General features: G+C 42.7%; 1 protein-coding gene across 6 annotated transcripts; it reads right to left on the reverse strand.

Annotated features, from left to right (window-relative positions):
• Window positions 1-8,987: 8,987 nt before the first annotated feature.
• On the reverse strand, window positions 8,988-45,335 carry MFSD1 (major facilitator superfamily domain containing 1). Of its 6 annotated transcripts, XR_012587531.1 has the most exons (19): window positions 45,140-45,322; window positions 44,995-45,047; window positions 44,737-44,849; window positions 44,329-44,371; window positions 43,703-43,770; window positions 42,753-42,861; window positions 41,482-41,584; window positions 40,638-40,736; window positions 39,720-39,831; window positions 38,629-38,685; window positions 37,849-38,005; window positions 36,673-36,770; window positions 36,245-36,357; window positions 35,717-35,764; window positions 34,205-34,265; window positions 30,633-30,747; window positions 30,049-30,367; window positions 26,992-27,325; window positions 26,403-26,879 (listed from the first exon to the last, which is right to left on the reverse strand). XR_012587531.1 is itself a non-coding variant. In XM_074591257.1 (17 exons), the coding sequence occupies exons 1-17, from the start codon at window positions 45,300-45,302 to the stop codon at window positions 30,308-30,310; spliced, it is 1,572 nt and encodes a 523-aa protein (XP_074447358.1). In that variant the 5' UTR covers window positions 45,303-45,322; the 3' UTR covers window positions 28,842-30,307. The 6 variants fall into 6 exon arrangements, 3 of the variants coding, with proteins under 3 accessions (XP_074447360.1, XP_074447358.1, XP_074447361.1); XR_012587532.1 differs by lacking the exons at window positions 26,403-26,879; window positions 26,992-27,325; window positions 30,049-30,367; window positions 30,633-30,747 and adding exons at window positions 8,988-9,205; window positions 10,137-10,395; window positions 16,173-16,307; XR_012587533.1 differs by lacking the exons at window positions 26,403-26,879; window positions 26,992-27,325; window positions 30,049-30,367; window positions 30,633-30,747 and adding exons at window positions 8,993-9,205; window positions 16,173-16,307.
• Window positions 45,336-59,262: the final 13,927 nt, after the last annotated feature.

The following is a 59,262-nucleotide window of genomic DNA, read 5'->3' on the forward strand; positions in this document are numbered from 1 at the left end:
AGGCAAAATTTGGTTACGAGCTCAATTCTCCTACTGTAACTTTCTGGACTGAGATTTTAATACTTTGACATTTGAGATGAGAAGCTTAAATGAACAAAAAAAAAAGACAATTAGTCACAACATCTGTTCCCTTTTCCATTACAGTCTTCCTAAAAGCATGGCTATGACAAGGCTACATCAACTTCCAGTCCTTGCACAGGGAGAACCACACACACCACGTTGCTGCTGCCAACAGACGTGGCAGAACCTCTCGATACCGACAAATTAATGACTCTTCCACTGGTGCTTTCTCATTAAAAGCAGGTTAGGGCTTCCCACACCCACAGTCAGGCCATCAGCATTACTGCATGTTGTTACCAATCTGGAGGACGTGCAGTAGACTACTTCCACCTTCAAACCCTCCTAGCTGCAACGGGGGGAGGCAAGAAGAATCCCTATTATCCGCTGCTTTTGTGGTCATAGTAACGCCTACATTAAATCCTGCTCTCGGAGGAGGGCAGGGAACAAGCAAGTCCATTATCCCATTGATGGCTGAGCAACAGATTTATCCACAGCCTGCTGAAGATGCAATTATAGGACACTTGCCTCATACGTGGGTTCAAGTACCTACAATATTACAGATTTCCTATATAACCCAGGAGCAATTAGTTAGCTGAGGTGTCCCAACTTGCCCTTCACCCTGGGAAGCCGGAAAGTGTTTAATCATCTTTAATTTATCTTACATTACCATGGTTCCCAGCTCGGGGTTGTATGCAGACCTGGCTGATCTGATAGAGAAACCAAAAAAAAAAAGGGTTAACTTCAGAGCAGGATTTTGAAATATTATCTCCAGCTTTGGAAGTGTTACTGGAGATGCAGATTGAATAGGGTTCAATGCAAACTCGGCAATAACATAAAAAGCCCACAGTTCTCTTGCAGACCTAAAGATCATTTGGCATAAAATTGTACGAAAAATCCTGCTCACAGATTTAATGAGTGGCTAAATGAGTTTAACACTGAGGGAAAAAAAAATAATAAAAGAAAACACCAGGAACTGTAGGCAGCCCTATATTCTAGTGCAAGATCCAAGCCAAAACTGAATATCTGCTCTCAGCTGGAAAGCAATCCTGCACCCAACAGGAATTTAAACAAAACCTCTCACTAATCTCAGATACCGACTTTTATTACAAAAGTCTCTCCCAAGACCACTGGTGGATAACTGAAGTGGCAACTCACCTGCTGAGTCAGAACATGTCAGGGGCTTTGAAAAAAATTTGTTGAGTCGAGAAAAATCCTTCTTCATGACTGTCCTTGATGGGAATCCATTGAAGGGGACACACATTCATGTTTCTTGACCTCTAGGGACACACCAGGTTGTCACAAATAATATAAGTGATTCGGCAGGCACGCAGAGGAGCATTCCTCTGTCCTTGGCTTTGCAGACCTCCAGCTTCATAGGTAAACCCGTAAGTCTAATATGCACATTAATACTGGTTTAGTAAATGGGTTTCAGCCACTCTGCAAATATCTTTTCAAATTTGAAGTTTCCAAAAGCCTCAAGTACCTTCCTACTGAAATAAAGTATGATGAGGACACTTCACCATTTAACTAGTGATGTTTCCAGATGGAAAGTTAAAATTAGCATGCATTCATCGTATGTCACTTAAGCCACTAATATGAGCACAGTTGTATTGAATTTCACCCGCATGGAAGGAAACCAACTTTTTATTCTCTCCCATGGTTTGTAAAATTTATTTCAGAATTTCATCCATGTTGGGTATTTTCAGATTCGATACATGGTTTCTGTGATGATGTGACAGCTGTCATTTTTATGGTTGGGGTTTTTTTTTTAGGGGTGGTTTGGGGCTTTTTTTGGAAGCCACAGATTTCGCTGTCCTCTCCACATACTCTGCTTTGGTGAACACAACACTCACAGGACCAGCGTGCAAAGGCATCCTGGGTCTTTTTATGCAGTGCCTCCTTCATTTCACTTACTACAGGTTTATCTTGTCGAACAAAGTGAACTACAAGTACCTTGGAGTCATGAGAGATGGCAGAGGCAGCAACTTATCTTCAGACCGACGAGCCTCCCAGACACCCTTTGGGTTTTGCAGGATAATGAACGAGACGTGGTCAGGAGCTCATTCCCACTCGGACAGAGATCAGTGCGCAACCCATTTGTATCATTTCCACTTAAAGCCAACGGTGGCTATACGCTCTTCCAAAAAAATCCCAACCAAATAAAACGCACGTCACCTGCAATCTTAAAGTTGACAAGTACTCTATTTATTCTTCCCTCCTGATTTATATCCCTTTAAATCAATGGCTTGAAATTACAACCTTCCCACAGGCGCGCAGATCCCATAAATTTCTGACTTTTAATACTACTTTATTTCAAGACTGACAAACAGTAAGCCATGTCAGCGAGGGTAATTAAGAAAGTTATGCTTGGTGTCACCGGATAGTGTGGAAAAGCACTTTCCTGCTGCCTCTGCTCACCTCCTTGCCAGGTGAAGGTCTCTGCGGAGCCCTGGCTGCATTGGGGATGTGCCCCCGCGGCCACACTGGAGAGAGACAAGGCTGAGCAGGACCATGACCCCCTCCCTTCCCACCGCCTGCAGGAGACCCCCTGGTTTGGGTCCCACCCTGCATACACTGCACACAAACCCACCCTCCCTCCCTCCCATCCTCCTTTTCGCATTTAAGTCAGTTGTGGAATTCAATGGTACAGTACAAAAGTAATTTTGGAAAATCAACAGTATCTGTCAGGCTATTTAATTCCGATTACAACGGAGCCAAGGGCTGCACATGCACTGGATTTTTATTACACTCAGAAAGACTTTGTATTTGGGTAAGGTGCCTTCTCCCTGAATTATTACTCTGCAACTTGTCTCCCTGTGAAAGTCCTGACCTCGAGAAGTCAAACTCTGGGCAGGAAAGCTTTAGTCTTTATTACTATGCTCCTTGTGGGGGAATGAATTACCTTGTGATACCTGAAGCAAGTCGGCTGTTTTAAGGTTTCTCCTTAAATCCGCTTCATTTTCTGCAGTGTTTTAACAGACTGTTGTAATTATTGTATATATATTTTCTTCAGGAGTTTCATGCCAGTTGTTGGAGAGACACTATGCAAAATAAGACTGAATTTACCAAGTGCTTTATAACATAGTGGTCCCACTGCTTGACTCATCACAAGAACTCTCATGCCAGAGCAGTGCCTCTATCACTGCCCTCAGCGACACTAGAAGCTTTGGAGGGAGGAGATTTGGACAGCCAGACACCTTCCTGCACAGGGAGTCAGCACACATGTCAGGGGGAAGAATTTCTGTTGTGGGTTTGGGGTGTTTTGGTTCTGGTTTGCTTTTTGGAAACTCACCTCGTAAATCTGCTGCCTGATGGCACGACCACATCATGGCTCACAGGCTGAATGCCACAAGGCCCTGCAGGAGAAACCCCCCGCAAGCTGACAGTAAAATAGAGTTGTTCTTCCCCTCTTTGAGCTCACCAAAGCCATTCCCATCATCATGACTGCCCTCAAGACCTGGGATTTATGTTTTTTTTTTTCTATCTCTGTGATGCTGGAAAGTTTGGGCCAGATGCTGGCTGAGCAAGGGAAAGGTAAGGAAACATTAAAGCTCAGGACCCGTTGCCCTTGTCCTGGGGCCACAGAGGGCTCTGACGTCCACCCCTAACCCCAGATGGGAATTCCTGGGGGATTTCTTGCTTTTTTTCTGCAGAACCAGCATCAGTGGCTGGACACAAAGCTTGTCTATCAGCTTGCACTTTGCCAAAAGCCGGGAAAGCTCAGCTCACACAGCAACCAGGGCTTTCTTTAAATGTCATTTTTAATATTTAATCACCCTGGATGGCCTCAATATTTACAGCATAAGCCATTTCATTGGGAAGTTAAATATATAGCCCAGATATTTAAGGAAACTGATTCAGAGCCACATAAATGTAATTGCACTTAACGTGACCTGGGAATGAAATCGCACGCAGTACATTTTTTTTCTGCAGGATGTTTAAACTCCATTTTGAATACATTATGCTAAGGGGATCTCTTTCGATATGTTGCCTGGGTAGATTTCACTAAAGTTGAGTTGTGCAAGCAACCCAAAGATTCCAGGTTTAAAAGACGAGCTAATGAAAAGTTTGTATATGTTACTAAACATATATATATTCTTTTTTTTTTTTTACTCTACTATATATATAGGTATATAGTGGAGCTTTTGTAAATTGACACCTGTTTGCTGAAGCAGCCTATTAAAAATGCATTTCCCAAAACACAAATGACGTAAAGAAAGGCAATAAGGAGGAGTAATATAAAATACTAGTTTTGTAACAGCGAAGATGCATAAATATCCCCATGTTAAGCAATTATGATTTAAGTGTTTGTCTATTATTTATCCATATCCAAACTACAAACTCCTCACACAGATATTTGCTTTGACAGGAGCTTCCCGACTCGCAGCGTCCAGCCCCGCTCCGGCACCGTCCCATGCTTGCAGACCTGACCTTGGTCACAACACCAAGCGAGCTGCTCTAGGAGAAGAGGTTTTGCTTCAAGTACCAAAACAAGCTTTACTGCTCTCTGCAGAACAGTTTCTCTTCATAAGGAGCAGGGAAACACACGGTTTTGTCTTCGATTAATCAAGAACTGAAGCAAAACGCCCATCTGTGCCAACGTACGGTCTGCAGATGGTTTTGTTAATGATTTCGGGTCCATGTCTTCCAATAGCGGGTTTTTTTTGCACAGGATAAGAAAACTTCAAGCCAAAGGTAGCCCAGAGTCACCCATTTTTTCCCCCTCTCCGAATTTCTACGAGGCTGAATATCCCAGCTGATATCCTAGCCTCCTTCCTCAAAGATGTGGGTTCCATTTTCTCCCATAAATACCTCAAAAACGTCAAGCGAGCAGCTGGAAGAGGCCAGGTTTCACCTTCCATTTTGCCGTAAGTGAAACCATAACTTACAGAAGTATTTAGGAGGGGAGCAGAGATCCCAGCACGCAGCCAGCCCTCCCCGCATGCTTCGGGGTTACATGTCGTGATGAATCAAGACAAGAGCAAGGAGAGCAACGGGGGCCCTTTTTCCAGGCATAATAAATGAAAGCAGAGGGGTATTTTTTCTTTCAAGTTGACAACCCAATAACACAGCAACACGGTCACAAATCATCATGCCAAAGAGGGATTTCTAACCCCTGCCAAAGCTCTGCTCTGTTTGTGGAGGCTGTATGTATGATACCTCTCAGCATACACCCCAGGGAGCAATTTTTTTTTTTTCGGATCAGAGATAGAAATACCATCGTGTTTTTGACCCACTAGTCAGCCGTAGTCCAAGGAATGCATTTAATGTATTCTTCTCCATATCAAAGCAAAATAACTCAAGTAGAGCAGATGATTTCTATTTGCCAGTGGGAGAAGGAAGAAATTAAGATTTGCGGAGGAGCCTCCCGTCCCTGCTTGGCCACACAGGGCTGGTTGCCCGCACAGCAGGACTTCCCTGGAAAAATCACTGCAGGAGGATCCCACTTCACTTAGGAGCTGTAACAGCAACCATAAGGGCTTCCAAAACCATCCCCAGTATCTCTGAGGAACAGGGAAATGCTGCGCAGGGCTGGGAAACACACATTATCACCTCTCGCATCTCAGAGAGGTTCAGGCTGAAAAACAACGTGTTCTGTAGCCAGCCAAGGGACGTGGCTTCGGATGATTTACCGTTACTGGGTTTTATATAACAGGGATGGGGAAAACTGTCAAACGTTTTATCACCCGTGGCAGTTAGGGCATGATACATGCTGATATCAGCCAAAGATTATAACACAATAGTATAAAGTCTTATTGGAAAGAGAACGGAAGCTGGAAATCTTGGCTAGCGATCACTCCTACCTTTGTAATGAGTTTCTGGACCAGTAGGGGTGAAATTGCATGCCAAAACCCACGTATAATTTATCCCTTGTTTAAACACATACTGGCAACCCAATTATTATTTTCAGAATCGCGGAGTTTAACTTATCATTGTGGTATTGAACAAGAGCTTTCTCTCGTTTCACATAACACAGCAGAATGTGCTTTAACGAGCAGAGAAACCCACACTGAGGCCCCACCGCTGGGTGAGGGGCAAAAAGCACACAGCACCTACGGGCACCAGCCATCGCAGCACCGGGACGGGCTGACTGATCCCAGACCCTGCTCCTCCATGGGACAAGGATGCTCTTGGTCACCAAGTGCCACGCTGGGTGCAAGAACATAGGTTGTGCTGTTTATGCTTTTGAACCTGAAGGTAACAGCTCAGCAATCATTGCCAACAAAATTGCGGTCGTATTCCCCCCAAAATGCACGGATTTGCTGGGCAACTAAGTTCCTTAGTCTTCTTGAAAGAAAGGGGGAAAATAAGTTTACCTTCAGAGACACCCATCTAAACAGACCAGTGCTTCTTAAACATGGAGATTAATTAATGAGAATGACACAGGACCCAAAGAGCCGAGACCTTCTGCAGGATGTAAACCCACAGGGCGGCACAACACAACCCCAATACTCTACACTACACCCTGGAACAACTTTACTCTTCAGTGTTTCAATCGCCTGTGCATAAAACAAGGTTTGGGTTTGTGCCTTTTGGCTACCAGTCATTTGAAGCAAGGACTATCTTTCATCTTGCTTGTAGCGGTCAGCCCAAGGGATGGAGAGCAGCGTGGTGTAAGGGGCAACTACACGACATTCTCCTGCACTCCACGAGCATCACAGGTTCTTGCACAGACCAGCTGTATCCACATCCATGGGAGAAACTGCAATCATCTTGAAGCCAAAGGTACAACTTCCTCTGGCCTCCGCAAGTGTTAAAGACGGGAGGTGGACAAAAGTATGAAAAATATTAGCCAGCCCTGATACTTCAGCATAGGGTAAAACCGTAAGGCACACTATTTTCCCTGCAATGTTACTATGGTGATTTCACTAAGGACAAAATAGCAGGATGTTTAGTGGAGACGTGGTTATGAACCAAAGCTCACAAGCAAGACACTAATCTGCCCATTAAACAATACCAGGGTTGGTGAATAATAATCAAAAGGCAATTACACAACAGACAGACTATCAGAGCTCACCCCGCTAAGCGTGAAGGTCAAACACATTACATTAACTAGGGATCCGCTCGCTGAAACGCTGCAACTTGGTATACAAAATCATTACTTCTAGCAGTACTAATAATGAAAGGATTGCCAGCACTACTTCATTTACTTAGACCAACATGAAATGCCTGATACAAATATTGCACTAAATCACATGCAAATTGGCTGTACGCAGTAGATCGAACCATATGAAACTACTGCACTGTAGAAAATACATATATATACACTTTAAGTATACTTTCCACACTCTATCAAGATGCGGCGAATTTTGTTAACTGTTTAGAGCTCCACACTACTGAGAATTTATCACCAAAGTCTACACATTTTGCCAGTTATTGCTATATTGCACATCACTCTTTGAATTAAAAGGCATTCATTACATGTGGAGACACTGTGACTGCTCCGGTTTTGTAATTATTTCCTTTTGGGGCTGTTTATGAGTCTTACTTTTGTGCTAGAATCATCTTCACTTGCTTTCTGCCAAAGGGTAAATATCTCTACAAAACTCTCGGACAAACTTGCAGGTGTCACAAATTTGTTTCTCACCAAGAGCAATGCACTCAAAGACTGGGCTGCGTGCCGGGCCGCGTGCCGGGCCATTTAAAGTGCTTCATGTGTATTTAAAAATAGAAAGAAAGAAAAAAGAAACTAACATCCCAAAGCTCTGGTAGAGCAAAGGCTCACTTTGCTGAGCTGGGATGATGTGCTTCTTATTCTTGAACTTGGACCTTTGGTTCATAAACTACTTTTCCCACCTCACAAATTCTGTCAGCTTCTCACCCGCTGCTGCAAATTGAGAAATGTAAACCAATGTAAATAAACCGGAGATTGCCACGCCAAGAGCAAGAAGCGGTATCTATTGGGTCCCAAAATAGACTAGGATGGGGAGGGAAGAGAAAGATGCTGCTGACTTTTTCTAAAGGAAACCCATGCGATTTACATATGAACAAGCGAAGAGCATCACGCCAAGCTAGAGAACAGCTACTCAGTAAAAGGGGAAAGAAATCACACTGGGCGTTACACTAAAGGAGCCTAGACAAAGGGAAACCATGAGACATCGTTGGAATTACAGCCTACAATACAAGAAATATCCCCTTATCTTCTTGTTTGTAACTGCCCTGATGTCTTAAATTATTTATCTCCCCAAACCTCTGCCTTTTCCCCATCTTTCCCGCTTATTAATTTTTCCTGGGAGATATGGGATTGTACCACCTGGGCTCAGGGCAAGGAGCTTCCTTATCCTGGGGAGACAGCACCGAGCTGCGGGATAAATTCTTTCACAGCAAAAATATATGTAATTTCATTACTTGAGTGACAGAAAGCTACTCGCTGTTTACACCGCAACTGCTATTACAGCAATTATTTGGGATCAATGCAATACGGCAGCAGGATTTAAATCTTGCCTAGCAGCAAGGCAAAGGAACTGCTTCTCCAGACAGGTCAAACTCATAACACTTTGTTCCCTTTGCAGCGAAGACCAAAAAGCAATTTCTCTGAAGTCCTTGGTAATGGATCTATATTAAAATGCTTTTTAAAGTCCCCTGCTAGACCACATTGCTGCTACTTACGTTCTTCCTGGTACCATACCACAGATTACATGCAGCTTTCGGGATAATGCCCTGTAAATGCCAGGTTCTTCCACTGCAGACTGTGCTCAACAGCCTTCTCCTGGGAAACAACGCAAGAGCTCAGCCCATCACACTGCAGCAAGCGTGGCTCGGCCGCAGGGGTTTGACTCAAGCAGGGGCAGAGCCAGTGGGCAGCGATCGCTCACATCGCCATGGGCTGGATGAAAAAAAAAAAAAAATCCCCACAAGTGATTTCTGTCCCCGTGACATCAGGCCGTGTCCCTGCATTGTAAAAAACAGCTCAGGGTCTCCACATTAGCATGGAGGACAAGAATTGTATTTTTTTTAATTGCACCTGTTGGATTTTAGGTATTTCCAGAAAATCCCGGATTAAAACAAGCTACATTATAACTATGTTTAAAATTCACTGTTTTGTACATGCTACGGCTGGTTTGCCTCACGTCCTCAAGCGGTGCAGATTCTGCGACGTCCACATGAGCTGCTGCAACTCAGTCCTTGCTCCAGCACTCCCCATCTTAAAAAGAAACAGCAACAAAGCAACTGATGCCATACGTTTAATTAATGTTTTAAGCTACAATGAAGCATCCTCTAAAGAACACTTGTAAACCTATAAGCTTACAGTCTTACAAACCCCCTTTTTGTGTACTCTTCCCCCTTCTTCCTTGTTTTCGTATCACTGGCTATCACCAACAGTGCCTTTTGGGAGCACACGGTTGCTGTGGAGCTGCTGCAAGGGCACAAGGGATGGCACCATTGTTGCCTCCTGTGCCACAGATACTTCAAAATATGCACAAAACATTGCAACCAGAGCAATGAAAACAAGTCAACTGGAAACCAGCAACCAACTGGCAATTCCACTCCCATGGGTGTTCTGGATATTAAAGCCTACTTGAGTTCACCAAGGAGATGCTATGGTGATATTAGATATCAATTACCTATGCGCCATGCAACTGCCTTTCGGGATGCTCCTCTCCTGGATCCCCCGTCCCTCTGCTTCCCAGGGCAGGGGCTGGGAAACTTTCCCCCATAGAATCACAGAATGGTTTGGGTTGGAAGGAACCTTAAAGACCATCCAGTTCCACCCCCCTGCCCTGGGCAGGGACACCTCCCACCAGACCAGGTTGCTCCAAGCCCCATCCAGCCTGGCCTTGAACACCTCCAGGGATGGGGCAGCCACAGCTTCTCTGGGCAACCTGGGACAGGGGCTCACCACCCTCACAGTCAAGAATTTCTTCCTAATATCTCATCTAAATCTACCCATTTCAGAGGATCTGCAGAGACGGCATCCATTGGCCTCGATCCAAAGCTCAATGAACTTTTGTGCCTGGACTCCACAGATGATAATAGTGATTTCTTCCTCCTTCCCCACAAATGCAGTATCTGCTTGTTGGGGAAACTTATCAAATGAAATGGGAAAAATAGTCATGTTTGGCAAAAACGTGTACCTGTCAGCGCTAGAATTTGTCCTTAGGGTGACAAATGGTAAATGGCACCATTGCAACCTTTAAGTAGGAGGGAAAGTCGCCCATACATCACATCATCTTCTCCATTTGTCATCTTTTTGTGCAGTGCTTTTATTTAGCAAGTCCATTTGTGTACAAAAGGGTATTTTCCCAGGCTCTTCACAACCCTGGCAGAAAGCATGGTCCCTAAGCCGAAGGGTGTGTAGTCTTGGTAATGCTTGTCAGCAAATTTGGAAAATACCTGTAAGTAGAAATACACAAACCCATCAAATTCATACAAACATTATAACAATCACTATATTTTTGAGTTCTTAAAAACATCTGTTATTCTTATCTTTTTTTAAGTCTAATTCCTGGCCTGCTGATACCAGGGTGGTTCTCACTTCACATTGAAGTTTGGGTCTCACATTTCCTTTTAAAAATTATTTTCTCCTGTAAAGGGACCCTGAAAACTTTTTATTAAGTATTCAAAAAGATGCATGCAGAGATCCAGTTCATAAACCGGATAAAATGTTGCTGTATTTGTCCATCCATCTCTAACACTGAAGGCAGCGTGGAAAGCTGGTTGCTAACGCTTTTCAAATTTTGCTGCAAGTAGGGAAGGTATTTCTTTGGTATTTAAGCTGTAGGTGAAAACAAGACAGACATCTGCTAATTGCTGGTTTCTGGGGAAATGGGAATTATTTAGATTTGGGGGCTGATGAGTTTTTTTAATTATCTCGTAACTCTTCTTGCATGCAGTAGATGGATAAGACCTTTCTACTTACTGAAAAGTGACAACACCAGCAGAGGAAAAGCATAATGATTCCTGCACAACCCCCAGCCAACAAGGTTTTATCCTGCACAAGAACACACACCCGCCTTGCACCCATACACGGTGTCACTCCGTCTCCCTGACAGACACGTCAGTTCGGGCATCGGACCGAACCCGCAGCATTCTGGATCCCCGGGTCCCAGGAAAATCTGCAGGTGAACAGCCCCCAGGGAGACGAGCAACATCCCCTGGGTGCTCTTCATCCCTTCCCTTTTACATGCTGTCCCTTACGCCCTTTGCCTGCACACTTCAGTCCGTGAGTGGCTGCTCAACACACACCTGACACAAGCCCCTGGCTCGGGAAGACACACAGAAGTATTTCTCCTTTCCTCCTCCCTCCAATCTCCTTCCCCCTTATCTTTAAACCCCGAGGATACCAGCAGCCTCCAAACACTTTTAAGTAGGGTATCTGCAGATCTCAGGCACGGTACAACGGCAGCGAATCACTTCCATGTTAAAAGATCAAGGCAGCTTTAAAATGGAGGCCAAAGCCTGCAGCAGATACCATCATAAGCTTTTTTTAGGCTACAGTTTATTTTACGATACGTCTTAAAACGTCCCTGTCACTTTTTACAGCCGGTGACCTTCATTTAACTCTGCCAGGCTTTACGATTTAAACCAAGATGCAAAATGCCATCCCTTCATCCCTGGGAGCATGCTGCTCACGATGCGCCTGCCTGGGGCTCTCCCCTCTGGTACACAAACCAGCTTTTACCCAGCAATTCCCCACGGGAGCATCACTCCTGCTGTACCAAGCCCCATGCCACAGCCAGCATCCCCCGCCGGCTCCCCGCCTCGGTCCTGGTGTGACATTGCAGCTCCAAACATCCCAGTTACGCTCCCCAGCTCATTTCACACGCTGGTACGCAGCATATGTTCACCAAAACCAAGATCCTGATGCCTGCTTGTACAAGCAAAATATATTTGCCCAAGCCACGCGCAGAAAAAGGTAGCAGAGGCAATTTCCATTTAGGAGCTCCCAGTGCGGTCTCCCGCTAAGCAAAGCATTCTGCCGAAGAAAGACTTGGCCTTTGGAGAATGGCGATAATGGGAGGGAATGAAGGATATCATCCAAACCCAGCAGCAGTGCGGCGAGGTGCGAGGATGAAGGATGGAGCTCCCCTACAGCAGATGGTGCAGATGTTCCCTCTCATCCATCTTCCATATGTTCCCACTCAAAACCAGGCAGGTCTTCAGTTCTGCTCTGGTTGCACACACGAGGCATAAGGCAACAGGCACCAGAGCATCGCACCAATGCCTGGGACGGTGGCTCTCCCATGGCCCCCTCCTATGTCACCATGGCCCGAGGGGTTATTTTGCCAGGTGAGAAAGTTTTTCTCTGATATTACTCCTGCAGAAGCCAGGAGGTGAGACTCCCGATTCTCAGCTCCATGGATTTGCACGCAGGCGGGATGGAGGACATGCCGTGGTACCGGGGGGATGCTGGCTGCCAGCGCCAGCCACCACTCCGATGCTCAAGCATCACCCGTGGCTTCCTCCTTTCTCCCAGGGACAGCAGGTAACTCCTGACCCATCCCACCCGGCAGTAAACCAGCCATCCAACCTGCCAGGAAACAAGGGATACAAAATTGAATATAAACCCCTGCAGCACGGACCCCGTTTTTAATGCCTGCTTCTCATCACCAGGCAGCCGGTGACAGAGTCAAGCGGCAGTGTAATCCGACTTTAATTGATGATGAGAATATTCATTTGGGCTCTGTCCAATTTGGTATACTTAATACCTTGTGCCTTCTCCACACGGATCGATTTTTGCATTGGGTTTATGAGGGGTAATTAATATTCATTCAGAATTAAATAGAATAAGATTCCCAATGCATGAAGATGTTTATTATTTATTCATATCTAAAGCTTGTTAGATTAATCTATTTTAAATTACCGCATGCTGCCAGGCACAATTATTATAATTTATTAGGATAATTTTGGTGTTTTATTTCCCTCTGATGCAACCTTGCAGAAGGTGTATGCTGCTTCTCGAAAGCTCCCACAAAGCAGCTCGTGCTGCCGCTAACGGAGCTGCAGCCCAGCAACAAACATCCCCTTCTCCAAAAGGGGCCAACCTCCAGATCAGGCGCATAAGTCCATGCTAATTAAAGCAAATACCCTGAGGTATAAAAATCCTCGGACCACATCTGAGCACAGGGTGGGGGGAGCATTCATTTGTGGCAGGATGCTAGGAAAAAAAAAAAAAATAGATCTGTGGTGACTTATTCCTAAAGATGCTCGATGGTGAATTGCAATAGCTGGCTCGGGCAGTTTAAGGTTACCGCATACGGCATGTCCCAGCTAAGCAACGTAAAATGATGGGCACGCTTGGTACCTCCAGGACCTGCCTTTGGCCACCAAAGAAAACCCTGAACCACCTTCATGCCTCTGTTTCTTGCACATAAAGATCTCCTCATGAGACTTTACAGGAGTGGTACTTACAGCGAGGGGAACATGGAAATAAAGTCTTCAGCTCCATGCTGTGCAAAAGACTTCACCTAATTTCTTTAAAAAAACCCTACATATTTGCTTAAAAGCTGCAGTTACCATTATTACATTTAATTGATACCCTCAGGGGCTCAAAATGAGACAGGCTTTTATGAAATTTAATTATTTTCCACCAGGGCTTGCAAGGTAAAGGTACAATTACAGCAGCAAGGGCCGCTCCTCGCAGCGAGGGAGTGCCAGCGTCCTTGACAGCCCCACGCCAGCGCCCAGTCGCTGAGCGCAGATCTCCGCTGCGCATCAGGCTTTGCCTCCGCCGCAGTAGCCCCAGAATGCCTCTGCTCATTTTAGCCTTTAAAAAAAATAGTTTAAAAAAATAAAACGGACCAATTTCACTCAACAACGGAGCAAATCGCTCCATGTATGAACACGTCATAATTACAGCAAGCGTTACTTCATTCAGCGATGTCCTTCCAGCGATGCTAAAGTGAGCAGACACCGAGCAGGGTGCAGAAACGGAGATCTGCCCATGCCCGAGGAGGGCTCTGGGCAAGTCCTTCCTCCATCAGTATAATGAGGGAAGCAACACCTGCACGACTGGCTGCAAATCAACTGATACAGTGATTTGCATCAAGCCCCAACATAAGAAGGACACGGACCTGTTGGAGCGGGTCCAGAGGAGGCCACAAAGATGATCAGAAGCTGGAGCCCCTCTGCTGTGAGGACAGGTTGAGAGAGTTGGGGGTGTTCAGCCTGGAGAAGAGAAGGCTCCAGGGAGACCTTAGAGCCCCTTCCAGTCCCTAAAGGGGCTACAGGAGAGATGGGGAGGGACTCTGGATCAGGGAGTGGTATGATGGGACATGGGCTAATGGCCTCAAGCTGAAAGAGGGTAGATTTAGATTGGATATCTGGAAGAAATTCTTGACTGTGAGGGTGGTGAGCCCCTGGCCCAGGTTGCCCAGAGAAGCTGTGGCTGCCCCATTCCCTGGAGGTGTTCAAGGCCAGGCTGGATGGGGCTTGGAGCAACCTGGTCTGGTAAGAGGTGTCCCTGCCCAGGGCAGGGGGGTGGAACTGGATGGTCTTTAACGTCCCTTCCCACCAAAACCACTCTGTGATTCTATGATACTTATACATCACTTTAAATAATATTTTCTCACCTTTGAAAAAGCCCTTCGCTTATCCTGACGCCCAGGGAAGAGCTTCCAATGTGCTGATGCAGGAGGAATGGAAGAAGAGAGCCTGCTTTGAAACTCCCCCCGGCTGAGCGGCTGCAATACCCACAGCACGCCTAATGATTTCTGCCTCCCCCCCAGAATGACCGTACAGTGCAAACTCTTTTGAACTGAGCTGCTTAATCAGAATCTCCTGAGAGTAAATGCAGCCACAAGGAAAAAAAGATCCAACTTTTTAATATAAAAAGAAAAAAGACCTCCTGTGAGTAAAACAAATGATTTTCTAACAAAGAATGTCCTGGGGACAGGGAGACAATGTCGTGCTTTTGATGCTACAATGCTGTACTTGCGATTAATCCTTTCACAGTTAAGATTTTACCCCAATTATAAATCTCCCATAGCAAGTTTTCTCTAATGGCAGATGGAATTTTAGCTATTCTTTGGCTGCTAGTTTTCAGATAGAGAGTTTAAGAGCAATCTAACAAGATTATTTCAGTATTCCTTTCATCAAATGCCTATTATCTGAATATTATGCTTTTGATATTTAGGGCATGCCCTATCAGCTATAAGCAAATAACATCAGGGTGTTTACATTTTTTTGCCACTTAGAGCAATCTCCAGTTTCCTCTGCTTCCATGAACAGTGGGGGAAAATGCTGGTGTCACCGAGGCCGATCTCCCACCAGGGAAAAAGCTGCCCATTAAACTTTGATCCAACCAATACTACACTAACATTGTCGTCTCTCCACGAGACTCAGGAATGGAAACATTTAATTTCTGTGAATAACCAGGTCACGGTTCCCCTTTGCAGCCCGAGGGAGAGCAGAAGAGCATACGCATTTCCTCGTGTTTATAGTGAAATGACCAAAAGCCAGAAGCAGCAAAACCTACACCAGCGCAGAGCCAGAGGATGGCATCCCTCGCCCTCCTCAAGTCCTCAGACTTTGCTTGGGAACCAAAGTCCCAGCTTTTAACTCATGGGGTTTTTTCCTCTGGGACGTTGGCCCAAGCAAATACAAAACACGTCCAATATTTTTGACATCCGGTAAGCTGTTATTTTAAACACAGTTTCAATAAACTACAAAAGTTGATACTGTTAGAGGCTTGAAAATATACGATCTCATTAAAAAACGCTGGCACTTCGAAAGATCTCTGGTGGCCAATCACAGCTTGCGGAGGGCTGTAATTTATAACTTTGATCCCCACAGCTAAACCATTTAATCTGATAATAAACATCAATCACTGATTTTTATTGCACCATTTTGCAGTCTGAGCAGAAAACCTTGCTCTCGCGGACAAATTAGGCACCCCAAAGTGACTCTTGCAAATAAATACCGACTTTAATATTCAGCAATATAATTCCATGGGATCAATTTTTTATTTAAGCACTACTGGAGCTGGGAAAAAGTTTGTAATTACAAAAATATCTACAAAAGGCAACTCAGTGCAGTGTAACGGCATCTGGCGAGCAGGAGCCTGCCTCTCCAGCAGCTCGGTGACAACATGTACCTTTACCTCTGTTACAGTTGTCATCAGAAAGTTATTAAGTGTGTCCAGATATTCTGCGTGACAGTCCATAACTCACCATTAAAAATGAGGCGAGATCCCATTATGTTCCCATGCAGCCTCTCTCGTTGGCTCGAGGTACTAATCCACCATCTACCACTCAATAGCAGGGGAAATGGAACGGTCAGGCGTAATACATCGTGCAAGCGGATAACTGCCAGAAAAAATAAATCAGATGGAGCCCATTAATACATAATGATGCCAAACTACCATTAACTCAAATACTCTTTCCGAACCAGAGAGCTATTTAAGAAGTAACTGAAATAATGATTTTCCTTTGGACACATCGAACATCATCATTGCTTAATGCTGGATTTTTGCGCTCCGCGGAACAAGGCAGTTTGTCAGTATGCCTTCTGAAATGTCCTTCTGTAAACTAATATTTTCCAATACAGATAGATGATAATTAAGTTAAATTATTTATAAAAGTTCCAGTCCAAGTAGAGACAGAAGATTAAGAACATAAAGCTTGCCTCAATCTTCTCAACGAATACCTGCAAGAATCAAGCAGGTAGGCGGCAGTGAGAACATTGATATCTGCTGGTTACACTCTTTTTAACAGGATTAGCTGGGTTTCTGTTTAGAGAAGGCAAGCTAAGTCTAAATTTTGTTGTCCAAGAATTCACTTAATAGAATGATGATCGCTAGGGGGAAAAAAAGGTCCATTTTTGTCTTCACTTACCACTTCTGCGTCTCCCCAGAAAGAAAAGACAAACGAAGGAGTAGAGCAAGAAATATTTGTCTTGAGACAAGTACTAGGAAGGACTGAAATGGACTTTCTATGTCATGTTTTTAAATCAACACTCACACGAAAGCCAGAGAAATCTGAACGAATATAAACTATTCCCCACGTCAACCCAACAGTCTTACGAGGCGACTCCAGCAACGGCTCAGCCAGAGCAGGGACCCAACCTCCAGCCCCGTGGTCTAAGGCTTGGCCATCACGATATGCAGACACAGCGTGTATACACAGGTCAAAACTCAATCAATAAGTATATATTGACCTTCCTTAATTATCTCCCCAGAGGACACTCAACTCCAAGGAGCTTTGCTTATAAGAAAAAAATGTTTCACCTTTGTTCCATGCAAGGAAAATATAGGAAGGCACTTAAATTCATGCCTTTTGGTCTTGCAACTCCATGAATACAATTTTAGTTACTGACTACAAGTATTGGAGCTACTCAAAGTGAACTTTCCAGTTGTCTCCGGTAAACCCTCCAGTGTGTATATAAAATAGCTTTAACAGAGACTCACATCAGCAATTTTGTAAGTGTTGCATTAAATCCAGACGGTGTTTTTCATCTCAAGACAGAAAAAATGCATATTAATCCCCCAGCAAAGCAATGCATTGAGAATTTTAAGCATTTCTGTCAGCATCGGTAAAACCATAATACATTCTTTGCTAGATGAGATACTGAATCATTTTGGTTCATTTGGAGGCCATTTGCTAACTTTATTAGGCAATATTCAGATGATGGATATCAAAAGGATATTCACTGTAGAAACAGGCTTTGTTTCTGAAGACAGTAATTAGGTTAACCTCATGAATAAACCCTTTATATCAGCAGCCTGTACAAAGTGAAAGTAAAAAAATGCAGGAGAAAATGAGAAAGGAAGGAAAAATAGTTTCATGAAAGGGAAAAAAAAAAAACTTACATCTATGTATAGCACTCTCCATCTGACACTTTTAAAGCAATTCATATGTGACTAGAAATGTCAGAGTTCCCGCTGTACCAAAATGGATAGGTATAGCGTTATAGAAGTGACCATAATGCCATTATGGTCATACGCTATGATGCATGTATGAAATTATTAATGCATCATCCAGCGGTTAAGGCACAACCAGCCCCAGGTGGAAGCATCGCTCCTGAGCATCCCCGCTCTCCCGGGCAGCCGGCAGTTCCCCAGCCCTGCTGCAAGGGTTTTCCTACACATTCAGGGAGCCACCAGTCCTCTGCTGATCCCTGCTCCTCACGGCTGCCCTTCCCTGCCAGCGGGTTGAAGCCAACCTAAACAAAACGTAGACATGAGTTGCAGGTGGTGGGATGAAGTTACCCAGCAGTGATTTGCAGAGGTGATAACCAGGTGGAGCTTTTAGTGGCCGCTCCTGGAGCTGCAGGTGCTCAGCACATCTGCACCTGGAGGCCACCTAAGTCAAGAAGCTCAGCATTACCCGCCTAAGGGGCTTTTCCAAAGTGGTACACCACCAGCAGGCTCCAAGCACACCCGCAGACAGTGCCTTGCCTCTTAGCTACAACACTGAGCAATGAGCCACAGCCACTTTCACCCATTATACACCTTCGGAATAAGTTACTAGATAAAAAGGGATGAAAGCTTGTAAAATTTGCACAGGTAGACTTGTGCTAAACTGATACAGTTCGACATAATTTAAGCAGTCTAAATGCAAGCTAAGAAACAATATAGGCAATAGAAGAAAAGCCTTGAGCTAACCCAGTCTCTCTCTGCCATTATGGTTCATGGGCTACCGCAGGACCACACCACAAGCCCAGCGTGCAGCAGCCACGCTTGTACCAGCATCACCACTATTTGCACAGCCAGGCTCTCATAGCTGCACTGGGCACACGCAGGGGCATCAAGTCAACTGAATGCTGCTAAGTGCTTTTAATGAAAAAGAAATTTTTCGGGGTTTTGTTGGGTTTTCTTTGCCTGGATTTTTTGTTTTGGTTTGTATTGGCTACTCTTTTTTTCTTTTTTCTTTTTTTTTTTTTAAGGAAAGCAAATAAAGCAGATATAGAAGGATGTGGAAGAAGTGGATCTAAGTCAGAAGTGGGCTGGAACATTCCTACTGGGGACCAACAGGACTGAGAAAGGCAGACCCACTGCGAGCCTACAGGTTCCACTGGCTTCCAGCGGCTACAGCCAACACCAATTAACCTGGTCCTGAAGGTCCCATTGCCTAAATATCCAGAGGTTTGACCTGGAAAATTCAGAATGGAAGGCGAAGAGCAGAGGCAGTAAAGAAAAAATGGTGAATCCCCTTTGCATCAGGCTGTTCATTCAATTAATAGCTATCCTTTCACCCCAAAACTTCTAGTAGTTCCTCCACCTCTAGCAAGGTGAGCTCCAAAACAAGTGAAAATATTAAAGTCCTCAAAGCAAAATTCAAATAAGGTCAATTTTACATCTTAGCATGGGCTAAGGGCCAACATTGCCAACAGACTTGTAACCCAGTAGTTTGACATAGTAGAACACCCATATTACGCAGTATAAAACTGTTATTAGCATCAAAAACTAATGGCCAACATAACATGAGCAACCTGGTCTAGCAGGAGGTGTCCCTGCCCAGGGTAGAGGGGTTGGAACTGGATGATCTTTAAGGTCCCTTCCGAGTCAAACCATTCTATGACTCTATAATGGCCAACCCGCTGCGCAGTGGGGATGCAAGTTTAGGTTACTCCACAAACAGAGAGAAAAGGCATGAGCCACAGGGCTGGGTGCAGCTATGGGACATGCAGCCCTATGCATAGTCTGCTATTGCCCTGAAAGTCCCAAAACAGTTTTAGGTTACAGAGTGCCCTGAGACAGGTCACCTCTGCTGTTACTCACTCATTTTAAGAGCCATTACAAAGGGTCTTTAGAAAGAGTCTGTTTGATCGTAGGCTTTCCCTTTCAGCAGAACAAAGCATTATATTTCAGCACTAACAATGAGATATTTTTCCTCAAGTCAGCTTTAAAATAATGTTGACATTATAGTCAATACATTATATATCACTATATTTATGTCAGAACCTATTGGCATAAAAATAAATCAATCTAAATGCATAGCTCTTGTATTTAAATGAAGCCTGGCAATGCCATATCTTTCCTTCAATTTTCACTCAGCTTCTCATATGTGTATCAATCATCTCTGACAGATTTCGTACACTGCGATATCACCTCCAGTCGCACTAAAAAATATTTTAAGTGAATTATACATACAAAGATTGGAAAAAAAATCTGCTTTTGGGAGCTCTTTTTATAAGCAATGTAGCTTCTGATAGCCTAAGCATCACAAGTGAGGTTTTACTCTTAACCTCATGTTCAAGGCAGGTCTGAAATACTGACTGGAAGAAATGGCCCAATAGCCATGCAAAACCATCCAGCATGGAAGAGGCCAACAGGGAACGCTGCATTTTAAGAGACAGTTCCACAACAGACCTCATCTTGGCCAACAGATCTAAGCCGACTTGTTCCCATTGCTGTGTTATAAAATAAACCCCAAAGATATCTGTGTCTAAAAATATAAAATAATCTAAATAAATAAAAATGCAACGATCACCGGTAAGGTATTCACTGGCCCACAAACAAAGTAGAATTAAAACAAGTCTTTAAGTCTCAAGTAGGTTAACCAATTTCCAACAAGTATTTAAGTGACATCTGAGATCTTTTCACCAGTTTGCAACCGCCAGAAGTGAGCCATTTCAGCCCAGCTGCTGTAAGGCAGTTACTTCACTTACCTTAATTTGAAGTGGCCAGTTATGTTCAATCATCATTTCAGCTGACAAGAGAAATGCAGGATGCCAACTCCACTATTTCTGAATTACTGACATTAACAGCTGTTTTATATCTACAGACAGAGCTTTGTAAACATGTAAAGAAGTCAATTAATTAGGATACTATAGTAACATAGATTTTAATAATTTGAGGAATAGCCTGATGCTCGCAGATCCACAGATGCTCTATAAAAATACCAGAAACAGTAAAATTTGCTCGTTGAGAGGAAGCAGAACAGGAACTATTTCCTTCCTTCTGTTTGCTGGAAGGCCCCACCTTTTGCTTGCAGAACAAAGAGATTTCAGCCCTAATTCCACGGACACCTTAGGACGGATGGTTAGGCTTTCCTCTAAAGGTTAGGTCCAGTTGCAGGACCCATGTGAAACCTCTCCGGTGGCAGCTTTCCATCCGGATCAGATAAAGGTGCACCCCAAAAGTGGTCAGTATCACACTGAATAATGTACCGGTCTCCAAAACAAACTATTCCCGTGCCAGCAGCCTAAGCAACATGGACCAAATCACCCCCAAGGAAACGGAGAAGACTAAGAATTTACCCGCCTTGGAAACCAATTTAAGAGAACTGATGGGTTTTGGGGGACATAACTACCTGGTTGGATCAAGACTCCATGCATCAGAAACTTCTCTATCCTGCTCCAACCCACCAAGACTGTACCAACAGAAGCAGCTCTTGATAGAAGTGAAATTGCAGAAAACAAGAGGGTTTTGTGATGGCAACACCAAGCCCTGATCATGAAAGGGGTCAGCAACGCTCCCTGTGCTTGAACACACACACAGAGCTATGTAAGAAACCACTGAGCACGCATAGCGCTTCTCTACGGAGGACACGATTTAGGTCTTAGACTGCAAAATTAGAGGACTCTTTTGACAACTCCTTCCTTTTCCATCCAATCCAGAGGGCTGGATTTTTTTTGAGAGAGTTGTTTTAAATAACTTTGCTTCACACATATAACTGATGACAGCAGGGATCGCTCCAGCTGGAGTTTAAACCTACATCACTTTATGTGACTTCAGGCTTCACAAAATGCAACCAATTGGGGTCAAAAGGATTTTTGCTGAGGATGCCAATGTTGCCAGTCAACAACTCCAGTTGGGGTTGGTGCATTCCTGCCGTTTAACATCTTTGTCAGCGACATGGGAAGTGGGAGAGTCTGAGCAGCAAACCACGGCAGCCTTGGGCAGCTGGCAGGGGACACAAATGGGCCACCATTTCAGAAAATGAGACATACAAATTTATGACTGCTTGAGCAGGACTAGGTGATCTCCAGAGGTCCCTTCCAACCTCAACCATTCTGTGACTCAGATTTAAAAAATGCCAAGTTTGGTGACTGTATTACCCTACTGTGTTTTACTTGCATGAGAAAAAATAAAAGTGACCTCTTCCTGCTGAAGACTGTTGATATTAATATTTGTCTTTGGCAACGAACCTCCAGAGTCATGTAAATAAGTGACAGAAATGAACGACAGCAGTTGCAGCCTTGAAATCAGACTTTCTGTCCCATTACAGAACACATTTCTTGTATAGTAATGTTGCAGTACTGACCTCTAGTGACAGATAACCCAAAAAACAGGAGCATTTGTTGGGATAAACCACACTTCTCTCCTCTTCCTCCTTATTTCATCCACCAGTCCAGACCCATCTCCCCTACCTCGGAGGGTGAGCAGCCCTCAGCAACCCCGGCCACTCGCTCCCTGATAATACCACGAACATCCCATCCTGATCACACAAAAGTGTTTTTCAAAGGATCAAAACATGAAGAGACATGCGAGTAAAAGTTTGCTGCTCAAGTTATGCAAAGCAGATGATGAAGAAATGGGTAGAATAGTTCAAAAGCCAAGCAGTAACTTACCGATTTTAAGATATGCAAGTTATTTACATCACTACCTAGTGTGGGCTAAAGCCCTTTTCCATAACTCAGGGGCTGATGCGTGCCTGGAGGGGTTTTGCAATAAGGACAATGACCAGGCAGAGAGGAGCCAGCCAGAACCCTCCATGGCTGGATTCGCCGCAGGACCATGGCAAGGGAGGGTCTCGGGAGCGATGGAACGACCCAGGAGCCCACAGCTCAGACAGAGACGCTCCAAGGGGGTCATGCTGTGATTTACAACAGAAGGCAAACCCAAATAGGGCCTGATGTGAGAGCGTAAAACAAGCATCCTAGATAGATAAAAATCAGGGAGGCTCACCAGAACACGCACGTGATCATTCCTGCCAGGAGAAAACTCTTCAACAGTTCTGGCTCAGGTGACCACAGGCAGAAGTTACCAAGCTTTCCCCAAAATTAAGAACAAAGAGACATTCAGTCATTTCTCGGTTTGATCCTTGCCCTCTTTAGAACAGGGTGCTTGCTAACAAAGCCCTCCTGGTTCCCTTCCTTTTCCGGGAAATTCAGGAGGTGTATTGGGTACAAACTTCAAAAAAAAGAAATCTAGTCTATACAAATTACATTAATATTTTCTAAATGGGACTAAGAGGATACCAGAAAGCAGAAAAATGCCTCTTTCCCGCTCCTTTGGGAAAGGAGAAACGACATTTGTATTTTCTCAGATTGCAATGACCACATATTTTGAGCAAACCCTTCCCCAGCCTGCCCGGCTTGGCTCTGCTTCCACCCCCGCGAGTGAAGCTGCTTGCGGCTACCCTTGAGGCTTCTTTGCTTGTTGCTGCCGTGGGCAAGCTGTAAATTCACCTCTTCTCAAACGACCTGCGTGCACTGCCAAACTAGCGGCAGTCCCAGGCACCGCCTCTTGCAAAATGCACTCTTGCTTGAGCCCTTCCCTCCGCTGTCCCCATAAAGTATCTGAAGCTCAGAGGAATTTCAGCACGTGGCAGAGCCCGCATTTGCAATAAACGTCATTTTACTGCCCTTGCAATGCCATGCTGGTCCCCAAGGACATATCACCAAGTGTTTGCAGCAGTCACTGCTTTGGTTGAATTCAAGTGGTAACACTGATGCACCATTTCCATCACAGTTTTGTCTCTTCAGAGAATGGTGCGTGCTTTAATTAGGATTTTACAGATTTCTTTGAGGTAGCAAGAGACAAGAGCGACAAATGAGTGTTGGGTGTTGGTGTTTCTATTTCTGGCAGCTTTAAAGCAATAGAAGAGCGGTGCATGGTGCCTAAAGCTGCACCCAGCAATGGAAGGGCTGAAGGAAATGGAGAACAGCCCCTCCGGGAAGGCTTTGTGCCTTCTCGTGGAAGGCTCTAAACACATCTTGTTACCCCCACTTACAGCTCCGTCTTCATGATGCTGGGGCTGCTCCTCAAGGGAGCCACACTGTGGCCTAGCTGCTCCCACACCAAGGACCGGACCTGCACCACTATCTACCTGGTGAACCTGGCTGTGACAGACCTGTTCCGCCTCTTCTCTTTGCCCTTGCTCATCCACTACATCCTGCAGGACACGCGGCCTTTTGGAGAGCTGCTCTGCAAATGGGTATTTTTCTTGTTTTACACCAACCTGTACAGCAGCCTCCTGCTGCTGACTTGCATCAGCATCCACCGCTTTCTAGACGTTTGCTACCCCATCAGCTTCCTACCCTGCTGGACCCAGCGCGGCTGCGTCTTGGGCACCGGTGTTCCTGCAGCTGCTGCCCACCTCCATCTATGCTCACACCAGCGGTATCAATAACCACATCATCCGCTATGACATGACGAGCCCTGAGAACCTCAGCAGCTATTTTCCCCTACAGCATCTGGTTTCTTCTTTCCTTTCCTTATCACTTTAGTCTGCTATTGTCTGATGATCAGAAGTCTCACCCAACACACCGGAGACACCAACCCCACCAGTAGTGCCGCCCCAGCCAAGTCGATCCGAATCGTTCTCCTGGTTCTGTGGGATTTTTGCTGTCTGCTCACTGCCATTTCACATCACCCACGGCATTCACCTCTTCATTCACGTGTACCAGGTAGCTGAGCGCCAACTCCTACAGCGCTGGAGTTTGCTTTACAAGATCTGGAGGTCACTGGTGACCTCAACAGCTGCATGAAAACCCTCCCTCTACTTTCTTTCTGGTCAAACTAACAGAGCCAGGCTCACCTTAGAGCTCAGGCTGCCCAAGGCAGGTCCTGTTGCCAGGCCTGCCATCAACACAGAGGGGACAGATGCCCCAGCAAGACTTGCCCCTTGCCAAGAAAGTACGTTCCTGCAGATTTGTTCCCCTTCACTGGGTATGAGACTTGGAGAAGAGCCATAAAACTCACCTGCACAACAACAACAATAAAAAAAGTACAATTACAACCCTCTCAGAGTGAGGGCAAACTGCAGTGAGGACAAATTTGGGTGAAGATAGGAAGTATTTTTATGAAGGACTGAGGGGCAAGTTGCCATCGTCTCCTGGGCGAGGTGTGACTAAATAAAGTTGAAATGCACCTTTTCCAAAAGGCATATACATCATTTCTAGTTGTGAAGAGGGCTGTAAAGAAAAATCATAGTGAATAACTGAGGAAGACACCTGAGCAGAGGTAAGCAGTCATCTCCAGCCGTGAGTTAGGTAATGAATTTTTAAAATGCTATGAGTGTACTTCAAAAAGCTACTTGAAGGCCAATTACCACCTAGCTACTGCTGCCTTGGTGGGGTCCATCACAGCAGCACCTTGGCTAAAGGGCAGCAGTCCCTTCTGCTGCTAGCCAGGAATATTCACACTGAATGCGCTACGAAGAGAGGCCTTTACCTTAGTGTAGCGTATTTCAGAAAAGGTAACAGAGTGATTCTCCACAGCACCTTCAGATGCAGATCACAACAGCAGCAGCCGCCAAAGTTTTCGGGGAGTTCACTAGCCAAGAAGCACCGGTTTGCCTAGCATACGGCAATTAAAAATGTGAACACACTGTCCGTATGGTCACATCTTAACGCCACACCTACGGCACATTCACTGTCACTGAGGCAAAGGTCTGGCTCAGAAACGTTCTGTTCTCTCTGCAAAGGCAGCTCAATAAAATAGCTAACCTGGTGCTCAGAGGAATGAAGAGCTTCTGATTTCTTCCCTCCCACAATGTCAAACCCCATTACATTTTATTTAAATGCCGTGGGCACTACGGGATACGAACAAGCTTTGACTATCTGTACAAAACTTAATGTGCAAGAACCTGATAAGGACCTCAGCAAGTGCCATAACAGAAATACAATTTGAGATGTTCTTAGAAAGTGCTAATTGCTTCCAAACCCATATTTGAGCTACAGACAACTGCAGACCCATTGCTGCCCACACTAGAGTCGCACACCTTCGTTCAAGCCAACTGGGAGCAGCAATTATTCAGGAGCTGCCAGCCATATGAGACCTAGAAAAAACTACAAGAATAAGAGGAATTGTTTTAGAGGCCGACAACAAATGATCTAGCTGCGACACTGACTGACTGCATCCACATAAGCGTCAGAATGAAAAAAGAGAAAAAGTAGAAAAGCAGTGACGGTATACGCCTAAGAAGCAGCAGAGACAGGGCGGGAGAAAGCGAGCTTAGGAAAAGCCAAGAAACCGGGTCCCGTTTGTTCATAACCTCTTCATAATACTCAACTCTAAGGAATTTGGCAAAAAAACCCAACTCAAAATTAAAGATAAAAATAAAAATGTTTTTCAAGTCATCTCTGCAACAGCAGTGGCAGCTTCCCTCAGAAGGGCAGACCAGATGGCCAGGACACGGTAACTGCTTCGGCTATCCAATTTTACACATGCTGACACAAGCCAGAGCCCAGACAAAACAGACAGAACTACTTTGACTTTTTTTTTTATTTTTACGAACATTTTTTTTGTTATTTAAATAAAACAAACCCTTTACTTCAGATGTGCCAGATCACGTCCATCGGAACTCTGGGCAGAAGTGCATTTGCTTTGTCCCTACCCGAGCATGGTTGGTGTAACCACAGTAACACGGGCAAACTCAACCAGGGAATCCAGATGAAGCCACCCAGCCAGGCAAGGCTGCTGCTATTTCTTTCTCTAACGTTCAGCAGACGGAGGCTTGGCAACGAGACAGAGCAGCTTGGCTTCCCAATCTGTTGATTCAAATTCAGCAGAGGTTGGTAACAACTGAAATCCACCACTTCTGACAGCTGTTTCGCGGGGCCACGCGAGCTGGTTTCAGCACAGTCCCTCACGGGTAATGACAAACAAAACCGTTCCTGCTGGCTTGCTCTGCGGCCACCTCAAAGACAGGCTGCTTGGAGCGTTCAGGATGAGGAAGAGTTCACTACTGTCGCTGTTACAAAATTTCCTGGAGGATAAAAAGCTTGTTGATAAGTACTATCTTTATGGCAGAAACGATGTTCCTAGTGACCAGTATTTATGAAAAAATTTCAAATGTGCAAAAACAATTGCATACTTACTTGGAGAACACCATGAGATGTGGAGCACCGCAGGGTCACTTGGGCAGCCACTCCATTACTGAATGTTTGAAAGAGATACTTCATGATTCATATGCATAGGAAGTTTAAATATTTAGAGAGTATTTCTATGCTTTAAACATTTCCTTTTGAAGAGGTCTGCATGAAAGCATGCTGTGTGTACTTAAGTCTAGGGCTTTCTGGCTTCCCATTCACGCCAATGCACATCTGCCCCGTCCGACAGAACACAGCGTGAACATATTAGGAACAGAGATTTTCACCTTACTCAGATGCGGCTCATTTTCAACAGCTCCGCTTTGCCTCTTTGCTTGACCATCTGCACAACAGGAAAAGTAACAAGAGAGCAGCTACAGTGGTTAACATACTCAGTGGACTAAACTAAATTTTTTAATGAGAAAGCCTATTGAAACATCCAGCAATGATTCCTTGAAGGAAAGACGTCAAAAGGAGAAAGAAAAAAGAAACAACACATCAAAGAACCACAAACACCCCACCCAACAGAAAGGAACAGAACCACCCAAAAGCCACAGCAGCTCTGGGTGTCCCCCATGCCTGGGGGTACCCCACATGAGCAGCAGAAGTAATACAGATGGGTAACGCTATTTGTATTCTTCCTAAGTTACACCTCCCTCAGAAATTTGCCCAGATAAATTTGATAAAATACCATGTTGAACCACTGCTTGCTACCATATTTACTAACTCTTCTGTAAACCGCTCCAGGCAAGCGAGCATATCCACTAGCAGAATTTAGCCAGACCACTGCAGTCCAGCAGCAGAGCCCAACCCAGAAACTCTGTATTTAAAAAAAAAAAAAAAGTACCAACAGCTTCTTTGGCTTGTGGGTTAGAAGCCGTTAAGGGAAGCTTCGCACGGGGAAAAAGGCAGTCTTACAAAGATAAGCAGCTTACAGCTCAAGCCATTCCAAATTCATTGCAAACAGGACTCGCACAAATACTGCCAAGGAACAGCCCCTCCCCAGCCAAGGCGGGCAGCCCGCTCGCTGCTGTAGCTGCTGGCCGTAGCCCTCCCACAATGATCACAACCAGATTTTCACTATCAAAGAGAAACCGCATTTCAGAATTAAAAAAAAAATGAAAAATCCATTTTCCTCTTGACGATCGACCTGAACCTATGAAGCACGTGTTGAAAGTCTGAAGCACAAACACAGCAGTGAGACTAAAAAGGCTGGCAATAGGAAGAAGGCGGCTCTATCCTATCAGAAATTTATCGGGGGATAAGGCCACAAAAGCCAGATGGCTCCTATGCTGCACATCCACAAATGAAAAATGGAGGTAAAGGAAATCAAGGGGCTGAAATCCCTCAGAAAGGAAAGGCCAGGGCATTTGGAATTGAGCTGACGCGGGAAGTTACATCATTTACAGAAGTCCACCACAGTACTTTAGCAAGATGCACAAGGGTACAGGGAATTTCGGAACTGAAAATAAAGTTTCAACAAGACATTAAGTTCACAGTTACTGTCTGTCATGTCACATGTGAAACGCTGGCCCGCAGGTAACAGCAGAGGAGTTATCCACAAGCACAACACATCAGAATTAGGAGAAGCAGCTAGCTGAAGGAGATGAAGAGCAACAGAAGAGCAAGAATCTAACTCCCTCCCTCCGCAAGAAAGAAAAATGCATCAACCCATCAGTGCGGGGAACTGGGGAAAACTTTGCCTTTGGATCCTCAAAGATATACTTCCCCAGAAACTCTACGTATTTCTCAGGGGAAAGCAGAAGTCATGCTTCTTTAAAAAAAAAAAAACAAACCCAAACGCAACAACAACCACCAAGGGCAACAACGCATCACTAAGAAGTCAGGTAAGAAAAATACACGTGCCAATATCCATTTAAAGCTTTTATTAAAAAAAAAAAAAAAAAAGACCCAGAATGCACAAGTCTACAAGGAAAAATAAACCATCTTGCATCAACCAGTCTCAGAGCTGATAGTGTTTGATTCTCAAAGGAAGCATAGAAAGGAACGATAAAAATTATGACAGCTCAGGGTACCACATCCCAGCACAGTTCACAACCTGCCACTTCATTTTCCTAGATTGTTCTTCAGAATACAGAACTATTAACCAAAATAGTCCTGGCTTAGTCTTTCATGAAGACAAAAAAAAATCTCCACTGAAAAGTATCTTTAAAGAAAAAGACCTTAAGATCATGAGTTCCAGAAGGTCTGCTTAAATTATAGTAGGCAAAAAACCCCATGTTACAGGTATAACGTAATACTTTTATTATAACAAACTACTTTCTCTGCTATCAAGCAATTCGTCAAAGGCTCTTAAGCATTTTGTGGCACACAAGGACTCCCTGAAGGCAGCCAAGGAAAGCTCACTCACTCCTGTGTGCCTTAATCTCTACTTGCACAGCAGCTCCAAAAAGCCAGATGCTCTTGCTTTTTAAAATAAGATTAGCTTAGTTTAGGAATAGTTTGTCCAATTACCTAAGTAAGTGAGCCTTTATCATTGACAGAAACGAAGGAAAAAGCACTCCACGGGAGTTGCTAGTAGCTAGCTATTCAGCAACAAGCCTTCCACTGAAAATTCCGCTTCCACTAAAATTATGGAAAAGCTTTGAGTTTCATTATGAAATCGAACATTTTTCCACTGAACGCCAAACTTCAGTTCTTGCATTTAATGCTTTTCATCATTTTTACTCACAGTTTCTTAAAAATACATCAATTTTCACATTAATCAGGACTTACATGAGGTTTATTGCTAAGCCTGCGACCCGGGATTAAATTCCAGGGCTGGCACTTTTTGAACTGTAACACTGACTGTTGTATAGTTTGGTTTCCTCTGAAATATTTGCTAGGACCAAAATAAAAAGGTAGCCTTTCCTTACATTTTTCTATAAGAAAAAATGGAACAGACCATTTCCGACATGGTAACCGAGTTGTTCAACCTGAGAAGCTAAATAACCCATACCTACCCCAAGGCTCATTTCACAGCAATTTGATTATTGAAACAAAAGCTTTCACATTTCAGACATCGTTGAAGAGATCAAGTCTTAGCTATCGACTCGAGCTACTCACTGAGTATTTTAGACAGGAGGGTGTAGTACATAGCTCAAGGGGCCAAATAAACAGCCAGTGGTCCTTCCTTGGTATCTGTGTTATTTACCCACGGTGCGGAGGGGAAGCTTAAGCCAAGTATTTTTAAAATAGGATCTATGCTTGCGGAAAAGTATGGTGCATCACTCTGCTTTCGCTGTGGTACTTCTCAGTACTGGAAGCAAAGTTTTGTGTACCAGGAACTTCAATGTGTTTCTGCATTTGCAAGCGGGGCAAGATGCTATTTCAACACGCTTCTGTGTACCATTGTCGATAAATAGGAAGAGTAATTATCTGGTAGCTGCAAAAAAAATAAAATTAAAAAAAAATCATGCATCATAAGAAGCCTGCTCCTCAACTTATTTCATCCGCCAGCCATTGATTCATTTTCTTCATTAGATTTCTAATTACCATTGGTGATACTTCATTTCTGGGAACAAGCATGCATTTAGCATTTTAATCAGAGGTTGATTTGCCAGCTATTTGAAACAATAAGCCAAGTTCTTAAAATAAACGTCTCATTGTTCTAGTGTTCATTATTAATACCTCTACTTTGTTATTAATACCTGAGCGCCTAGTCTGGAGAGGTATTTATTCCTTAAACTAAAGTCATCAGCTTTTGGCTGTAATTTAGCCAAGTCATCTTCATTTTGACGTCTGAGTCTCTCTTGTTCTTCCACTCTGGAAAAGAAAATTGGTTTAAGATATTTGCACTGAGGAGTGCAAACCCAAGCAACTTTATCTTGCGTACGCACACAAGTTCTATTTTTAATAACTAGAAGGTTGTAATGTTTATAGATGAATACAGGATATGAGATTAAAAGAGACTACGAGATGCGTATGGATTACTCTAATTCAGTGTAAAGAAAGGGTGAGGCTGTTTTCTGCAGTTTCCTTTTATTTAGATTGCAAGACTTCGGTAGAAAGATAAACCTTTTGATTTTCACAGATTACAACATGCTCAGTGAGCTTTTGTAACAGTTTTTACTATCTCTTTATTAAACAAGCTTTCACTCCTTAAAATAAAGATTACAATACAAAATAATCAGTCGTCAAAAATGCAAATAAAAGACTGCTCAGCAGTCTTCAGAATTAATAGCAGTCTCCTACAAAAGAGTCAATATTTGACCAGAGCGCTGTCGCTCATTTTCCACGTAAGTCTCAAACAGGACCCAAGAGAGCTCTAAATACACTTAGTTTAAGACAGTGGTTTGCATTAAGAGTGTGACAAAGGTAATAACAGTGACCCGTTTCTAAGCTCTGTAAAGCAATGAGCCTCCTTACAGAACATAAAATGCCGTTACGTTAAGAAATCTCCACCCCCACCAAAACGGTAGCGCTGCACACAAAGACACTTTAGACTAATCTTGATCTCAAGATGAACAAACATGCAAACATGCCTTGGGTTGCAGGGTACCCTCTCCAGTGGCAAAGCTTAAACACAGTGCAAAACCCTGTAAACCCACTCTGTTCAAATGAAAAGATGATTTAGCATTACTTAAAACTGGTTACAAAGCATAAAATTTAGCCATTTACTGTAAATCCCAGCATGTTAAGTTTCTTTTCCAAAGAACTACTGTCCAGTGCTGACCACCAAACTAAACACTACAATTCTTCAAGTTGACATGATGCTGATCAAATGCTCCCCACTTCTGGATGATATTTGCTATTCAAATTTCTTTTCTGCAAGAAACATTGTAATAAAAATTACTGAAAATATTGTTCTAAGACACTACATCCCACAGCATACACCAATACAAAGCCACCTTTCACAGTAAATACTGGAAGTGTCACACACATCCCACATGGGCCAGGCTGATTGAAAAGCAGCTCTATTTGGACACAGAATTCCTTTGCTCCTGGGTACAAGGTGAAGGATTTTTTTGTTGCGTTTGTATTGCTTTCGGCTGAGAATGATGCTTATCACAAGTAAGGTAGCATGCTCATCAGGGCTGGTGAGGTTTTAGTTTCCTTGAGCTTTCCTCAAGACCAACGTGTAAAAAGCCCACAAATTAGGACGAGAAACTAAACCATGTTAAACCCTGCAAGTCACTTGACTAGACCTTGTTGACAGGTGTTTGGTGGGTTTTTTTGAGAATAACTTAATTATCATCATACCAACATTACACAGTCCAGTTTCACAGAAGCCCATAAAGCCCATTTATATGAGATGTCTTGTTAGCAAAGTATTTATCTGGAATTAATTTATATATATGCTGCGAGATGTATGATATCTGCAGGCGAAATACAGTTACCTATTAAAAAGTAAAGAATTCCGACAACATTATAGGCAAATGAACTTCAAGATCTGAAGAGACTCGCTGAGCTGAATTAGGTCAGAACAGAAAGCATTTCAAAAGGAAAATGCCGTGTTGTTCACATGCGGCTTGAATTCTACAGATGTTGTCTTGAAAGCTGTGACTTGCTGCATATTGACTTACTCTTACACATGACAGGTGTTAAACTATGACTAGAGTCGTGAAATGCGTACATTCTGCCCTCTCCAACAGTTCTCAATCACGATCTCACCAAAACAAAATTTCTTAGACTTGTTCTACCCTTAAGCAAATTAAACATTTCCTTTAAATATAATAAAACAATAGATTAGCCAAGACTTCATCCCCATTGATATTACATTCTCCAAGGCACACATTTTCAAGCCTCTCAGCACTAACTAAAACTAGGAAAAGGTAACACAATTTTTTGGGTGCTGAGACACTACTGGAAGAAGTATCTTCAACAAGGTCATCAGGACAAACTAAGCTGCCCAAACTCAGTGTGACGGACAGACTTTACATTATGTCTACTTAAAAAAAAGCATTTTCTCTACACATTTAAGTAGGGAAGCTACAGAGAACAGAGCTACAGAGAAGCTAACAGAGAAGCCGGAGTGGAAGGGTCTTTCGTTTTGTCTTTAGGTGACATCTCTTGATGGACTTTGCCATACAATGCTTTTTCTTCCCTCTTCCACCAGTATGAGGCAACTATTTTGAAAGTTGTAAGACTAACCCAGTGTTTGACTCTCTCGTACAGCATTCCATACCCACCGAGAGCTTTATGCCTCATTTAGCATTCTCAGATAGCAAACAAAAAAGGAAGTAAGATTTCTGCTCTGCAGACAGGATAAATCCAGTGCCCTAGAACTTGGGATGTCCCAACAGCAGGTGACTGATACCTTCACATTTGCTCAAAAAACACTCCTAAAAAGCAAGAGTACCTGATTCCAGCTGTTAGGGCTATGCACAGCAATGGACCCTTAACTTGGCACCAATGTTTTGTCAAGACCAAGGAAGAGAATTTTTTAAGTTACTATTCTGAAGAGTGTCACTGTCCTTATTTTCTGTAGAGAGGCAAGCAGGATGTAAGTCTCCCACAGAATGAAGTTTGCTTAATTGAACTATCAAAACTTGCTTATTTCAATAGCTTCTGCCCTAAGCTCACCTCAAGTACTCCATTTCCTTTTAAAGGAAGTGGATTCCAATTTCTTGAAATACCCCTGCCCCATCTGCTTTCTAAAAAATGGAAACTCTTCACTGTAATCGGTAACATTAATGACACAGATCTGACCACAAACTGAGTTTCACATTAGCACTGCAATTTAAACTCAAGCCACAGTTTTCAGAGACAAGCTGAATTAAGACTTCTAAATAAGACTGCAAGAGCAGCAAGCTGGAACTGAAGGGGAAGTGACTGGAGTGTAGTTTCTTCTGAAGAGAGATGTAGCTTTTAATGACACTTAAAAAGACTGGTCCATGCATTACCTGACATTAAACCCAGGTAATGTTTGCTGCTGACTGGGTCAGGTACGCACCATATAAACGCTTCATATAAATGAAGCACACTTTTAAATAAGCGATATAACACTTTTTAAACACACTTCAGTTCTGCTTAGTTGGAAGGCTACTGAAATAAAGAAAAATAGCGAGGAAAAATGCCAGAAAAAGACACCTGGTTAATGGCTATTTCCTCTAATTATTTATCCACAGGAGGCAGGAATACGAAATCCTACTACTAACTGGTAAGAAGGAAAATAACATTCAATAAAAGTGTCAGAGCTACGAGAGATTGACTTCAGACTGTACCCTACTTAATTATTTCAGGTTAAACATTTCATAAGGACGCTGTTCTTTATACTTACTCATTTGCAGCTACTTTTTGCAGTTTTTCCCTTTTCTTTGCAGACCAGTTGAGATCACCACCTGCAACAGAAGTAATACACACTTTGAAAATTTTAAAATTGGTCTTTTTGCATTATATCTTTGGTATCTGTGTTAGGGATAATAGAGGATGGTCCGAGTGAGGCACGATGGAAAATTCCTAGTTGAATCAAACCCAGTATACTGAACTGGGTTTGAACCAAACCCAGTGCTGAGAAAAAGGACCTCAGTACTGTTGCTGCAAAAAACTACGTGTGTATCCATGAGAACCTGACCTTCGGAGAAGAAGATAACAAGAAGGGAGTACAACAGTGTAGTCAGGTATCAGGCAGCCGCTGTTAGCAAAGCTGGATCATGAGTCTGGTAAATTCCGGTAAGGCTCACTGCATGCGCTGGCCACGCGTGCAGCGACTCTAGCCTGTACTTTTCCACTCAATCTGGTGCAGGATATACAGGGGCTGTTTCAGGCCGGGGAGACAGAGAGAGAGACATGAGTGCACTTTGAAGATACAGGGGACACCCTGACCACGCTGTGCCTTCCCTTCCTCTGCCATACTGATGCAGCTCCTCGTTATCCTGCTGCTCAGTGGTGCTACTACGATCTACGGGGTGGTAAGACTCTCTGAAGTAACTTTTGGGACAATTGGGAACTGGTTAGCAAGGCTTCGCAATAAAGCTGAATTCACTGGGTTTTTTTTCTGTAGCAAGGCTTCACAATAAAGCAGACTTAACCTTTCCCCCTCCCCCTCATTTGTGTGGGCTCCGGTTTGTACGTTGGAATCTTTAAAAAAGAACCGGTTACAGTATCGCACCTCACTACAGAAGTTGTCAGTGCACTTGACAAAGGCGTAGTCATTTTATGAAAGTAGAAACTGAGGTAAAGAGAAAGAGCAATGTATTCATAATCATCCGAGCAAGCAAAATCAGGACCCAAATTAAGCTCTCAAGCCTGATCCAGTTTTCTATTGAGTAACAATGAAGTTTCTCTACAACCCACCATAACACCCCATAAAACTAAAGAAAGAGGAAACAACTTTGAAAGAAACAAATTAATATCCCTTCCAGACCTTTCAGTAGTTACTGCTTCAAAAAAAAACAGTTGAGAAAGAACACTGCTATTTGAAGGAAAGTCTACAGAATTCAGTTTTTATATTTGCAGATACATGTGCAGTCAAGTTTGAGACACAGCTTAGAAAGAGCTGCAGAATATGCCATACATTTATTCAGGTCATCTAAAAGAACAGAACAGGTATCACTGCCCTGCTGATGAGATTTAACGTCACAGCAAGGTTCAGGGAATTACACACTGCAGCACCTACAAAAGCGATATTACAAGGACAAGGCCTCATCAAGAGATGCTCCTGGTACCAAAGCCGTGAGCTATAGCACCTGCCACAGGACCGTACACCACCACCTGTAAACAGTTCAGCTTGATAATTTCAAGAATTATGATTAAAAAAATATATCAAGAGAAACTGAAAACACTTACTTACCTGTGAGGTGATTCACGAAATACAGCATGACCACAGCTATTAGTGACACTAAAAAAAAAAAAAAAGGAACTGTTTTAGCTGAGAAATTCCCAACAGCGACAGAACAGCAGCTTTAACATACGACAAAGATTTTTCATGATAGTTGTAACTGAAGGGAGATTTTTGCGAGCAGCATCTCTTAATTGCTTCTGAAAATTCCACTTGCTCGTAAGTAGCACAGTAACTCAGAAAAGGTTATTTTAGTTTTAGTTATATCAATAACAGCCCTTGTAAACATAGCCTTTAAGAGTATCATTCACCCACCCTTTTACTCACTCTTCGTATTTTTTCAAAACACTGAAACTACTTACATTAAATCACTTCAAGAAAACCACAAAACACTTCACCAGGTTTGAGTTACTTTCAACATTGCCCCGGTTGAAACCTCTATCTAACTGTAAGAGAGGAGTTATTACTGTTTTACAGGAAAAAAGCCTAATAAAGCTTTCTGAATGTACAGAATCCATTTTGAATGTTTTTAGTACTTACAGCAAACACAAGCACTGAAGAAGACTTCAAGAAACAAGTATCCTCTTGTGTCCAGAATCATCCCAGCTGCTATAGCAATAATTGCTAGACCAAGATTCTGGATAGACTGCATACTAACACATAAACAAAGGATTACCACTGTGTAGAAACTTATTTTTAAAGAAAACATCATTAGCAGCACTGAACAAACGACGAGATTAACTTCCCCCCATTTGTTATGACATGTGACAGAGTCATGACTACACGTTTTTGCAGAAGCTTCTGTGCATCCACCACACACACACACACATCCTGAAACTACACGGGACTTCCTGCTAGACTGAACTTGGAGGAATTAGTAACCATTAACTGCTTGCTATTCAGTGGTTCAATAGTATCAGGACACAGTCACTGCAGAGCAACACAGACAGACAGATTTAAGAACTTACAAGCCATAAGCAGTTCCCAGCTGGTGTTCTGGAACAACAAAGGCCACCATGGGCCACAGGGCACAGGCAAGCAATGAGTAAGCCACTCCCAGCAAACACTGGTGAAATAAAAGCAAGTAAACAGATGTTAGACAAGATGCATTTTTGCTGTAAAGTTCTAATAAATTAATATTTTGATTTTCCCCTTTTCCCAAAAGAGGAAAAAAAAAACACAGCTAAAGTAACACTTTTTGCAATATCATTCCAAATAAATACGCACAGATGCATATTTAGAAGGAGAACGAACTTTTTCCAGGAATGGCCCTATCTAATTCGCATTAAGTAAAGAGCTTGAATTGAATACCCAGAGAAAAAGATCAATGCTGCAACTTGTCACTAGGAAAATACCTGAAAAACAAGGATCCTGTTTTTTAACACTGATACACTGGTGAGCACCATGTTTAAGCCTGTAAACCTTAGTTCAAGAGCAATTTTTCAAGGAATCTGCCCTAAAAAGGGAAACTGATAACAAAGATTTTCATTGACATTTACTACTACCCAATACGGCACATTAGAGACTGTTCAAGTGATAGTAATAAGCTTCAGAACTACACCAAAAGAAGTTGTTTTAGGAGAAAAGGGAGCACCTAGCAGAGTAATCTAGCAATAGCTAGCGTAAGGAGCGTCCATGAAGCACGAGAGCAGACCTCTGCAACAGAGCACCAGCAAACCACAGATACCGTGACAAGTTGAGGCCACCTCTGAAGGAACAAGGAATTGCCACTCCATACAGCCCTCTGGTCTAATCCCATCCTTCCTACGAAGATGAACACCCTTTTGCACTAAACAACTATAGAATTACTGCTACAGGCTGCAGCAGCCAGTATTTTCCACTTCAAAACACACGTACATAACTACCGCCTCCCTCCACAAACAGCAAAACCTGAAGCATTATCTTTAGGCCACAGACAGCTCACGTTAGTTTTGCCTGTATTATGCATTCTTTGCTTTCTCATCGTCTTCAGTTTTAAACTCAGTTTCACATAGTAAATCCTTCTTAAAGTCAGGGACATGAAAACAGGTTTTGACGACTACCTAACCAGCCAGAAGACAATGGCAACTTATGCAGAATAATTAATAATCAATACCATTTCTTATTTTATCATGTTTAGCTATAAGTCTCAGAGAATTAGTTACCATTGCTATCCAGGGGTTCCAGAAAGTAAAAGCCAACATAATGTGAGAAGCAAGTGTAGTTATTACAGCACATAAAACCCAGATGATATTCTTTCCAACTTTATCTACCAGGAGTCCAAAGACCGGGGACATGGGTGCCGATATGATATACACGATACTACAAGAGAATAAAAATAAAAGAACTGAACACTATCTAGCCATGGATAGCTGTAGGTGTTAGACAAAACAAGTGTCCAGACAAAACACCATATTCCCTTGTTACCTGTGAGGCCATAAGAAAAAACATACAACCCACTCCCTCCCCCCGCCCCCCACCCCCAAACAATAGACTCCAGAACTCGAAATTCCCAAAAGGTCCAAGGACATGCAAACATTCAGCATCCAAGGAAAAAGAGTGACATACTCCAAACTCTTGGAATCGTATACTAGCAAGTGTTTTGCTATTTTTGGGTTTTATTTGTTTTGGTTTTTTGCTCCATCACAAATTCATCTTCAACTTAGGAAAATTTAGTTCATTTAGTGCTGCTATTAAACTGTTTTATCACTCAGAAGGGAATCACCGAATACCAAAATAATACCCTTCAGACAGAGCCTTTTCTTTCCTTTTCCTCAATGGGAACATCTAAGATGTTTTTATTTAAACAAATACCCACACCTCCCAATTATTCCTTGGGCCACGTGAAATCCATCCACTTAAATATAAATGACCAAATACGGTCAGAACCCAAAGATACATACAGCCCCTAGAACACAGCAGTAGCACAATCAACCACAATATACCTGTTAATTGCACTTGCTTCTTGAGATGAGAATTTGAATTTCTCAATAAAGAAAACCCTAAAAAAAACGATTTAGAAAAATGAATACTTGTATGACATGAAAGAAAAATTAAGCTAGACAAAGACACAACAACCTAGTTTACAGGTTAACACTTAAATATACCTATATAGCTTTGACGTAAACATGCTATCACAGATCCTCATTTATAATGCATTTAGGAGCTTATTATCAGACTCTACAAATTTTTGTCTAAGGACTATTCAAATTACACTTTGGGGAAAACATCCAAAGTACATAACCAGCATGTAACCCAACAATAAGACATTAGCAGTAAGCATACAGTAAGAGACAAAAGTGAGAATTTCTGGAATACATTCACGAGCCAAAAAAAAAAAAAAAAAGGCATCTACATTGCTGACTGTAAGGTCTCTCTGAGTCATCTCAGACTTTTCCATCTCACTCAACGTAAAACATGCATTAAGCTCGAGAGATCTCCTTCTAATTCCAAGTGTATTCAGAACCCATCTGATTGAGTTATTAGATCAGGTCATGTGGTTCAAAAGGGAAAACTACATACGAATGGTTCAAGTTTCAACTTCATATATACCAAAGTCAGCACAGTAGGAGAGTTCCAGTCCAAAGTTGTAACTACATTTAAGCCCCTACCAGACACTCCAGCAGTCAACAGCTGGAGTATGAAAGGAATTGAATGTGAGAGCTGTCCGCAGCTTTCTACACGAAAACTCACGCCATGCTTTAAGTCTGTATCAAGTTTTAATCAGGAAGTGGAACACGCATTAAGCTTTTGAGTTCTGACAACTCAGCCTATGCCAAGCTGAGCTGGCATACCAAGCCAACGGTATTTCCCGCAAAGCTCGGCACGTAAGGAAACTATAAGAGTAATTTTAATTTGTATAGCAAACAATGCCACAGAAGAAGTGACAAACAACAGCACAGACTCGCTGGGAAACCAGTGGTTCCGTAGCCATCTGGGATTATTAAATACTAGCCTTCAGCTCTCCCTTTACAAGTAGCTAGTTAAACCCTGGGCAAATTCAAGAGGAATAGCTGCATAAGTGAGACTGACTTACTTTCCGAGTCCAATGAAAGGAAAAACCGCTACATAGTAACAGACACAGATTACAAATATAAGCCACAAGGACAAGGAGAAGTCCTTCACATCAGTCAGCTTAATCACTTCACCTGGAGTGGGGCAAGAGACAACATTGCTTCAGTCAGCATAAGCGTATCTGAATAATGTTTATTCAGTGAATAAACATTAAGGTGATCATAAGTCACTACTAAAGCATATATTCCTGACATTTATCTACTCTCATTTAAAATTTACAAAGTGAGATTCGGTTAAGAATACAGAAGTCCTAACTCAACAGTGCCAAAGTCAAGAACAAATTGTCTCTCCCACGTTAAGCTGGATGTACAAGTTCTCTAAAGCTTCTGAAAGTATTATGCAGCAGAATTAAATACAAACCACTTTTTCAAGGAAATGTTTAATCAGCTAGCAAAATTCAGGTCTGAGGCTTCACGTTATATGCTCTTACTTGGATCTCAAATTTAGTTTATTTTTAATCGGTCTAAATTCTCCCACAGGGAAAACTCAAAACATCACACACTGATGGAGAAGAGCTGCATGTTCTTCCACATCTATTAACGGAAATAAGACCAATTCCAACAAAAAAAAGGTACCAGTTGTAATGGCACAGATCAAATTGATGTGAACTGGGAGGCTTTCCACATGCTTTATAAATAAAGCAAATGATACTGCATCTGCCTGTACACTGGTGTTTGAAACTGTAAAACTTCCTATTGATATAAAAATGAACTAAAAGTTCCGATTAAAGCTGTAACTGTGAAAAAGATGTTAAGGGGCAGCCACTGAATTACAGAAAATGCAAACCTACACAGCGCATAGAGTAACTGGAAGGGTCTGTTCCAGAATGAAAGACTGAAGTCAGAATGAAGCCCAAGGCAGGGTCAGCCACACCACTCACCCGTCTTCCCTTGCTCTTTACAAAGAAGCTTCTGCGCCCTCCTGTCCAGATAAGCAAGGATTAATGCACAGGTCAGTGAAAAGAGACATGTTATGCCACCTGAAAGAAGAGACAACAACTAAACATGTCGCATTGCCAAGTAGTAATCTGGCTTTTAAGCACAGCTAGTGTAGCGTACGTTTACATATCTACTACAGACTAAGTTTAGCACTGGCTTGTCTTAAGTATAAGACTCAATAGCTGTACAACTCAAGGAACAAGGTGTAAATGCTGAAACCTGCCACACCAGAGACACCTGCCTTGAAATAGAGTACAAACATGTAGCCACATTTATTTTATTTAAAACACCACCACCACCACTCCCCCTCGGCCCAGCCAGGCTCCTTATCTGTACCTTGTAATAACAGAAACAAAACCTGGGCCTTGTTACCAGCACCAGGGCCTTAATACCCATGGCTCTGGAGGAAAGGAACGCGGATCCGACAGTAGTTGAAATTTCACTTTTACATCAGACAACTACGCACAAGCTTTGACATGATGCCTTTCAGAAAATTATTCAAGTCTGTCTTTTACCCAAAGCATGTGAAACGTTTCATCTCCATGAGATACAAACTTGAATTTGGCAACCACAAAAAAAATTCACACAGCAGTTTATCAGATGCAGTAGTCACACATTCTACATAAGAATATTAGCCATTGATAGAAACAGTATTTGAATTGCTCTTCCTAGTCTCAAATATATTTGCCCTACTTTCAAATTAGTAAGAAATCATTAACATGTATGCATGCTGTTCAAATTCAGAAGCCTAAAATAGCAGATGACATCAATTAAAATATTACTGACCTATCATGAGGGTTAACCCAAGAGTACTGGGACCAGTATAGCCCAGAAGATCTCGAACTCTAGAGTACATCCATCCCATGATATTCATGTTCACTGTGCTCCCCTAGGCAGAACAGACTCATGTGAAGAATAACGTATTTCACAATTATACGGATCAAAAAGGAACATCAGGCAGACTGCTTATTGAACGGTGTTTAAAAACTAACAGGTAAGATGCTATACAGAGAACACAAATCACCAGCAACAATGATAAAAGTATTCGCTGCTGGTTTCGTCAGTGTTTCTAACAAATAACCATTGCAACAATAACATACCATCACAAACAGACATTTTACACAATGCTAACAGTGTCTCGCTGGAGATGTTAGAAGCACCATAAACGTACGTCATACCTTGCATTACCTCATAAACTGAGTTGAATTTAATACCACATGTTAAAGCAAACAGGATTCCTACCTGATAGGCACTAGGAAGAAACACTTCTTTTTTCCCCCCTTCCCTCCCTAGAGAAGAGACCCATGGCTGCGATATCATGGCTAACAACAGAGAGCCAACTGCAGTTCAGCCGAGACAAGGCAACTGCTAATTAGCAACAGCCTGAACACAAACCCAGACCCAGCTATGACCAGCTAACCCTCTTTTACCAAGGCAAATACCTGCAGTGGTTCAAGATACCACAGGCTGATGAGGACCCCTAACAGGAGAGGCATGTCTCCACTCTCTTCATTCGCAGGCTGGTGTATTAGTGTGAACCCACCTCTAGCAGCAATTTAAGGGATTGTATCAAATCAAAACAGCACAGCTCAGATGCTGTCACACATTTCCTATCAGAACCAGCAACAGGGACAAAACCACCTTTACAACAGCAGATAAAGACGGGAGTTCTTAAAGTAGCCATCCCAACTCATTTACCAGAGCCTGCACTTAAGACCCCGAGCCACGAGCTGCACTCAGTTAAGGAAACATTTTACAATATGCCAAGAATCAATGTCTGATGAAATGCAGCGCTGTGACTGTCCCACCCAGTAATCTACACTAATAACACCACCAGGCTTCTTCAGAAGTTTGATTCTAAGAAACCTTATTAATTCATTTCCTTGTGCATCCTTTGTCTACTCACCACAAATTTTTAACATTTCAAATTTAACATCCATTTTTAACTAAAACTCCCTAGAGAGCATTAGAAATGCTATTTTCCACCCATCTCACTGCCAAGACAAGCCACACATCTTAAAAGTCTATGAATTAAAGCTATACAGTTGTCCACTTACAATTCTCGCCATGCTTAGTTGTAATCCAAACACAAGATTTAATTCCTTGCCTTTAAACCAACTGACCGCATATGTGTTTTGTGCCACAGCTAAGGACTCTCCACCTATTCTAAAAAAGAAAGCAGGCACAAAAGAAAACACATTACTTGCGACATGCAAAGCAACACGGAAGCAGTCCATCACTTGCTGGCAATACCAAGATGACAGTATTTCAGAGAAATTTGTCTATGTACAGGTAGATTTAATGCATATATGCAAGGCAGTAGAAGTCTTAAAGACAAAGCAAAAGAGAATTGCAGCATCTTAAGAATAATTCAGAGTACCAGGTATCTTAAATAGTTTAGGAGGGATTATAATTGCCTTTGGTTGTTTACAGAAATTAAATCAATGGGCAGCAGATTCTCATTTCTCTTCTGCATTAAAGAATCAGGTGGTATAGATCCTGACACAAATGAAACCAAATCCAGGCATCTTCCCTGGAATCTGAATTTAACAGAATCATCTGCCCGCACCCCAATACAGTTGGCCAGATTTTCTAACATTTTTATGCTGTGGCACATTCACAACTCTGAGGTATTTCTTCTGACATTTGCTCTCATTTTTGCCACCATGGGAGCCCTGTTGCATATGCTGTTGCTAAGAATTCTTTTTACTCAGGAAAGTAAGAATCAAGAGGAAAAGGAGGACTATCATGGTTTTATCAGCTTACTGCATGTCTTTATTTCAGTAGTTTCATAATTTCTGAGTTCAGTAAGATCTGCAAAGTCCTATTTTTTTGTTTTCTAACTTTAAGTTAGACTGGACATACAACTGAAGATCTTGCACACCTCAACTTTACAGATGCCTCAAAATCCAACAATTTTGTCTCCGAGTGTAAACATGGCAGCAGTTTTCTAGGACACAGACAGTCCTTACCTCCGAAAGCACATACCATACTCTTCTAGACTTACCCAAATATGAATCTGCCCATGTCCATCAGCCAGAAAGTATTAAGTAGTGCTCCCAAGGCAAAAATTACCTGCCACATAAACATTTGAGGAAAAATTATTATTGTATATTTGAAGTATGGAACAAAGTAGAACCCACTCAAAAGAGAAACAAAAATGCTTTTCCCTTCTCAGACCTGCAGAAATACTTCACACACACTTCCTACTCCTAGCTTTTTGTCCTTGCTCCCTCTGCCTTATTCATCATCCTGCTGGCTACACAACATCCAACCTAGCCCACCCTGAAACCACACTCAGAAAACACCTCCATAGGCTCAAGTCATGCTTCACCTTTATCATCATACTCTACCCAAATACATCTACATAGTAGTTTCACATCAAGCAGATAAAACATTTGGTTCCTTCACATTCTTATTTCCCTCATCTTTCAAGGTCCTCGTTTCCCAGTTACCCCATCTGTTCCCAAGTACCCCAATAAAATTCAGGGTTTTCCCATTTCAGTTCTCTTCATGTGCCCACCCGCAGCTGAAACATACGCTACTACACATGAAGCCACTTGGGCTTCTTCCCCACCCCTAGCAGAGAAGCTCCAAACACACATCATCCTCCACCCTCTCATTTGCACTTACCTGCCCAACACAAACAAAGATACTAAATATTATAGTGCCCAACCTGTAAGAAAAACAAAATCACTTAACGCATAGCTACACTTTATTTTCCTATAAAACACTAATTAAACCTACAGCAAGGAAACAGGGGGAGGCTGACATGCAATAAAACGTCTCCATGATAAATGCTACAGCTTGACAGATTCCTTTTAAGGAAGTAGTACAGGCTGGCATTTTTGAGGCCACTTTATTTAAGCCATGAAAGGAAGGAAGCCCATTTATACCAGTGGAAACTCCCAGACTGTGTGAAAAATGTTTTGAAGAAGCTTATTACAATTTGAAAAAAACTTTGTATTATAAAAGCTATACTTCACATGCACCATAAGTCTACCATCCGTTGAACACGAGTGACGCCAGCATCACACTTACCGTATTCCAAATACTCTGTCTATCAGAAAACCTCCAAAAAAGCAAAGAACCACATTGGGCCAGGAATACCAGGCATAGAGTGACATGAACTGGGCTGTGTTCACCTTCATATCCTACATAAAGAAGGGGGGAATTAAAAAAAAAAAGTAGTTACAGGGACATAGAATAAGTATCCAAGTAGAAACAAGTGCAATTTCTGACCTGGCCCGAACCTCCCTGGTCTCCGTGACCCCCTTCCCGCCCCAGGCAGCCACTCACCCGTTGAACCTGCGTTTGGAGCGCCGCCGGGTTGTCGTAGCAGAAGTAGCTGCCTGCAAGGAGAAGAGGAGGCCTCAGAGCTCGGCCCCAGCACCCCAGGCCCCGGCACCCCCCTCCCGCTGCCGCCGCCGCCGCCACCACCCACCGAAGCCCAGGAAGCACATGAGCGCGAGGACAAGGAGGCGGTGCGGCAGGCGTCGAGGATCGCAGACAGCGGGCAGGGTACGAGGGGGGCCGGGAGAACCGCCGCCATCGCCATCATCACGGCCGGCGGGACCCAACAGCGCCCGCTCCTCCTCCGCCGCCATCGCTGCCGCCGTCACGTGAGCGGCCGTCACGTGGGCTCCCCGCGCGTCAGGTGGGCCCGGCCCAGAGTGCGCCGCGGCCGGTTGCCATGGCAGCGTGGCGCGCGCGCCGGCATGGCGGCGGCCCTCGGCCCCCTCAGGGTCTGTGAGGAACCGGGAACTCACGCAGGTGAGACGTGTGAAATCCCGAGCGTCAGATACTGCAACTGATGAGGCTTCTGAGTTAAAACAGGAACGTAGCGGTACCACAAAACTCCTTAAAATCCCCCAGAAAGGTATCCCTAAACTGGTCTCCTGGTCAGGTGAGGGCATTAGCGATACAAAGGGTGCCCAGCATTGTGGCACGGGCAAATCGGTGTGGCAGGCACACAGCTGGCAGGGCATTATTTCAGGTATTAGCACCTATAGCCTCCTTTTGTATTTAAAGGGAATTTAAAGGCAGGCCTGTTGTCAAACGGTGAGTGAACTCCACGGAGGAAGGGTGCCTCTCTCGCCTCCGGTTGTTTTAAAACGGAAAACGCGGGAGGTAGTTTTATTCCTCCTGGAGGGCAGTTTGCTGGCTCCGTGTGCGCCCTGCCTGGCGCTGGAAGTGACAAGGAGCTACCCCAGCCAGCGCTGCGGCCCCCACGGGCCCCTGCCTCCCCCACGGCTTCACCGGCCTCTCTCCTTGCATGGCCAGGCTTCATTGGTTTATATTAGTATTTTGCTTGAGATGTTCAAGGGGAATAAACCTTTTGCAAACTGAAAAAAAAAAAAAAAGCTTAAAGATCTAGACTGCAATAAGCCCTACAATAACCATACAGGGAAATGTAAAAGCTTGTAAAATTGCTCTGTTATGCTCCTTTCAGCTATTAAAGTCATTTTGCTTGAGCTGTTTGGTCCAAAAAGGTCTTCCCTTTTAGACAAACCGTTGAAAAAGCTATTTATTCACTGTAAAAATGTCCATCCTTCTGTCAAATTTTATCTTCTTACACCAAAGATGACCTGAATCCTGTGTGCACATTTTCAAGTGGCAGATGGTGCTTTTTGATTAAAATATGCTCTTAATGAAGGCAGAAATACTTGTTATTTAAGCCAAAGGATTTATTTAGGATGATAAAAAGAAAAGCATTGCATTTTACTTGACATGCTGTAAACGAAGAAGTCCACTTTCCAGCTACTCTGTATTAATTTGATCAGTAACCACCCAAGAAAATAAAAAATAAGTTTTCAAAACATGCTGTTATCGCATGCTTGTAGTGCATATGCTGCGAACTACTATTGGGCATAAACTACTTACTTTTCACTCAATATGTATCTTTTAACAGCTCTGTTAAATGAGAACTATGTTTTCAAATTATGGGGTCACATTTTCAACTGTCCTAAACTAGTCTAGATTCCTTAAAATCAGAGCAGCTCTTTCAGTTTACTATATTTGCTCTTAAAAACATGGTCTTAAACTGCAAGACTTAGTTGCAAAAGCAGCCATGCAACAAACTTGAGGGTTTCGTGGCCGCTTGAGGGAGCTCAAAGGTAATGCATGGCCATGCAGATCGCCTTGAGTTTCATAGGGGGCATAATTAAAGGGAGGTAGTTTATATACACAGGTGAAAAAGATATTAACTTTGGAAAGAAAAGTTATATCTAGTGCAAGCTTGTGTAAAAAAGATAAATGTAGTCTTTTTCCTAGCTAACTAGCCCAATGATTCCAGGAGACAGTTGTCATGGCACCGTGTACTTTTCTAGGTCTCTCAGATCCACAGAAAATGTATTTTGCTCATGCATACACTCTAGTTTCCCTCCAGGACACAAATATGGCTGTTGCAAAAGGCCAGAGTCGCCAGACTACCCTCTCATCGTCATTCTCAGAAAGAGAATGCTGAGAAATGCAGGACACAGCCGGATCCATCGTTGGTGAGGGTGGAGGAGCCCCATCACACACTGATCATGAAATACAGGGCCAGAGCCAACAGAACTGACTTCTCCATGGCTCACAGCTGCTTCCCCAAGACCCTTCTGCTCCATAAAATGATAGGTGCCAATTCCAGGCTGCTCTACCCAGCAAAGTTCAACTTAGCAAATCTGTAGAGTGACAGAACATCATCATCAAAAAGATGTCCCTGTAACTATTTTTAAATATTGGTTCAGAAGGCACAGGTAAATATAGAGAAGTGGTAGTTAAAGCTGAAAGAAAGGTTATGGGTGCACACTCAGGGCTGCCATTTTAATGCTTTATCATTGTTTTAAGCAGTAATACTTTGATTTTATTCCTTAAACTATAATACTCATACCAATTTCAAATCAATCTAACATGTAACTCATATGGCCAGCACTTTGACAAAATGATCCCCCAGAAACTTGTCTCATATAACTTTTGATCAATTTTATCAGTGAGGACATTTAAAGGAAGATCTCAAAAAGGCTTTCTAGCTCCATAATCAAACCAACAGGCAGAACCGCATAGCAAGTAAACATATTAAACTGCAATTTATGATATAGGATGATAATATTATGGTCAGATTCAGCTGCATATGCCAATGGGAAGAATGGAAGTGAACACCTTTCAGAGGCTCTGGGGATATCCTCACCAAAAGGTCTGGTTAGGATGACTTCAATTAATCAATTAACTGGCACAAAGAAATCCTGCAATCTTTCAAGCTGACTTGTGCATCAGGATTTCATCCTGGGTACTTTTCTTGCAGTGTTTTGTACGTTGAAGACGAAAAAAATGCACTCTGCAGAAGTATTTTTGAGAGCTTCTGAGAACCGTGGCAGATTGTCACTGCCAAGCACAATGACAAAGGATTCCTGGAAAAATAAATACTCAGCAAAGAATATCATCTTGACTCTCTGCAAACTTAGCAGTAGGATTTTAAGCACTGTTTTCCCATCTTCTTGTCCCATTTTAGTTTATGTAAATCTCTGTAGCATTACAGTCCAAGTCTTCCTTACTGTAAGAAATTCAGTGTGCCACTGTTGCATCAATATGTAACAAACATGAAAAGATCATCTCCCTCCTTCTCCTGTAAAAAAAATGAGACAAGGCTAGTTCAGCACATACCACCTCAAAGGTTGAATACTGCTTAATAATCTCTCTCTAATTTTATTATTTATACTAAAGAGTCCTGGATTTGTCTTTTCTATTTAAGTCACTACCCAAATGAGCTGTATTATCCTGAAAACTTCAAGTTCATGATTTCATAATGTGTCTTGCTTTCTCTTGTCCTCTCTTCTGCCTACTATTGTGAGACCAAAGAATTCACTTATTCTATGATTTCCTAAAAAATAAATGCATGAGTATTAACATTCTGCTTTGCCAATGAAGCCTTGTCATTCATCCCTTATAATATCAATTACATTATTGCCACTCTCCCACTCTATTACTATCATACAAAAATATGTAAAGTTGGAAGGATCCTGAAAGGGTTATTAAACATTGGAATAGGCTGCCCAGGGAGGTGGTGGATTCACCATCCCTGGAGGTGTTTAAAAAAGGGTAGATGGGGCACTTAGGGACATGGTTTAGAAGTGGCTTTTGTCAGGGTAGGTTAAAGGTTGGACTTGATGATCTTAAAGGTCCCTTCCAACCTCAGCAATTCTATGATTCTATGATCCAGCTATTTAAGATATTTAAAATGCTACCTAAATAATTTAAAAATTATTACTTTTTGTTACTCTTAAGCAGGTTCCACCGAGCAAAATTAATTCGGTACCACAATAGTAAATGTCATGGTGGGGAGGGTTCTTTACATGGAGCACAGCCGTGGCAGGTTCCAGTACAACAAAGGGTTTCTGTGCTTTCATTCATCCTTGAGGAAGTTTCCATAAACCTGAAACACATGCAATTTTATTACATTCATTTTCAAAGAGGTCAGTGGGTTTTCATGTTATTTTCCTTGCTGTGTGCTTAAATATTTCGTATTATACAAGACTGGATTTGTACTTTATCTTGTTTGGTATAACATAGCACCCTTTATAGTAGAGTAAGAAATTACACTCATGTATCCAGAATATTTAACAGGAGTAAAGGAATATTTTTCCATTTGCTCTTTCAAAATATTTGCCATGCCACCCTTTTCTTCCCAGCCACTTCTGTCTTCACCTTGGATATGACCTTGCTGTGCCTGAAGCTTAATGGCTGTAATATGCAGTGTGAGTTAAGTCTAAGATGATTCTCAAATGCATTGCAGGTGAGTGTTTATGTCACAAATAAATACAGTAGATTGCTCTTAAACTCATACTTTAGAATGTTTATTACAGATGCAATTTCTGTCTTAACATAAATCAAAGTACTTAAAGTGCCGTATGATACCAAATGCTTAGTTTAACAGCATAAAATTGAGCAAAAACTGTATACAGTACTTTATAGGTGCTATAAAAATTCTTGTGCTTGTGGCCTCACCTTTTTGCATCACCCAGATCAATCAAGTCCACTGAAAACTCTGGATAGTAAATACTCACGTGAAACAACGATTAGCTTTCAGACTTTAGTTCTTCTAAGTTATTACCGTCTTCAGTGAAGATCCTTCAAAATATGACAAAATTGCAAAGAAGCAGGAACTAAATTTAGCATGATTAAATTTACTTCACCATCATTAGACTATTATCTATTCTCTGAAAGAAAAATCTTGTGCTTTGCCTCCAACATGCATTAGCAACCTGTTATGAAAGATCTATCACACATAGGCGTGCAGACATTTTTTTAATCACTTCATGTGGTAAGGAATGTGTTATTACAAAGCTCTCCGTGTCCTGCACTCCTTCTGTCTCAATCAAGTATTATTGGACTTGTGTACATAATCTCCTTAAGACGTGTAATTTCTGTAAACAGCTGGGAAAAGGCTGAGGAAGCATTTTTGCCTCATAAATCTATCTGTCTTAGACCAAAGATCTTGTCCTAAGGAACCTCCTGAGATTCGAAAGGATATTCTGCCAAAGCAAACACCTCCTCCCCTCTCAGCTGAGTCAGACAACAGACCACAGCACTGAGCCTTGTGGGTTTATTGCTCCTTTTTCTAAGTACGCTTATCAAGAAAGATTGCTCTTTGGTATTTCCCAGAGTTACTTAAAGCCCCTAGCTGTTCCCTAAGGCAAGTGGGTACCAGGCTGTATCTCTAACAGTCAAATCTACTCAGGTAGTGTATAAAAAAACACCTGCAGCGAGAGTGTGAGAGCATCATTAATGACATGTAGCTTTTCAGCCAAGCCAGTACTTTCAGGAAGCTTTTTTGTAGTTATTACTACCTGGGTAATTTAACCTAAATTCTAAAAGGTTCTTAAAAAAAAAAAAAAAAAAGAGCAGACTGCTAAAATACCTGCTAATTAACTTTATAAAACTTCCTGTGAACAGGCTATCCTTTGAAATAACACAATGCAGGAGACCTCTAAACCTTTCCTTTCTGGACCACTTTGCCCTATCTACCCGCTTTCGGTGCCTGGGGATGTGATTGCTCTTGTTGCCAACACTGACCCTTCTTGAAGCGGTAGGTGCTCGGTGCTTGCGCTCCCACAGGCGCTAACGTGCCAATGTGAGACCAAAGTGAGAGGCACTGACCCCAGGAGCAGGCAGAAACACAGGCAGATGCTGGGGCCTGTGCACATATGGGCCAAAGCATTGCTAAGTGGTGTCACTCTAAGTGTGGAGGCCACAGCACACATATAATAACTTCTCCCTGTAAAAGGCCTCTGGATCTATCACCTTTTCTCAGAAATTCCCATTTATGCATAGTTTTTGTGCTGTTTTTCATGGGCTCATCTGCACAGGTGTAATTTTGAAGCTGGCCCATTTCCCAGCTGCTGGTTACTTTATCGCATTGCTCTGAGAGATCGCTTCCCACTTTCTCTGCGCATCCCAGCAGAGATAGGAGTGAGCAGAGCTGTGTAATTTCAAGCATCCTGCAGGAGGGCACTGCATGTGTAGTCCAGAGCTTAATTCATCTCTCTCATCTTGTTGCTTGCCTAAGTGTAACCTGGAGGAGTTCAAAGTGTTTTTCACTTTGGAAACAGCTATTATATCTAACAAGCCTTCTAAGGAAAAATAAGTTTATCAGAGGCTGCTTAGCATACATGTATGTCTCTAGAGCCAAATAATAAAGTGTACAAAATGACTGAAGCATTTACTGGATACTCTGTTAGTGAAAATATGCATTCTCATAACATTTAAACATTTTTAAGACTCTACTGTTTCTTTCAGTGGGATGGACATGAAGCATTTTATAACCAAGCCCAGCAATTTCGGAAGGAAGCTTCAATTTTCAATAAAATGCTCAACAGTCGGTGCGACACACTACCACCACTTGCTGGCGCGGCGGCCCTGGGAATGAAGGAAGTTCACACCCTTGACAAGGACTTTGTTTCCCTCCCTCTGGCTGAAGACCAAGTAAAAGCGGTGCAAAGGCGCTCTTTGTCACCAGGGCTAGACTTTTCATTCTTTTGGAATGAAAGCACATAGAAACGCAGAAACTGATGGGAGAAAGAAACTCTTTCCCACCAACTCCATTGCAGGCCTTGCAGTCTGCCCTTAATAGACCTGTAGATATATAATGTGCATAGTTCACCACACATATATCATTCTGTTCTTAAACTGATGTACATTACTACCACCCCGTAATTTGGCTAGCAGGCTGTCACACATTCTAAGTACCCAACAAGAACCTCTCATTTCTAACTGCAGCATAAAGCCTCATGGTGTCCCCACATAGCTCTGGATTTATGTCCCTCAGTTACTCGTATTCCAAAAGCAGATCTCCTGTCAAACTCCTTTTTCTCCCCCTACAAGGCTGAATATTTTATGCACATCAAGCAGTTCCTCATCAGGCATTTCCTCTGCCCTCAAGATACTGAACTTTTCTGGAGAGGTTCCAAGACATGGGTAAGGTGGGTTGTTTTTCTTTCTTTCTCTCTCTAGGCTGCAGCCCAGAGTTGAGCAGAACTTTCCAAGCAAACAGCTTTATTCAGTGACACGGTTGTTCGCTGAACTTTGTGATTAATTTCTTTGCTGATACACCTGATCCTCCTTCCCTTGCAATTGAATCCTCTCACCTTTGTGCAATTTGCTTCTCACTATCTCTCCTAAGCCTTAGATCTGAGGAACCGCTTTCCACTTTTAGCCCGTAAGTGTATTTGTTTGAAACACCTTTTCTCCTGTGCAACCTTCTCCTTGAGGTCCTTTTTATCTAGGTACAACGTGCTGCAGAGCACCAGCTCTTTCCTGACAACACCCTGATAACCATTGCCCCACTTTACACATGCTCTTATCCAGCAATTGTTATTCCAGGAGACACCCTGCCATCGATTTTTAGCTTCCTGATTTATGGTCACTTCCCCTTTGCTCCATTGCTCCAGCGTTTACATGAATTCTTATTCTAGCTGCAATACTTTTGGCAGGTGGCACAGCATAAGTAGATATTTCATCCACTGCAGGAATTCTCAAAATTCCCTGATCCTGCTTGATTTTCCACAAAGAGCAGCAAAGAATCAAGACAAGTGATGTGGTTTCACCTATTAGGTTTTTTTTAAAAAAAGAAATATTCTGTACCTGTGTTTGAGCCGTGTATATTAAATATTCTTACTGGATTGAGATAAATAAAATAAACCAACAAATGCAAAATGAGTACCACTCCAGTAATTCTGAGTATTCTCCACATACCCAGCTTTATCTCTGAGTGTACGAGGCTTTGCTCTGTTTCATGACCCCAAGAAGTGATACCATGGGGAAAAAAAAATCACAAAAAGCTCTCATTTAGAAGAAAAAAGAGGAGAAAAAGTAATTTTAAAAAGCGTAATTCTTTCCTCATTGGCAAAGAATTGGAAACTAGCAGTTTATCTACGTGGAGAGGGAAGGAAAAAGTTTCCCAAACTGATGATCAAAAATAAAATAAGGACAAGATATTCTGCTTAAGCATTTGTTAAAGTAAGGGGCTGGAGCGGGCGATGAAACACAGTTTTCTTTTTTACTTTCCTTCAAAGAGTGAATGAAAAATTATTCTGCACAGGAAGAAAATCACTTGTAATATAATTCAGAAAATATATTGTTTCCTTTAGAAGCATCTTGCTCAACACTTGATTTCACACTTTCATTCCTTAGAGATTACAAGTCTTTGCATTTTTATATCTCGGAGTTCACCACCTTGTGGTTTTGAAGTACAAACAACTTCATAAATATTATTCATAGCATTAGAAAAAAAAATCAAGTAGGTTCAGGTTCTTCTACATAAATGACAAGTGAATAAATACAAGTTATACGGGTGACTAACTGAAATATTACACTAACGTTTCCTGGCACTATAGGCATATAATGATTGCTGTACACAGAGGTACTCAATACTGAGTAAACGCGCGTTAAAGCTAACATTATCCCTAGGCCAGAGTTTCAATGAAGGGTCATTCTAGCTTTCTTAGCGTGGAAAATTCTACCTTATGTTAAGACACTTTGTTTCTTCTACAGGACTCACCTTCTTTCTACAACATAGGGACAGGTGGAGAAGGTGATGTAGTGGCATGCATGCATCCTTTCATCGTCTATACTGTATGCTTTGAATATATGGCATATATTATTATGCGTATGTCCATAGACGGTATGTAAAATGTGTATATTGTATATATCTCTGTCTAATGTTTTTCAGTACTCCTGTTGCACATTAGAGACAGGCGTGAGCGCCTGCAGAAGCAAACGCCCTAGCCCTAAGGGTCCTGTGCACCAGCTGGCGGAAAGACGTAGTCCCTCTCTCCCTCCCTCCTGCATGGCATCCAGAGCTAGGGAACTGCCCGGGCTCCATCCAGGGTTGCGGCTAAGCAGAGAGGGCACGCACTCCTCACCCCACTGCCAAGTGAGGTGTCCTTCCTTGACTCATGCAGATGGGAAAAATCATTCTGTGCGTGGCACCTGTTTGCCACCTGAGCAGCAAAGCATATTTGTTCCTGAGCTCTGGGTGGTTGCTTTCGGAAAGGAGAAAAAGAACAAAGACTTCTTTGCAAATAAACTTATTTGGGCGTAAGCAAATGGTTGAAGCAAAAGTTCTGCGATGGTTCTTATTGGAAATTATGCTATGCTTGTATAACCTTTCACTTACAACTTGTTTTATTTATATATTAACTTCTTCCGTTTAGGGAAATCCTAAATTACATCTGCAAATCTGAAATTACATCATCAGCACTAGGGCAACATGAGAAGAAACTGATCCCACTGACGTGGGAAGGCTGTGACCTTACTTCTCCCTGCTTCCGTCAGGAACAAAATTCCCAATAAAGTTAATACTTCAATTACCGTAACTGGATGTATAAACCATGATCTCATTTGGATGAGCAAGGCAAATCACACTGCACTGAACTGGCTTTGGCCATCTCCTGTGGACTCTGGTTTGATTACACACCATTCAGACGTGCAGATACCCTTCCGAGCTATAACAAGTTGTTTGCTGTTTTTAAACAGAGCCCAAGATTGAAGAGAAAGCTAACCTTCAGCAAAGAGCTCACACCACGGCGTCCCCTGCACGGAAAAGGAAACTTCTGAGCACTCCTCTTTGTCCCTTGAACATCCCCGCTGTTCCCCATCAGCCTAGGAGGGGTTGTACTGGCTTTACCTATCCCGAGCTGATGGAATTCCCTTTGTCCCAGGTGCTCCATGTGTAAATGACTGCGTGCTCCATGAGGAACAGCTTCAGCTTCCTTTCCTGCCTGCCCCCAGGCTCTGCACACTGCGCAGAACTTGGGTGAGCACCAGCTCCCTGTTCCGAGTTCTCTTGCACATCCAATGCTTTCCTCACACAGGTCTAGCCCAGTGTCTGCATGGTAACCCTTAGATGAAGTCTTAGTTTAGAAGAAGTTGAAGAGGAAAAAAAACCAGTTTTCTTTCTTTTCTCTTATCTGGAAAGTAAATGCAAAACTTTTTCAGGAAACTTGAGCAGTCAGTTCATGTGACATATCTAAAATGAGATCCACAACCACAAGGCGTTCAAATAAAATACAACAAGACAGTGAACTGCTGTGACATTTTTTTCAAATATCTAGCATCTAACAACACATGCCAAGCATACTGCTTTGTAAAATTATAGGGAATGTAAAATGGAAAGAGAAAACTGAACTCAGGAAAGGGAACAGATAAAAGTCCTGCTTTTGAGAATGACGCCAAGTAATAACATCCCATCCTGGCCCCCGCACAAGATCTGGAGTGTTTGCTTCCCTTGGCAAACTGCATAAAATCACACTTCTTCCAGCTTATAGTTACACTCTAAACAATAAGTGCTTTGGGACAGACTTAGGCGCCGAGATCTCCAATTAAATGCCCTGCTACCCAATTTACATATAACCCACTGGTGAACAAGAACTGACTCTTAATTTTTTTGGGGAATGCGTCCCTCGGAGTCTTTCCAAGCACGACTGTGTTATTTTGGATGGCTTTTCTGTGCTGCATGGGAGTGTTTACATCACTACAAAAAGAGAAGAAACAAACAATTAGTGCTTTTATAACTTCTTAAAATCTGATTATTCCAGGGAATTAGAGAGTCGGTAGATTCACTGGAGGTGAGAGGGGTGGATCAAGACACTTGCATCTAAACCCTGCTCTGGGACATGCTGTGGAGGAGGGGTGGCACCAGCAAGCACAAAGTGTCCATGCTGCTTCTCCTCTTGCAGCCAAGCTGCAGACAGGGGGCTAACCTCACAAAGGAGCCAGGATCATATGGGTTTTTTTCAAAAAAGGAACATTTTGCAATGACATTTTTAACGTCATTAAATTTCATAAAAAGTTGCATTGTCCCTGGTCATTCATCAACCTGGAGTAGCGTGTATATACTTCTCAAAGATTACATTTTTCTCCAATAATTTAGTCCTGGATCCTGAAAGGCACCTCAGTGTGACTGAGGAACTAGACCTGAACGTCTGAATAAGATTTAGATATTTTACTGTTCAGATTTAGATGATTTAGTGAACAAATGTCACAACTATTGACACTGAGAAAAACATAACTTTGATAGTCAGGTGTTCTGAATATCTGCACTTCTTAGAAGTCAAAAATCTCATTTTCCAAAGTCAGTTCACATGTACCAAAGTCACACTGCAAACCAATCATAATTCTTCATCTTTGTATAAATTTCTGCCTAGAATCTACGTTTTCAAGTTTTTTCTTCCTTTAAAGGCTGCCTGTTACTACACCCAGCTCTGCTTTTCCTGCTGAGCATCGAACAAATTCTTCTCGGTATATTAGTATGCTCAAATAGATCCGTTATGGTTATTAAAAGTATTACACATGCCAAAATATTTTGACTGACAAAGTGAAAAACATTTCCAGCACCCTGAGATCTCTATCTGCTGTAAGCCTTGTGAAGAGCTGTCCCAAAATCAAATGGCGTTGGTGGTTATTACCACGACCAGATTGGTAATTTGGTAATTACTAGGAAGCGCATCAGCCCAGGCAGAGCTGCGGCATCAAAAATCCCCAGGGTGAGGGGTAGGATGGAGCACTGATCCCCAGGCAGCAGCAACGCTTTAGGCAAGATGTACGTGACACACAGCACTCGGGTACAGCCTGGATGCAGGTGAAATGAGCGTTACTTACTTGCTGCTGAAAATTATTTTGTTCCACAGAAAAACAAAAGGCAAGCCAGGAACCCTGCACTCGTCACAATAACCCTGCAAGAACGAGTCTGGAAAAGAAGCTTTAGCAGAAAACACAGCCTCAGGGTTTAGACTTTGCTTTTTCATGAATGTAATGAACACCTCAACACAAGTGTGACTTTTTATAGGAATCTTCCATAAAGGACCCTCCTGCCTCCATCCCTATCTGTCCCAACATCATTTCAGCTTCCAATCCAGTTTTTCCTAGCACTGGCTCCCATTTTACTGCGTTTTCTGCTCAACAAGCAAGACTGAAGGTTTTTTATAAGTTTCTTGTACTGACACCTGAAAGAGCAACGCTGCTGTCAGCACATTCCCAGCCTTTATTCCCTGGGAATATTTCCCACAGCCAGCCTCACACCCTGTGTCCCCCATAGGAAAAGTAATTTTCCTACAAAACTGAAGGGCTGGGATTCTCAGGGAGAGAATGTCACGGACGTTACACCCAGGAGATAATGTTTTGATAGCCAGCCCTGGCCCCAGCGTGGCCGTGAAAGGCATCCAGCAGCAGCATGTAGCCCAGCAACCTGCCCCAAACAGCGAGTGCTTCCAGGAAATGGAAAAGAAACACAGCAATTTTAAACAACCCTTTCACAGGTCCCACGGGACTGGGAAGAACTGGTGGATGAATCACTGCTCACAACACATGTCTTCAAGGAAGTCAGAAAAATAAACGAGCTCCAAATGTCATAATTGGTTCCCTGGGGGACGAGGGGGACCTTTGCTGAAGCCTACAACCGCGTTTCTGCCTACAACAGTACCACCTCGATCTTAATATATGCAGCAACTGGCTTAGTCACAGTTTGGGCAGGGGGGTCTGTAAGAAAAGAAACTGTGTCCGGCAGTAAACAATCTTGCTGACACAGCATGATGTGTTGAATTTGTAAGAATATCTTTGTGCTGTTGCAATGCTTTTCTCATTCATGTGTGCACCGAGTACTCAGCAAATAGATTTAGCAACCAGGCATTGTTAAACTAGGATATGCTCCTCCTTCAAGATTTATTTTGTATGCTTACTATTAATATCTGCCCCAGCAATCCTGCAGTTTCTCTGAGTTAGCACTAAATGTTGGCCCCGAAGTGACAGTTTTCTCTTGATGCTGTTGCCTTAGAATAAGCCATAAAGCCCAATAAAGGTTCATCAAAAGTCCAGCTCCCAAACAGCAACTCATTCCTAGGGCTCATGGGATGCTCCTGCACTCCCACCTGAGGGGCTGCCGGTTGTTCTCATCGCCTCTCAGCTAAGGGATAAGCAAGAAAAAACAGGGGTAAAAACAAGGAGTTAATGCCTGCAACTCCTTTTCCGATCAAAAACTGCAAAGCTGCTTCAGACCCTGGACACACACTGGCTTCGTGAACAGGTCGTCTTTGTTTTAGTCTGAGAAAAGTCTACCACAGCCTACTTCAGAAAAATGCAAAAATATCCAACATCTTTTTCAATTCTGTGTTTTTATTTAATTAGACAGATCAAGGAAACCTGAATTTCTTAAAGTGTCAGCATGACTGTCCTGACTAAACTCATGCTCCCTCTTTACTTTGCTGGGAGACGGAAACACAGCAAATATAACTGAAGGGGGAAAAAAAATTAAAAATTCCTAACACTTCACAGAACTAGTGGAAAGTATTATATGCTAGTATTCAGGATGGATTATAAATATCTCAATAGGTTAGATCATACCTTTGCTTTCGTATCTAACATTTTGTTCCCTTCTTAAGCTCTCTGATGACCCTGTGATTGAAAGCGAGCTTTTAGAAAAGAACATTTTCATACTCAATCCTCACAGCAGAAACCTCACAAACAAAACAGAGGAATTGTATTGTCAGGTATAATTGTACAGTGTCTAACAAAGAACATAAACAGATATACCTACCTACAGACTTGACAATTAATATCTGTAGTGTCTGATATATACATATATATATGTCTACAAACATGCGCACACACGTATGCAGCCCACACCCGAGTCACACGAACTGTGGGCCAAGACCAGGTACAATATTGTAAGTTGAGGCTTTTATAACTTTTACCCTGAAAAAACCATGTTTTTTCCCCGTGATAAACAAACAACTTCATTCTCAGGAGAGCCAATCAGTGAGAGATGGGCTACAGGGTTTCCCAAGTCGATTCCCATCCCACCGTCTGTGATTTTGGTGTTGATCTTCCACCATCTCATATATTCTTAATATAGCAGCAGATTTCTGTTACCTTCTCTAGCTCATTTAAAACTTTCCTTAATTTCAGTGATGTCACGTCACGATACAGTCATGGGTTTTCAGGTATCTTCGTTATTTGTATAAGAAAATGTTTTCTACCACACTCACCATGAGCAGTTAGTCCATTCCTGCCAAAAATCTGTTTGACTTAAGAGCA

Source organism: Larus michahellis, chromosome 6 (genome assembly GCF_964199755.1).
Source record: "Larus michahellis chromosome 6, bLarMic1.1, whole genome shotgun sequence".
In the NCBI taxonomy this organism is placed as follows: Eukaryota; Metazoa; Chordata; class Aves; order Charadriiformes; family Laridae; genus Larus; species Larus michahellis.

Coding starts and splice junctions, on each gene's coding strand:
- MFSD1 (XM_074591257.1), bottom strand. CDS start 45,302: ATGGCGGCGGAGGAGGAGCGGGCGCTGTTGGGTCCCGCCGGCCGTGAT. Junction 44,850..44,994: donor TCCAAACGCAGGTTCAACGG/GTGAGTGGCTGC, acceptor TTCTTTATGTAG/GATATGAAGGTGAACACAGC. Junction 35,765..36,244: donor CTTCAGTGCTTGTGTTTGCT/GTAAGTACTAAA, acceptor TTTTTTTTTTAG/TGTCACTAATAGCTGTGGTC.